General features: G+C 44.4%; 4 protein-coding genes across 4 annotated transcripts; all 4 read right to left on the bottom strand.

Moving 5' to 3' along the window:
• Window positions 1-11,671: 11,671 nt before the first annotated feature.
• On the bottom strand, window positions 11,672-12,946 carry LOC136539367 (expansin-B6-like). The gene is made up of 4 exons (XM_066531317.1): window positions 12,742-12,946; window positions 12,500-12,609; window positions 12,150-12,343; window positions 11,672-11,996 (listed from the first exon to the last, which is right to left on the bottom strand). The coding sequence occupies exons 1-4, from the start codon at window positions 12,944-12,946 to the stop codon at window positions 11,672-11,674; spliced, it is 834 nt and encodes a 277-aa protein (XP_066387414.1).
• Window positions 12,947-20,006: 7,060 nt separating this feature from the next.
• On the bottom strand, window positions 20,007-21,301 carry LOC136527900 (expansin-B6-like). The gene is made up of 3 exons (XM_066520758.1): window positions 21,044-21,301; window positions 20,857-20,966; window positions 20,007-20,688 (listed from the first exon to the last, which is right to left on the bottom strand). Exons 1-3 carry the CDS (start codon window positions 21,210-21,212, stop codon window positions 20,155-20,157), a joined length of 813 nt encoding a protein of 270 aa, XP_066376855.1. The 5' UTR covers window positions 21,213-21,301; the 3' UTR covers window positions 20,007-20,154.
• Window positions 21,302-33,403: 12,102 nt separating this feature from the next.
• On the bottom strand, window positions 33,404-38,408 carry LOC136527870 (ARF guanine-nucleotide exchange factor GNOM-like). The gene is made up of 2 exons (XM_066520726.1): window positions 37,559-38,408; window positions 33,404-37,210 (listed from the first exon to the last, which is right to left on the bottom strand). The coding sequence occupies exons 1-2, from the start codon at window positions 38,270-38,272 to the stop codon at window positions 33,668-33,670; spliced, it is 4,257 nt and encodes a 1,418-aa protein (XP_066376823.1). The 5' UTR covers window positions 38,273-38,408; the 3' UTR covers window positions 33,404-33,667.
• Window positions 38,409-51,037: 12,629 nt separating this feature from the next.
• On the bottom strand, window positions 51,038-55,850 carry LOC136527862 (ARF guanine-nucleotide exchange factor GNOM-like). Its single transcript, XM_066520717.1, has 2 exons — window positions 55,001-55,850; window positions 51,038-54,652 (listed from the first exon to the last, which is right to left on the bottom strand). The coding sequence occupies exons 1-2, from the start codon at window positions 55,712-55,714 to the stop codon at window positions 51,110-51,112; spliced, it is 4,257 nt and encodes a 1,418-aa protein (XP_066376814.1). The 5' UTR covers window positions 55,715-55,850; the 3' UTR covers window positions 51,038-51,109.
• Between the last annotated feature and the right edge of the window lie 15,524 nt (window positions 55,851-71,374).

The following is a 71,374-nucleotide window of genomic DNA, read 5'->3' as shown; positions in this document are numbered from 1 at the left end:
AATCAAATCTTGGCAGTTATGGCATGTTACTTGTAAACAATATAATTCCTGCAAATAATCTCGTTCACATCGAAGGCCACACATAGGAAGGCTGGAGTGATTCCATATATAAAAGTAGGATTGGATTTGGTGCAACTGGAAACCAGTACATGTACTGATCCCGTGCAATACATGGATAATATCCTCATCATTGCAAAGCTAGTTTAAAACCAAATGTGTATTGATCCCGTGCAGTGCATATGCAACTGACAGGTATGCACAACTACTAGCTACTACTGCATTAGTTCTAAATTAATTATAAGTTGTTTTTAGTCTTTTCTAAGTACACTAAGAATACTAGTCTATCAACCCATGCTCTCGTGCATGCTAGAATTTTACGAAACATAAGCATTAGTTGCTATTCAATACCTTTGTCAATCTTTTTTGGAGATGGGCATCCTAAGATAATTGTCTCTGTTAATAGCCAATTAAAAGAGGCGGGTATTGTACGGTGCCTATCTCTGACAATGAATTACATAGGTGGGCTATTTAAGATGCCCGCCTATAAAAATAGTTGTATCCAAAACTAATTCGTAACTTTTTCATATGAAGTCAAATGAAGACAAACATTATATCAAAATTGTAGCCCTCGACGTAATCTATAGCTTTGTAGTTAAGAAGTTTCTAATTTGAAACTGTTTAGAGTCCTAAAATATTATTTAAAGTTCTTATTTTTTTCAATTTAAATTTTCAAACAACTTCGGATGTTGCCATGATATATATATCAAAGTTGTAGTTCTCAATACAGTCTAAAACAAGCAACTAATAAACAAGAATGGCTCTCCTCCCCACAGTGATGCTTCCTCTTCCGCCACCGTGATCCTGCCGTAGCTGTCATTGTGTTGCTCTGACGTCCTCTCAGGTTTTCTTCTCTCTTCGTCTTCGCTGATTTCTTGATGGATATTCCTTTAGCCTTGAAGGACAAATTGGATTTCTCCCATGGGAAGAAATTTCGAAAAGAGATTCTTCAACTGTTTGGTTGTTTGCTTCATCACACTGATGCTTGCCCGGAGGGATCTTCCTTTCTTCTAGTTACTTGTCGATATACTTTTTGGCCCACTGAGGATAGTGTGGCTTTTGCACTGACCTCGTGTCTTGGTGGATCGCTAGCTTTTGTTTTCATGTCAAATTCCTTAAATCGTCATTTTCGTTTCTCAGTTGCCAACAAGTTGGTTGGTTTTCACATAAACAAATTAAAGTGATTTATTAGGCAAAGTTTTGATGCTTATTTTCATCTCTAGAGCAATGGTGTGGCCCACTAGCAAAGGAAAAATGCCATTGGGAGGAAGAACAGGAGCAAATGGACTAGAGTTCTCTCTAAATGTCAAAAGAGAATTTCCAAGTATCAGAAAAAGTGCATTTTGCTCCTTAGTTGATTCAGAGATCATCTCTGTTAAAAGTCAGTGGTGTGTAGGGATGAAAACGGATCGGATACAGACGGATATCACCGATATTATATTTGTTTTCATATTTCTGTCCGGATTCGGATTCGAATACGGATAGTGTCAACTATGTCGGATAGGATACGATTGGATATCGACATCATAAATATGCGATTTGAGTATTCGGATACGGATACGGTATCGGATGTTGGATATCCGGACTCGGATACGGACAGATCTCAACCCCTCTAAACGGATTCGGTTTCGAATACGGTCGGAAAATATCCGTACCATTTTCATCCCTAGTGGTGTGCCTGAAACTCTCTTTTGGTGAATTCAGTGTTAAGGTTCCAGTAGATTTTCAGAGTTGTTGTCTTAGTTTTGGTTTGAATGTGCTCAGTGATCATAGTCAAGTTAGTTCAAAAGTGGTTTTCAATCACATTCTATTAGGGTTTTCTCCTACAGTTGTTGTTGATCAGAGCCATGATCTTCGCCCGAGTTTTGCTACTCCTGTACTTTCAAATTTTCAACTGACAAGAGATTTGCCACATTCATCGCCCGCCATTTCTAAACTTGCCTTGGGCTCCTCTTCTTGTCAACATGGACTTGGCCAAGGCCATTCATCGGTTGTGTGCTCTCAGCAAATCTATTGCAAGGCCTGCTTGAATTATGGACATAAAGCTCGATGGTGTCTCACTAGGTTGTTGGTATAAATTAATACACACAGAATAATCCACAAGCGCACGGATATTATACCGATGTTGCACTTCACCGGGAGTACCCAGTTTTATATAACTCGAGGAAACGTGTGTGAGAATAACAAAATCTAACTTATCCCAACTTCACAATCAAGGCTAGATAATAGGAGCGTAGAGGAGACTACTAAGGTTTTCTAGTTCTAACTTCGGTAAGCTTTGTCTTCTATTGTTCAATTCTGGGGATATTACTAGAGAAAACACATGCAGAGTATGTTTCCTATAATAACAAAGTCCTGCTAGGCCTACTAACGGGAGGTGGACTACAAAGGATTCAACGAGGCTATAAGAGTCACCCTCGTGAGCTACCACCGATCCGGAAAGTAGGGTACATCTACGAGTAACCGAGTCTAAGCACCACGCTTACACTACGAATACTACTTTAACCCAGGAGCTACAAGGATTAAAGTACTCAAAGAGAGCCGCAAACCTGAAGAATAATATAAACAAGATGCTTATTTAAATTAGAAGTCGATTACCAGAGAAATCTTAGAAGCAAGCTCAAGAAGAACTTGATTCTGCCAGGGTACAGGCCATAGAGAGAACACCGACAGGCTAGGACTCCTCTAAACTCTTCCCTCTCACTCTATCTCTCTATCTCTAATACAAAACTAGATCATATTGAGGACTAATCTTCTCTTGATTGCTAACTCTGATCCTAGTGGAGATATGGATTAGGGTTTTTGGCCCTCAGGATCTAACTTGGCATGCCTTGGAGGGGAGGTGCAGACAGGTATATATAGGCCACTGCGTCAATCCTGAACCATTGGATCAAACCGACTTGAATAAACGACGAAGATGCAATCCTTAAGGCGGTGGAGAACCGACATAGCACCGAGGGGCTGACATGGGGGCCCCACACGCCAACGGGCCCCACTTGTTAGTGGCTCGGGCTTCGCTTCGGTGATTCGCCTTCTGGTGTCTTCTAGAGTCTTCCCACGCTGTTTACACGGTAGAATTCCGTGATTTCCTTTGACGAATAAGTCCTCCTTGATGGTTTTCTGATTAAATCCTGCTGACAATACAGATTCACAAAAACTCATGGATTTTATCAGTTTAAACCCCTATGTCTATGTTGGTGATCCATTTTAGTCATTTATGCAAGGTAGATTGACGATTTATGATGAATGTTAACTACCGTCAACATATGTGTAGACCAAGAGTTTTTTTGGCGATCCAAGATAGTCTCTAATGTTTTGCCAGAAACAAAGGAAAGAAAAGCATCTCCAAACTCACCCTTAATTGGTGGAGCAACAATCCTTAGAGACTGTGCCGTCTCTTGCACTTCCCTGAGAAATTCGGAAAACCCCATCTCCCCACAAGCAATAGTTCTAGTGGTGCCGCCTACATCTCAACTACTGTAGTCCACCGCTACCATGGCAAATTTTGCATTGAATTTAGAGTCGTTCCTCCCGCAAGGCTTTGAGCTTGAGCACTGGGGTCATCCTACAAGAGAGCGTGTGATCACCAATGGCAATCCTCTGTGCCATCATGAGTAATATGCAGTAGCTACTCGATCTTGTTCCTCATATCAACAACTCGATGCAATGGATGTGGTTAAAGATCGCTTCCTGAATGTTCGTCATGTCCAGATAGTCTCTGCTTGTTTATCACCCTTGGGTTTATGCCTTTTGCAATTCAACTCTCCAATCTTAGTCCACACTTGCTTTATAATGGTATATAGATTGTCTTAGAAGACCATGATCAAGGCATCGATCTTTGTGCATGTCCCTTCACTAGAACTTGTTGGGTGATGTTTCTTGCTTTTCCTTTGGATTTTCAAATAAAGGAGTACTTATCTTAGACAATTGGAGATTTTGGACATGTGGTTACTTGGACCAACATTAATCATTACAAATCTAGAGTCCTACTCGCTACTCTGTTGTGTATGCCAGAAATATTCCTAGGAGCATTACTGTGTGTCAGGGGTCTAACATTGGTAACAATGGTTTCTCCTAGATAGTCCTGTATATGTTCTAGATTCACAACAAAATGATGTTTTACATACTGATGAGGATCCAATACCACCAAATGGCAATCGACGTCCTGTTCCAGATACACATGGTCCTCTACAGCAAGTGCCACCCCACTTTGAGCATGTCAATGACCTCAATGAAGCCAGCCAACATTGATGAGGGTTGCGAGTTACTTGAGCAACAGGGTGAGAATAATGCAGATAATGGAAATACAGCTTGGGGACACTAGCCAGAGCAAGAGGGTGAGCCAGTAGATCTAGCTGAGTTAAAACAAGTACAAAACCTTGCTAATGCTATAGTTGAGCATGGCTTGATGCAACATCGTGATGAACCATCTTATCTATCAGTTCTGACATAAAGGAGGTCTATATGGCCCAAAGAATTCCAATTACTCTGGGTTACCACTGCCTTCTGAGAGCAGAGCTTTGGTTCCTTTTTTTGAAATTCACAAGATAATGAGAGTGATTATTTCATCAAGCAGATTGCAAGGGATCTTGGTCTTCACCAAGTTTTTGGACCATCACCATCTATTGAAATGTTGTTCACTAAGATGATCACCTTGGTCAGTGTGGCTAGTACACAGTCTGACATTGTAAGCCCCCTCCTCAAAATATTAATTTGTTCCTAGGTTTCAAACTAGATTTAAATCTTCATTAATCAATTATCATAGACCCTTCGGTAACAATTTGTAGGCCTCCTCTTTACGTGGGAGGGACTCTCAATTAGTTTTCTTTGATGAAGCCTTTGCAACTACTCAGCTAGCAGAACAACTGAGCACCGCTCCTTTATGCACTAGTTATGACCACCAGATGATATAGATCATATTGCTGACAATCATGTTGAAGGAGATAATACTGCAGTTGTTGTTTAAGTTTCAAAGAATGTTGTGCACTTTGATTGCCAGAAGACTATTGAATTTGGTAGAGATGTCATTCCTATAGTTGTTAGGGAGGTTGATGACCACCAGATGGTTATAAATCATACCGGTGACAATCATGTTGAAGGAAATATTTCTGTCGTTGTTATTTCATTTCGAGAGAATGTTGAGCTCTCTAGTTGCCAGAAGACTATTAAAATTGATGGTGATGTCAACCTATAGTTTTCATGGAGGCTAAGTGTGGGGGTATGACCCCGATACCCTTAGAGCTGTACATGGGCCGAGCCGCCAGGGGAGGCCCAGTTCACAAGAATCAAGGCACATGGGGCACGACACAGGTCGGCGTGCGCCGCAAGACTGCGTGAAGCATCCTTGATGACGAAGGAAGATCTGATCGGATATGCTAGATACCGCGATCTCTGTAATTCCTATCATGTAAACCGATCAGGATAGATTCAACCAACCTGTAACCCTACCACCGAGCTATATAAGGTGGGTAGGGACCCCCTCATTTTCAGATCATCTCATAATACAATCCACCAAAGACACATGACGTAGGGTATTACAGCACGTTGATGGCCCGAACCTACCTAATCGTTGTCTTTTGCGTTCTGTGTCACCGTCTAGTTCCCTTCACACGCACCTCCACCGATTCATCTACTACCGTGGGCATACCCCTCGGTAGACTGCTAGTCATATTTTATCTACAGTGACGCGCTAGGTAGAGAGTGTGCATGCTGATTGCATGGCGAACCAGACGACCTCAAGATCAACAAGCACCTTCTCGACGACGGCCCCGTGCCTCCAAACTGCTCGTACGTGCTGCCGTAGGGGAAGGCTTCACCACGTTCACGTGCCGGATCCTGTTCAGGTCCGCACCTCTAGGTCAATCAAACTCGTGACGGCATGTGTTGACGAGATCATCATGCAAGATGGGATCAATCACCCCAAGACAACTCGCCATGACACCCTTGATGTGTTCGATGGCGTGGTTCTACATCATGGAACAACCTGACAGTTTAGGATTGGCGGCGACGTGCGGCGCTACTGATTTGCCGCAAGTCTCAATCCGGCACGACGATTGGAGCCGGACACCACATGCACGTCATGAAGACACGCCGAGTCGCTAAGATCCAATCGAGCCCTGGAGGGCGGTGTGCATGTCCATGTTGATTAGAATAATCACACTTCGGTTTGCATGGACACATGCACGCGAGTACATCCAGATTTAGCAAACGAAAAAGCTAAGTTGATTTCTTACCCTTAATTAAATATTTTTATCCTCGAATTTCTCTATCTACCTTCGTGATTATTAACGGCAGCTGCGGCAACTCGTCGTCAATCTATGGCCGCTGTCCTCACCATCGTCCATGACGGCCCTCATTGTCAGCATGCTGCTATGCTTCGATTCGGCATCATCCTGCGACGGCCTGCATGGACCGCGTCTCGAGCAGCACCCACACAGGAGTACTACTATGAGAGTTTAGTGTCAGCCGCCAAGATCCCAATCAAGCGAACGTCGGCTGCACATACCGGATCAAGTCATAGCACCATGCAAGATGGCGTCAAGGTAGCTAGCTATTGGGAACTGCGTACATCAATACGAGATACACGTACACAGCGTCAAGCGGCTCGTACACAGAGATCAACCCCATTTGACTGTAGCGAGCCGTCAAGTGAGCCGCCTGAGCCGCCAAGCGAGCCGCCCGAGCCATCAAGCGAGCCGCCAAGTCCTAAGCGAGCCATGCCGCGTCGCAATGATGATCGCCGCAAAGAACAGTGCTATGACGACCGCAACCGCGACCGCCGCCATGACGACAGGCCAGAAAGCTCGAGGGCCAGGCAATTTTGTTGCCACCGACCAGACGTTCTGTCTAAAGATAAGTACCTTTTCATATATGAATATTTAATAAAGTTTTCGCCATAATATTTCTTCATACTATTCTCTATATGATTATTCTTCAAATGACTTTTTTTATGTATACCATCTTAAAGATGACATACGCTTTCGTCTCGATGGCTCCCCGAACAGTCACGTTTATGTTTGTGCTTTCCAGAGATGGCCCTATCTCCTGCTCCTCCCTACGCGTGCACGAGCGTCAGCCCTCTGCGTTATGGGTGGTTGGCAGCGACTCCTCAGTGACGCTTGTCTTCCTACACGTATACGAGCTCTAGCGCTCCGCGTTATGGTTTACGGGCTAGCTGGGGCTCAATCACAAACTAACTAGTCAGGGCGGTTTATATTAAATATAAACACATCTCCAAAAGAACACTCAATGTTTACAATATCTTTAAGATATTCTTCATCAACTCGCCGACCGGCCACGTTCTCATCTGTGTTATCCAGAAGCAACCATGTTCTCGATCTCACACCTACACGTGTACGAGCGCCAGCCCTCTGCGTTATGGGTGGTCGGCAGCAACTCCTCGATGACGCCTGTGCTCTTAGGCATAAACAGGTGCTAAGCACTCTACGCTATGGAGTATGGGCTAGTCGGGGCTGGTGATGCGATACAGAACCAACTAGAAGAAAGTTACTCATATTTAAAATACGAATGGAACTCCAAAATAAACATAATGTTTATCTACAACTACTCGGCAAGATACATCATGTACTACATATTCTACATATTTGTATTATAGGGACCTGGTTCAGTCAATGAGCTTATAGACTAGATCACCCGGGAAGGACAAAAGGACCATTGTCCGGGTGGTCGTACCACCTGACATTTGGACTTCTCCGCCGATCAACTAGTCGGACCGCTAGGTTTATGGACTTCATCGTCGACCAGTTGGTCGGACTGTTCGGCGCTCACTTCTACTCGGCGCTCACTTTGCCGCCGACCAGTTGGTTGGGCTACTCGGTGCTCGATCCTTCGCTGACCAGCTGGTCGGATTGTTCGTCGCTTCATCGTCAGCTACACTGGGGGCTCGCCAGCTAAGCTGGGGATTCCTCAGTGTTCGGATTCTTCGTACAAGCATCGCCAGCTAAGCTGGGGACTCCTCGGTGTTCGGATTCTTCGTACAAGCGTTGCCAGCTAAGTTGGGGACTCCTCGGTATTCGGATTCTTCGTACAAGCATCGCCAGCTAAGCTAAGGACTCATCGGCGTTCAGATTCTTCGTGCAAGAGTCGCCGGCTAATCTGGGGACTTCCGTGCCGATCGGATTTTGCTACGTCTCATCGGTGTGCTATCAAGTTGCTCTATGCTGTTCGGATCAGGGTGCTGATCTTGGGCAGTACGTCCGGGGTCTTGATAATTATATGGCAGATGACGTTGGCAAGCTTTCATTAAAATTCTTTGATCCTGCCATAAGTTTTCTCCTCAATCTTCTAGCAGGCTCGGGAACTACGTGTGTACACGTTATCTAGCGATGATTGTATTGCTTTTCTACATTGCTTCCTCTCAGCTAAGCTGGGGACTGGTCTTTAGCTAAGCTGGGGACTCGGTTGGCACCTGAAGACTACTATTTTGGATCCTGGCACCACGTGAATACTTCATCTACTATCAGGCTCGGGGACTAAGTGGACATACTTCACTTTTCGGTGAATGTGCTTATTTCTAGAACCCGGTCCTCTTCGAAACGACTAAGTCGTGGAAGGTCGTCACTGCACTCTGTTTGGCTCTAAGAGTCAATTCTGCCTTGGGCATGGATGCTAAGCGTTTGTCTTCGCCCTTGAGGGACTAAGTTCCTCCTTGCTGACTAAGTCAGGGACGCTAAGCGTCCAACTTCACCGCACGGAACCTAAGTGGGCACACTTCACCAAAGGTGAAGTTCTAAAAAAAATTTCACTTGAGCTCCTTACATCCTTCTAGTAAACCTCAACTTCGAGCAAGTCTCGGTTCGGCTCCTATTGAACTGCTCGGATACCAGCTTCAACTGCTCTGATGCGTGTTCAACAGCTCAGACGCTTCTTTCAACAGCTCGGCTCCCAGTTAAATTGGTCGAAAGCCTGCTCCTGGTGATCAGCAACAAGTTGGACAGCTCGGACAAACTCAAGATGGTGTTGCTCAGAGGATACAAGATTCTCAGGGACTAGCTATGGGGGTATGACCCCCGATACCCTTAGGGCTGTACATGGGCTGAGCCGCCAGGGGAGGCCTAGCTCACAAGAATTAAGCCACGTGGGGCACGACACAGGTCGTCGTGCGCCGCAAGACTGTGTGAAGCATCTTTGATGACGAAGGAAGATCTTTTCAGATATGCTAGATACCGCGATCTCTGTAATTCCTATCATGTCCTATCATGTAAACCGATCAGAATAGATTCAAACGACCTGTAACCCTACCCCCTGAGCTATATAAGACGGGTAGGGACCCACTCGTTTTCAGATCATCTCATAATATAATCCGCCCAAGACACAGGACGTAGGGTATTACGTCACGCTGACGGCCCAAAGCTGCCTAATCGCTATCTCTTATGCTTTGTGTCACCGTCTAGTTCCCTTCACGCGTACCTCTACCGATTTATCTACTATCATGGACATACCCCTCGGTAGACAGCCGGCCGTATTTCGTCGACACTGAGATTGCCACAACTGAATCTCTCCCTGAAACTGCTATTCCAGCTGCTACTTCTAACTCCGGTCTATCTTTGGCAAGCATAGTAACATCAAAAAGCAAGAAGATGCCTAGGAAGCGTCCAACTCCCGTGGTTGATTACGGAGTTAGAAGAAACAGTAGGCTACACAAGGCAGAAGTGTTTACGTATCTTGTGATGGATGACACAAGGAAGTCTAGAATCACAAAGGACACCACTACTACTCTCCAGAGACAGCTAGATGAGGTAGAAGCTAAGAGTGCTAAAGATAATCAAATTTTATTAATTGCTCTTATGCAGGAACCAGGGACAGAGTACTGTGAAGTGCCACCCGAGGAGATCACTGTTGCCATAGTTATATACATAACTTTTACGTATAATATTTTACGAGATATAACTTATTAGCATAACTTACTCAATATGTTTTTTAAATAATATTTTTTAGATAACTTATCATAATAACTTGTCTACGTAATTGTTGAAGTCCAACTTTTGTTCATAACTACCGGTGGATAAACTTATTCATAACAATTTCTCAACATAACTCTTATAAACACAACTTTATATAATAAATTATATAAATAAAATAACTTATACAAATAAGTTATTGTTCTAAATTGTACATACAATTTATCCAACACAATTTTTGTAATTTGTTGCGACCAAATTTCTCAACATATAATACAAAAAGGAAAAAGAAAAAATGCAAGAAAAATAAAAGGAGAAAACAAGAAAGTGAGAAAATAAAATGCAATAGAGAAAAGAAATAAAAAATAAAAGGAAAAAAGTGAGAAAAATGAATGCGTGTCGGGAGAGAGAAAGATGAAAAGTGTGAGAAAATAGAGTTAGGAAAGTTACCGGAAGGGAAGGAGGCACTAAAAAGAGAAAAGAGAAGTGAAGGATACAAAATGGACCCCACCACATAATCAAAGCTGGAAAGGTTGTCGCAACAGTTAGATCATTTACTAAATTGGAATTGAGGGAATGCTCAACAAAATGAAATTGGGATTTGTAGCTGCCCTTCTCGCCAGAACCGGTACCTTAGAGCAACTGACAGCAATAGGGCGGTGGCCGCGAACAACTCAATGCCGGAGGAGGGCCTCAATGCGGGGAGGATGTGCATGGTGGCGATGCGATGCGGGCAAGGTTAGGAGCGATAGGGAGGACCGAAGGAGGCGCTGTGGGCGTCGTTAGGGTGGCCACATATTGTCGACACTGTGTAGAAATCGCCGATCGAGCGCCAGTTCATCCTGTCAGATGGACACTTGAGGCCTTTTAGATATAGAGATAGTTCTCATGATTCTAAGTCTTCTATTCTTGGAAATTAAACGTTATTAATCCATGGGTCATGTTGTCATTTAACCACTAAAATCATAATGACCCTTATAAAGGTACTTTGTCCCATGACAGAACATACTTATTAAACAATCTGAAACGCCTGAGATTCAGAAGTGAATCCGTTGATGATGAGGTTGTAATCACGCGATTATACACGTACACCGCGCATGGTTGATTAGAAAGAGAGAGCCAGGCATCGAGGCAGCTCCGATCGTCCTGTACGTAATTTGCTTCTCATACGACGCACATGCGAGGAAGATTGAGCATATATATACACACACTAACACCATATAGAAATTTATCAACTTGATTTGGTTATACGCGCTGCATCTGCATGGTACGCGTATCTTTTCTTTTTGCCAATGGGAAGGTAGATGTAAACACTTGTGACAGCGGGACACGTGAATATGACACTTCGCCTCCTATATGAGTATACTGTATGTATTCCACGTATGCATCTCAAGAGACACAAAAGAACAAGTATCTAGAATTCTCAAAGTCGCAAGTAGTAATGATTTTGAAACCTCAAAAAGACCGTAAAAAATAGACGTTGCAAGTTAAAATTTCAATCACGCGATTGAAGATAAAAATATCGAACCCTATTAGGCCTTGTTTGGATGCGCATATATTTATCTCAATCCACATGTGTTGAAGTGGATAAATTCCATTCCATTGCACTCCAACATATGTTGATTGAGGTGGATAAACATGCATCAAATAAGGCGTTAAGAGTAAGTGTTCATTGTCCCTGTCGGCATGTGGTCTCAGTGGAACTGAGCGATGGTACGGTAATCGGCATTGCCCCTCCAGTTGACCGGGATGACGTCGTAGGCCACCAGAGTCTTGCCACAGTCGCTGCGGACGCGCAGCGAGAGGGGCGCCTTCAGCGGGTGGCCGGGGTCTATCCTCCAGACGGCGCCCCACGACTCGTACAGCGGCCTCCATGTCTGCGAGTTGGCCTCCTTGAGGTCCACCTGCACCACGGCGCCATCGCTGCCCGCGTAGTACACGATCACAGCGAAGTAGAATGGGTTGCAGCCTCCCATCACGTGGAACCTCACGTTCAAGCCCTCGTAGTTGCAGGGCACCCTGCGTGGGTATGACGACGACGACGAGGACGAGGAGGTCAGATCGATCGATGCGTATATATATGAGATGAATCTTCACGTTGGCAACAATATATTACTAAAGCCGCCAAATCAAAGCGTCAGAAATTCTTCTACTCTAACTGTTACTACGGACCTCCTGTACTGGATGCTGAGGGCGCCGGCATCGCGGAGCTTGCCGTTGAGTCCAGGCTTAGCCATGGCGCCGAACGCCGTGCCGCTGAGGTCGAAACGGTTGGGGCCGAGACTGGTGTCGTAGTTCACGTCGGTGATGATAACCGTCTGGGGCACGCCAGAGCAGGCAGGGTTGTTCATGCTCACGCATTTTATCTGTGAAGCAGCAGACCAAACAGAGGATGCATGAAGACATGTCCATGTTGCGGTTCACCACCCTCCGGACGCTGAACGCGACGGTCGGCAGGGAGATGTGCGCACTCACACAACGCTCGACCAAGCAAACAAGGACCGCTAGGTTTCACGTAGTACCTGGTAGCATGCGCCGCAGCCCTTGCCGTCGTTGAACAATTTGTGGTCGCCGCAGGACGTCATGGAGTTGAAAGGGTACAGGTTGGTGCCGCTGTACCCACACCCACCACCTGCAAAACCATATCGATCACCGATCAGCACCACGATCGACACGCATGCGTGCATGAAAGCAAGACACAACGCCAGGGCTGAAGACACAAGGAACACGGCAGCATTGGCACGCGCATGGCACACGTACACACCGTTGTTGTCAGGGCCAGCGCCGTTGGGCCGGCCGTACCAGGTGGCCATGGCAGGTTGCCAGCTGCCGCCGGTGGTGCTGGAGTAGTACAATTCCCTGCGGGCGGAGGAGGCGTTGTAGCTCGGCTGCGCGCGAGCGCCACGCGTGGCGAACACGGACACGAGCGCAACGAGTGCGGCCACCTTGATGCAGATCGCGACGGCCATCTCAGCTCAAGGTCGTGCTGGGTTTTTGTCGGAGCGGGGCGAGGCCGGCATATCGCATATATAGACAGGCAAAAAGTGACGACGCATTTTCTAAACATACCACAGATCTTTGGACTCTTTGCACTCTTTGCACTCGACGTGGTGCCGTGTTATTCATCGTGTCCACCTGACCGCTGTGCAACTAAAAGATGTGCCACCACGTAGCTAGTTACGGCCTAAACTTGTTTTGATTTCAGGAAAGCAAATATCGCGTTACAATGAATACTCTGTTAACATTTATATATATGCATTCTCGCCGAATCATTGTCCCTTTAAGAATGTTACATGGTTGTTGCAACGAACTACAGCTGCAACGTGGTGGAAAAAGTCCATATATATGAAAGCTTTATTAGATCATGCAAGGCACAACTCTGGGCTGACTTTTGATATATGTTGCCTTGCATACTGATCCTCAGGGTAGTGGGAAAACGGCTCCACGGACAAGATGGTCAGGATGTCCGGCCGGCACCCTCGCGTGCAGGGTTCGAGCCCCCCCCCCCCCCCCCCCCCCCCCCCGAACGTAAAAAAAATCTCCTCGTCTGTCCCGTATTTCCCAAATCATATGTAAATGGACCGGCCCACTCATAGGGTAACGGACCCCTGTGTGAGGGCGGGGCATAGGGTTCAGGAGTTTTCTCGGTCTGCGTGAGAGGTCATCTACCTTAAGCATAAAGTTGCGGGGGGCTGTTTGCCCACCGCAGGCCAAGTTTTTTTTTTCAAGGGAGTGGGAAAACATAAAATAGAAAAGGGGGGTGGCAAAATGTAGAAAAAGAGGAAAACAAGAGAGCATAATTGTAATAGGAATAATGGGCAAGTGCAATGAACTATAGAACACAATTTATTGCAATAAGCCATTTTATAGTGACAAAGTCAAAGGCCTCGATATGACATAGTTGCTTGCATTCTCCTGAATTTAATTTATTTAGTTAAAAATAGTGATATTCTTTCAGTGATAAACAATATGTCCATTAACAACAAGACACTTGTTGTGATTTTGTCAATATATGATCTACTAGCTTAGTCTATTGAACTTGCTCATAGGGATAGAATATCCGTATATGTGTTCATAGGAGTAACTATACATGCGTGTATATGAGTGCATGTATCAAGCATTGTAGAGGCTTTTCATATAGAAATTTTATTTTTTTTAGAGTTTGGGCTCATGACCCGGCCTTTTAACTAAAGTCAAATGACCAAATGTTCATTACAGCGCAAGAAAAACCTCCAGAAGAACTCAGAGTGATGAACCCAAAACTAACACCTCGCCCCTCAACAAGACTTAACGTGAAAACCGACCTGAACCCAATGAACTTAAAGCCTGACACAGACCACTTCCCAACTCAGTCTATCCCTCTTCAAATAGAACAAAAGCCTTTACATCAACTCCTCGAGTTGTTAACGGATTTCCACCAGATGCATGAAGAATCTGCCGACGGTACATCATCCTCTTCATCATCAACTCCACTGCAGACTTGTTCTTCTCCGGCCGCACCAAGTTGAAGCTTCTTAATGCCCAAGCTTTAGTTGGGCAGACATAAGAACTCCACATAGGAATTCCAGAGATCCAATCCCTTTTCCAAAGGACTCCATATGTTCCCCCCACGATATTCAAATCCCCTAAGTTGTAATTCTTTTTTCTCTGGTCTCATAGACACACTTTGATTGGACCACAATAAACACTAGAACTAATGTTCTCACTGGAGCAAAGATTTTTGCATTTTTTTCTCTGATCTCGGAGACACAATTTGATTGGACCACAATAAACTCTACAATTCATGTTCTACTTTATCACTACAACAAAGATTTTTGGATCGTGTCAACTTCTATGATCTCCACTGACCACTGTTCTTCATTTTTTAATATTCGAAACTTATTGTTTCAGCATATATATTAATAATAAGAAGAAAATTGGCCCAGCTTATAAGGGAAACTGAACCCAAAAACCATAGAACCACTAACTACACGATGCAACACTACTTACAACTACCAACATGCGACAGAGGCTGTCAAGTGTCGTTGTTGCCATGCTTGCCACTTTCGACATAATAGGTCCGACTTCACATCGATGGATCTCAGCCATGTCTTAAGCTACAAGACAAATCCTCACTAAAGAACTGAGATGCCACCAAGTCCAAAAGCAGCTAGAGAAGATGAAGTCTATCACCAAGGTTATCCTTGCTGACCATTGCCAACAACCAAAAAAATGGCTTTGAGTCATCATTGTCAAGCTTACAGATGCATAAACATAGCAACTTTGCCTTCCCATAGGCCACAAAAGGGTGCCATCACCGCCAAAGTGGTCCTAAACACAATGCTAGATTTCCACAAATGATACCTTCAAGAAGGTCACGAAGCCAATGGCGCCACCATTGCAGGACTGCGAATGGGTAGGGCTTCAAATCAAAGAAAACAAGCAAGCTAGGGCAGAGTGGACACCTCCACGGAGAAAGCAGTGCCCGTAGGCATCACTGTATAGGCTTTTACCCTATCCTCAACCAACCTAACCCCATCGAAGAAATTGGGCATGACCTTGCCGGTATAGCGTTAAGGCCACAACAATAGCCAAAATTGCATCCACGGCAGCATAGCAAGTGCATCACGTGGAAGCAACAGAGAAACCAATGAAGACAACAAAAAAATGATGCACATGCATCCAGCCTAGTTGGAAATGTCCACCACTGGCAAGATCCAAGCCGGCTAGCCCCAGATCCACCATCAATCATGACAAGAGAAGTGTCGGTGTTTCGAATCACCGGCTAGTAAATTTTTACTTTGAGCGTCTGACCCGGATGACTGTGCTCGGAGGACACAAGGATTTATACTGGTTCGAGCGGAATGTCCCTACATCCAGTCTGCTGCTGCTCGTATTACAGGTACTTGGTTTGTAGTAGGGGTTACAAACAGGTGAGAGAGAGAAGGTCCCAAGTTTCTGGTGAAAAGAGTGAGTCCGGTTGAGCTCTCTTTTTACTATCGAGCGCCTAAGCCTTCAGCCGCTTAGACATGTTAGATGTGTGGGAATGCCTCCCCTTTCCCCGTGGGGCGCCCTACTTCCCCTTTTATAGATGAAGGAGAAGATGCAGGTTACACCGGAGAGAGAGAGAGAGAGAGAGAGAGAGAGAGAGAGAGAGAGACGAGGAGAGGAAGGCTTCTGGGATTGCAACGTCATCCATCTCCTTTACGTGGGTCCCGCCGGCCCTGTAGATGACGACAGGGACGGCTCCACGTCGCGGCCCTGTTCGTCACTGGCGCCGTACATGGGCGTCATCAGCCGGTCGTGGCGCTCCATCCCGTCCCAGCGGACGGTATGGCTCGCTGACGCCTCCGCTAGAGGGCGTACGGGGAGTAGGTAGCACAGCGCCGGCATGTCCGATGTTGGTGACGTGCGTCCTCAGACGTGGCCCTTAGTGGCCGCGGGTCATGTCTAGACGTGCTTGCTCCGCTTCTGGTGTCATAAGTTTGACCCTGGATTCGTACTTTTAGACCCGTAGTGATTGGGGGTGGTACGGACCTCCGTCGGGCGAGGCGAAGCCCGTGTCCCCGGGGTCGGGTGAGGCGGAGCCCGCGCCCGAGGGGTCGAGCGAGACGAAACCCGTGTCCTTGGGGTCGGTCGAGGCAGAGCCCGCGCTTTCGGGATCGGGCGAAGCGGAGTCCGTGCCCTCGGGATCGGACATGACGGGGCTCTCGCCCGAGGGGTTGGGCGAGATGGAGCTCGCGCCCTTGGGGTCGGGTGACCCGGATCCCGCATCCTTGAGGTTGGGCGAGACAGAGCCCGTGCCCTCGGGGCCGGATGAGACCAAGATACGTTTTTGACCCTTCGAGGGAGTTAGTGTTCACGGCCATTAGCTTCCTTCTTCTGGGTATCCATAATACTTATACCCGACAAAAAGCATAGGAGGACGCGCCACACCCTAGAGGCAACCCCCTCCATTGCTTGTAGTAGCCATGGCACCTCCGAACCGATGCACAACAACCCCCACTCCACCTGCTCACCCACGCATTGAGGTCATTGGACATGCCCTCCTCTCACACACTTGCCATTGTGTCAGCACCTCACCATCCCGTGGCTGCAACCCCATCCATCACTATGAATCCGACTTGCCGTCAGAGGGCATAGCAGCCCAACGATGATCAAAGAGACGAGGCTAGCCTCGAGAAGAATGGCGCCCTATAGCTGAGAGGGAGGATGATGCCCGGCCTGAAGAAACTATCTAGCACCGGATCTAGATCCTACTGAAGCTCCGCATGCAGGCCTCAGATCTAGCAAGTCGCTCGCCAAAGCTATGAGGCCATGCCTCTAGCCACTGGATGTTCACGACGCACAAGTAGCCACCAACATGGAGCTCTCAGCCACCACCTAAAGGAAGAAAATTCCCTGCCACCATTTGCAGGTGCATGGCATTCGGCGGGGGAGAGGCAGGTTTAGCAAAGGGAGGGGTGTCACTAGGTGGTGTACGTCTACGCGAGTTGCCCTAGTGGAGCAACACTGGGGTCGAAAAGGCCCACTATTCTTTATTTTACTTAGTTAATTTTAGAAAGTTATCAAACTTATTAGTGTCAGATCTCATTGGAAAACAAGGTTCTGAGTTTCATGACAACATGAGTTTAGCGTACATTTACTTTTGAGATCAACCAACCCAAGCATCAAATAATACGAAGGAATGGTAGTGACCAACACTTGTTTTATTTTGTTTTGGAAATGATATACAATGTCACAAGGAAGATGGGTGAGTGGTGTATAGAAGTTAGCCGGTAAGGGCAGTCCCAATGAAAGAAACTAGTAGTTTCTATAACATAGGATACCGCACCAAAAAAGTACTGCTTTCCAACCCATGGTTTCTATGAGTAATAACTATTTTCTCTTTCTCTCTCCCAACTCTATCTTTTCCTCCAATGGGAGTGCGACACGAGCTCCCTAGAAACTGGTGGTTTCTCCCCAATGGCGATTTCATGGTTTCTTGGTGCATTGGGTCAAGAGTAGACCTGGTTTCTTCATGAAGAAACCATTTCTATGATTTTTGCTCTCTTTCTTCATTAATTACGTTGCCATGTCAGCATTTTGCCTACGTGGCAAGTCATTTAATGAGGATAGAAACCATCATCAATGCACCATTGGGACTGCCCTAAGAGCAACTCCAACCACTTAAATCACCGCCAAAAGCTGATTTTGGGTGGGTATAGGGAGAAGGCTCCCATAAAACAACAACAGAAATCACTGCTCTATTTTATGGATTGCCCAAAACTAGTGCCATGTTGCATCAAATATTTTTACCCCTATTGGCTGTCCAACCAGCATTTTCCAACATGTTGCTTGGCAAAAATTGATTACATGTTCAAGTTCCTATGCCCTAGCCGGTCGGTGGCCACCTCTAGCCGATGCTTTGTTGTTAGCAGCCTTCCCCGTTTGACCAGTAGCTTGACCCATGGTGCTGTTGTGGCCCATGGTGGCTACCCATGGTAGTTAGCAGGCTATCCCGGCCGGCTCTTGCAGGCGTCTAGTGGCAATGGGCCGAATGGAGATGGGTAGTGGTGGCCAGAGGTGGCTGGAGGCCAACCAATGGTGGCCAGAGGTGGCTGAGGCCAACCAGAAAGACCTGACTAGATAATGTGGTAGGTTCTGGGCACCAAAAATATAATACTCTTAGTGGAATCATTTTTTCATACAATACATTTTTTGCAACCACCCAAACCCAAATTACACTTACATTTTCGCATGTGTTTGGAATGAGGCACTTGCTGATACAAATTCTACCAAAAAAATATTGATTTGACTATGAAGTTGCGTATGGAAACAAACCCACCAATGCAATTAGAAGCAACCTTCGAATGCATGAGTTCCTAGTGCAGCCCCCACACAATCTTACGATTATGATCATAGTTAGGGTCCCTTTGGAACGCAAGATTCACATAGAATAGGAAAAATGAAATTAAATGCCTGAATATATATTGAATTCCATATATCAAAAAAATACATGAAACACAAGATCAAACGTTTGGATGGAGCGCAGGAAAAAACACAGTAATTCGATAAGAGAAAGTTTCCTTGAATTTTCGTCTTTTGGTAGAATTCCTCCAAAATTCCTATGAAACAAGCCATTTTATAAGAATTTCATAAGATTTGTAGCAACCGAATTCTTTATTCCTAAAGTTTTTTATAGGATTTTATTCCGCAAGCAGCCCGTTCCGCCGTGCGTGCACAAGTAACCCGGCCGCCCACGCGCGCGCGCCCGTCGCTACGGCGCAAACGCGAGTCGGGAGGCTACGAATACCACGGAAAGCGCAGCCTAAAGATTAGTAGCGACGGCGCCTTTGTTCAAGGAATGTTTAAGGGCGGCTGGGGCTTCGTTATCAGAGATGCATGACCAAGGTGATGCCGTCATTGCTGGGGCGGGCCGGCTAGCTGCAGTGCCGGATGCTCTGACTGCTGAAGCCTCTGTGTGTGCCAAAGCTTTGCAAGCAGCAACAGACCTTGGGATCTCTCGAATTCAATTAGAGGTGGACTCATCGCTTCTACAACAAGCTCTCGTCACATCGTCTATGGACCTGGCTTTAGCGGGAAGCTGATCTGGGATACTCGGGATCTCCTACAAGATCATTTTGTATGTAACGATGTTATCCTTATTCCTAGAATATGTAATTCCGTAGCGCATGAATTAGCTAGTATGGGGATGAGTTAGGACCCGGGTGAGTCTTGTATCTGGAGTTCTGGACAAGCCCCATCCCAAAGTTTGTAAAAAGTTTGGTATGCCGAGCCTATAGTTTCAATAACAAGGCCTTAGAGCCTGCTTGGACGATAAAAAAAAAGTATAAACCGGCCGCGCGGCAATGTGATCACTGGTTGCCGGTATGGGGCGGCTGCAAAGGCCAAAGGCCCAAAGGGGAAGCGAGTGCCTGAGCCGGACCTGCGGCGAAGGACGAGAACAGCCCACGGCGCACTGGGGCGCGAAGTATATACTCCTACAGCTACAGACTACAGCCCTAAAGTACGTAGGAGTACGAATAAACAAACAGCATGTTATTATTTCAAATGTTGCGATGGTGGGCGGGAGATCTTGCCTCCTCCATTATCCCACGCATCTCAAGACACGTACGTACAACGACAACACATAATTAAGCAATATAACTAATCGGACGAATAACAATGATCGGGTGACGGTGATCGCAGCGTGCGGCTAGGGGAACTGGACGGAGGAGGGGTAGTCGGTCAACGGCTTCCAGTAGGCCGGGATGACGTTGCTGGCCACCAGCGTCTTGCCGGAGCCGTTCCGGACGCGCAGCGAGAAGGGCGGCTGCAGCGGGCGCTTGGTGTCGAGGCGCCAGACGGCGCCCCACGACACGCGCATCGGCGTCCACACGCCCGTCGGCTTGCCGGTCGCCGTGTCGGTCTCCATCAGGTCCAGCTGCGCCACGGCGCCGTCCTTGCCCGCGTACTGCACCAGCACCGCGAAGTAGTTCGGGTTGGACCCCACCTGGACGCGGAAGTTGACGTTCAGGCCCTTGTAGTTGCAGGGCACCCGCCGGAACTGGATGTCGAGGATGCCCGCGTGGCGGAGCTTGTCGTTGAGCCCGGTCTTGGCCATGGCGCCGAACGCTGTGCCGCTGAGGTCGAAGTGGTACTTGGACACCGGGTAGTAGTTCATGTCGGTGATGATCACACGCTTCGCTCTGCCGGAGCAAGCATCGTGGGTGCTATTGAGGCACCGTATCTGATGGATTTTCAATTGGACAGTCAAGAACGTCGTCAGCATCGAGGATATTAAAGGGTTATTACTGCTACGGTTGACCGATGATCAAATTAACTCACCAGGACTGCGAATTAATAGTAAAATAGTGTCTAGATTAACTAGTAATTGATTTATAGAGTATTCTACTACCTGGTAGCATGCGCCGCAGCCCTTGCCGTCCTTGAACAGCGGCTGGTTGCCGCAGGACGTCATGGACATGTACGGGTACTGGTTGGTGTTCTTGAACCCGCACGCGCCACCTGCAGATCACACAACAACGTCAGACATGCACACGGGCATTGGTAGTAGCACTAGCACGCACCGTGTACGCACGTACCGTTGTCGTCAGGGCCGGCGCCGTTGGGCGCGCCGTACCAGGTGGCCTTGGCCGCCTGCCAGCCGCCGTTGGGGCTCGCCGCCTCGGCGTACATCGCGAGCACCACGAACAGTGCAGCGAGTGCAGCCACCTTTGAGGAGGAGATGGAGATCACGGCGGCGGCGGCCATCTCAGTTCGATGGAACCAGCTAGGCAGCTAGTCACTTACAATTTTCAAGATTAGCGAGTACTTGTACTTGGATGTTCGGTCGTCGGTGTTTTTGTTGGTCGACCGGAGGACGACACTGCCGGTGCATTTATAGGCAGGCGAAAGCCGGCCGGGTTGATCGAATTGCATCAAGGGTCGCCGTTTGGCTCGTCGCGTACGCTGGGCTTGCCGTGCTAGAGGTGTAAGGTCACATGGCCACCAGGCGAAATGGAGTAGGCGGCTGGCGACCCCTGCTGCCGGCAGTTGCAGAATGGGATCATGTATTGCAGCTCGTACCATTGGGAAGTGAAGCCCTGGCAATGATTGGTAAAATTAGAATCTTGCAGTTTCGTTCTCTATACGGTGCGGTGGCCAGAAAAATTTCCTTAATCTTTAAAAACTATGATCGCATTTTTAATCTAGTACGATTGCCGTGGCGTGCTCGCATTTAGTTTTGAATAACTGCTACATGCTCGAATTTAGGTTTCTACCTAAGTTAGAGTCACTGATGTGATATTTTCAGCTAACTAGGTTTTTAATGTAGTCTACGTATTCGTTGACAACGAGACAATATGTATTTCAGAATTGAAAAAAGCAAAATATCCCTTTTTTCTCTTAAAATCAAACAAATTTGTACAGTTATATCAATAAATTTGCATCGCCCAAAACCTCACCAGTGCCCTTTGGCTAAGGGGCTGTTTGGATTCATCCCTCTAAACTTTAGGCCTTAAACTTTAGAGCTAAATTAAGTCTCTAAACGAGTGATTTAGAGTTAGCTCTAAATTTTAGTCCACCTTACCATAGAGCTTTAGAGCTCAAAACTGAGTTAAGTGCTATAAAGTTTAAAGAGCTCTAAAGTTTAGAGGAGATGATTCAAACAGGCCCTAAGTGTAGCAAACGTAGCCCGAGTAAGTCATGCTTCATGATTTTAATAATTGAGTCACGTAAGATATTATGTTTAACATGTTTGTCAATTATGTGATTTACAGGGCTCATCATAGATTATAAGGATGCAATATGAAAAGATGACATTTGTAATGGCTTATATCCTTAGTCATTGGGTTGCTATACGTGCGTACCACACATTGTGCCACGTCTAAAAAAGAAACTCATAGGCAAGTCAGGTGTTAATATATCTTTTAGCATAGGGTTATCCAGTGTTCAGATATTTTGGTGTTCACGAGGAAAATTTGATGCTTTTTACTTTTTTTTCTCGATCGGATCTTTTATCCGTTTTTCATTAAGAGGAAAGGCCATAAGAAAGGCCAAAATACGGATACAAATGACTCCCAAGTAATCCAAGGATTACCGACGGAATCCCAAAAACACAAACGAACAGTAAGAAAACAGGAGGGGAACCTCCACCACAACAGACCAACTGACTATGCCTGCCAAGAAAAATACATCAGCGCAATGGTCGTCAACAGAGGGTGGGTGAAGCCGTGGTGGCAAAGCATCCACCGGTAGAAAGCACAGCATCCATCCACAAGCGACCAGGTAGCCGCTGCGGAGAGCACAACATCCATCCACAAAGCGACCAGGTAGCCGCTTTGAAGGAGAAGGCAACATGTCCGCCAGCGACCAAGTAGCCGCTGCGAACTAGAAGGCGACCGTATCCGTCAGCAACTAGGTAGCCACTGCGAAGAAGAACAAGTATCCGCCAGCGACCAGGTAGGCGCTGCGAAGAAGGCGACGTATCCGCCAGCGACCAGGTAGCCGCTGCGAAGAAATACACGACTGCGGCAACACCAACACCCGAGATAGACAGACCAAAGCGAAGATGAGCTTGAAGCACACAGAGGCATAGCAGACGACATAGCGGCTCCGGCAAGAGTAGCATAAGGCGTGCTGCAGAAGTGCACCAGCGATACCTTCATGAAGGATATTGACATCCACGGACGCCAGCATCGCTGGAGAAGCACACGAGTAGGTCTTTCAACTGTAACCTACCCCGGAACACCAAAATCATCGACGACGCCTTCAGGAAGGTAAATGGCGCATGATGCGTCACCGCCGTTGGCCTGGTTCCACAGAGGAACCGGGCGGGTTTACACCCCAACTCTGGACATCCATGAGAGCAGGCCCCATGGCACCCACAATGGCGCCACCACACCAACAGAATGGGCACCAAGGCACAGCCGCCGGCCGAAGCCCTGACCGGCCAGATCTGGCCGCAGGCCCTTGCCCTGCCACGGTCCCACTCGTAGAAGCAGGAGCAAGCCGGGGAAGTGGCGAGGACCTCCCACCGGCCGCCAGATCAGCGAGTTCGGACGCGTCGCCACATCCACCCAGCCCAGCAGTGTTCGGGCCCAGGGGTGCGCCGTGGTGCAGCAGCCGGCCATCAACGGCGCCGCGTCAACGGCCAGCACGCACGTCGGTGGCCGTGGCCTTTCACCCACCGCGTGCCGGATCTGTGGCATCGGTCGCCAGATCTGAGGCCAGCGGGCCCGGATCTGGAGCATCCCGCCCGCCGCGACCGTCCTTGCTGCCGAAAAGCTGATGGCCGCCGCCAACCCTGGCCCTAGGCGCGATGAGCCAGGAGCACGCTCCAGAAGGTGTAGCTACCAGATCCGGCCCCAGGGAGCCAAGATCCAGCCAGTTGGCCGCGCTACCTCACCGGAGAAGGGGGGAGATGGGGAGGTGGAGGGGTGAGGGGGAGGGAGGGAGGGGGAGTAGGAGGGGCTACAGACGGCTCCAAATTTTCGGGGTCGCCTCGGGCCGCCGCCGCCACACACCGTAGGGCGACGACGGCGGCCGAGGGGGGGGGGGGGGAAGGCGGGGAGGGGGGGGGGGGGGGGGGGGAGGCCTGGGGCGGCGCTGGTGTGGTCGCCCCCGAGTCGCCTCGCTTGGGGAGACGACGCGGGGGGAGACTGAGGCTTGCCTTTTACTTTTGAGTATGAAAAATTGTAACCATCAGCGCAACAGCTAGTTTTTGTCAATGAAGCTATTTATATCCCTTCTACACCACTAGAATTTGCAATTTCTCTCTGTGCGGTAGGGCTTTCCGAGCATTCGTAACAAACACACGGAATAAATCCCTTGTGATCCTAAACTTCTCTCGAAAAGATATGCATGACTCTGGAACTTGGTGAATGTGCACGTGGAGCCTTGTGATTGCATTTGGTGAATGTGATTTCCGAGTGCAAAAGTGACCAAAACACTTAGTGCTGAAGTGACAAGAAAATACTAGGTGAACTTAGCCATTAATGTAATGAAACTGCCGTTAATATCTACTTATTTGAGTGATGATTTCCCACCCCGAGTAAACAGATCAGGCACAGGGAATTCAGAATCCTCCGATCAAACAAACAAAAGGCACTCAGCACATCTGAAATTTCCCAAATAAAGGCCTCCGACGGATGATTTCCGTGTACGTGTGCTTAGAGAAGCTAACTCCCGTGTGCTTTCAGCCGCGTACACCACCAATCTGGTAGTGCCGTGGTGCTATTTGAGGTTGGTACAGTTCCTATAAGAAGGCATATACATTTGAGAAGAACCAAGATGCCAAAGTGCTAAGAATGACCATCAAGATGATTAGCACAAGTGTGAGTGAGTGGGTGAGGGATTAGTACTGTTATAGGTCTAGAAGAAAGTGAGCTCCAGTTGTTTATGGTTTAAGGAGTGAAGTTGTTGATGGTTTAAGGAGTGAAGCCCATTTGTACGTGAGGTGCATTTGCTCCTTAGGGTTTTTGGCTCATCGGCATCTTCAACCCTCTGACTTGGTGTGGAGCAGAGACCGGGCTTTCTCTTAGGACGAGGAGAGCCCATCCTTAGCGAGCAAGCTCTATAATGAATACGACATCATATTGACTGGAAGAGACTTCGAAATGACCAAAATTTATAGTAAGTTGCTCACTCGACTTCGACTAGAGTCTCTGTGGAACTTCAGCATGGACAGATGGTGCATTTCCCACCAAAATACCATGGCATAGATCTTTATGCTATGAGTTTGTGTCTCTTGATCATCACAAGTCTTAACCCATAGTGATCATTTCTCTTTAGCAAAGGATGACTTTAGTTATCAAATGATTGAACAACTAGGATCCATTTAGTTATGATACCTAATTGACATTGTTAAAAAGGATCTACTGAATAATTTTGAGTTTATTGGTTCTAAAAATAATTTTGAGTTTAACATATCCTCATAGCAAAAATATGTGTATTCCTTGCTCCTCATTCATTGTGTGCTTTTACTTTTTATAGAGTAGCTTGATATAGGTTAGTGATAGAATTGAGTCTAGTTGCAAAACTTAGTGTTTTTTTTATGAGAAAAAAAAACTTAGTTTATAGGTGGGTGAAAGCCACCGACAACACTTCATTGGGAAGGCCATAACTCTTTCATCCGGAGTGAGTTTGAGGTCCATGAGCACTTGATGGAAAGCTTATTTGATAAGCTTTCAAATATATCTGGTCTCATCTCAATATCACGTTGGCAAGGTCTTCAAATCATCAAGACATTATGCCGTTGTTTCTATCGGGTGCTACGACATAGTCACGGGTTTGTTATTCACACTTAGGACCCAGACCCAAGTTGAAGCATGCCCTAAGAAGATGGAGAACACCTAAGAGATGCCCAAGGACGTCCTCCTCCTTGGCCACCACCTTAGTAGCCAAGCAAGGGCATCCAAACCAAGTTGGAGGTCCAATCCAAGTCAAGTTCGAGTCCATCTCGGACTCCAGGAGCAACGTGTAGTAAAACGGACGCCCAGATCGCATACGGACTCTGTTTTCGACGATCCACTTATGGATTAAAAGATAATTTGATAAGGCATCCAATGGAAGTGGTACTACATAAAAATTTTATTGCAATCAATGGAAATCATCGAAAGAAGTTGACGTCTAGAATCTGTTAGGACACTGCGTCGTCGTCTTTTGGGCCGTTTGGGCCTTGTAACATGCTGGGGGTCCTTAGGAACGTGAATAAGGGTGCTTGCATGCCCCTTAGGCTATATATTCAGTAGCCGCCACCTACATTATAGTTTGGGTTTTGTTTTAGATTAATCTGTCTTTAAACAGTCACCATTATCGGTTTGTGAAACCCTACATTCGAGATCTTAATCATATATCTGCAATCGTCACTTCACTTGAGTTGTGTGTTATCTTGTTCTTGCTTGTGTTCTTTGATTCGCAGCAGGGATTAGCCTTCTAGACGAGGTCAATCGGATTGTGACACAGTTGATAACCAGAGGAGATATGGTGCTAAGATTGCAGGGATCGGGTCTTTGTGATCTGAAGCCGGATCGATGTGTTGCTCTCCGACCAAATCGATAGTTATCTTGAACCTGACGGAAGATCGAGAACTCCGTCCCCATCAAGTGGTATCAGCGCTTTAGGTATACTGTCAAGTTCGCATCTTACCATTAGTTCGAGTGTTTTTTTCTTCGTCCCATAGTGCACTGTCATATTTGTTTCCTGTCATAGAACCACCCACGCCATAGTCTTTGCATGATTCAGTTTCAAAGTCCACCGTGTTGAGTTTATGTCCTAGGTCAAGGTCTTGTTGCTGGTTTAGATTGTGTTCTTTTTCTACTTTGTGTTGATCCCTCCACCCGTCGCTATCCCATAACACCATCGGTTTGCATCTTGTATTCACTAAAACCTTGATTCAGACTGTCTTCCATAAAACAGTCATAACTTTTGTATCCAAACTTAAAACAGGGCGAATTTTATATCCACGAAGAACTCCAGAAAATTTTAGATCAGTTTCATCCAAGCAAGCCTAGGTTCGCAAAAATTAGATTTGTGAAATTCGATCAGAAAAATCAAGTTTTTGGGCCCACAAGTTTTGGCATGTTTTTTAGATCACAATCATGATTTTCTATAGGCCACATCTTTTATCCAATTGAGCTCAACTTTTTTATGGTTTATTCTTGTGTACTCCTTGCTGAGAAAAAAATATCAGAAGTGCAAAAGCAAAGAAAGTTTTGACCAAAAAAAAGAAAATAGTAAAAGAAAAGAGAAGAGAGAAGAGAAAAGGTGCATATAAGGAATTCTCAATAGCTCTATTATTTGTGGTGCCTTTTGCCTTGTCCATATTTTCGTTGCTACCTTTCATACTTGTTTCACTCCCTTGTTTGTCGCCACTGCTGCTAGGAACATGTATAGGCCAACAATTAGGACAAGTGCTTTGGACATTTATTTCATATTGCTATCTGTTACTGACTTGTGTGCCATATATAAATTATTTCTCTTTGTGTGTCTCCCAAGCTTCATATATACTTCAGATCGGTACAGAAAAAGAATCTTACAATCTTAGTGATACGTCCTCACAGGTATCACGAATCAGTCACCGGTTGTATCATCCACTGCTTTACGTTGGTAAGAACCTTGTAAGAACTTGTTAAGACGTGTGAGAGTGTGATTCCACCAACCCATAAACAGTTGATAGGGCATTTATTTTGATTTCTAACAATATCAAACAACGAATTTCTATTTAAGAGTGAATTGTAGGAAATCATGGACCAGAAGTTTACAAGGATGGACCAAATGAAGTACAATCAGCCAACACATATAGACTATAATCATCAAGGTATGAGAGGTAAATTGACCGTACCATCCTATTCTGGACTTTATGATGAAGAAAAATATTTTGATTGGGAGATAGCCGTAGAACAAGAGTTTAATTCTTACCTAATTCCTACGATACATAGAGTTAAACACGCCACTAGTGAATTCAAATATTTTGCTTAATTCTGGTGGCGAGAACTAGGCAATTTGTATCAACAACCTAAATCATGGGATATACTAAAAGTGTGCAATACGTTGTGGGATATCAACAACCTAATTCTGGTGGCGAGAACTAGGCAATTTGTATCAGCAATGCGTGATCGTTTTATTCCTCCTTATAAACGTAAATGACGTGAGAAATTGCAACGCTTAGAGCAAGGCAATATGTCTGTCTAGGAATATTATGCAGAGTTTTAAAAGTGTGCAATACGTTGTGGGATAGTAGAGAATATGGAAGATAAAATTGTTCGCTTTTATGGTGGTTTGAGGCATGAAATACATGATATTGTTTATCATAAAAAATTTTGTAATGTCAACCGTTTGTTTTAGCTTGCTATGCTAGCAGAAAAAAAATTGCAGGGATGTCAGCAAACGAACCAGAGCAACATTGGCGACAACCTCAACTAAGTTTTAGCAAGGGTGGAGCAAGCATTTGCGAAGGTTGAAACTGCGATAAGAAGGTGAGTGGCTGCTTCCGTCCCTGCAACAGCATCTTCACTACCACCACCTCCCACACACACTTTGAAGTCTGGTAAAACTTTAAACCATGATGAAATTGTACAAACTAATGGAGATAGAGTTGCTAATGGAAAGAAAGAATTAGATGTTAAATCTAAAAATAAGCAAGTATCCGAATTAAAAGGTTCTTTTATGCTTGCTACAAAATCTGATATTGTTGAAATTAGTGATGATGTATTGAATTTGTCCACCACTCATGCTATAATAGAGCAACATTTAGTGGACACTAAATCTGAATTACCTTTGTCACAAAACAATAGTTCTAATAATGCTAGTGATAAAGAAGAGTCGCGTGACAATGTTTTATTATACCTATGCCACAACTAGTGAGTGAGCATGATGCTTTTGTTTTAGAACCAAATACTTATGTTGACAATAAACATTTGCTTTCAATTGCTACTGAAAGAGATAAACTAAAATTGTTGTCTTCTTTAAATACATTGGGTTATATTGAGTTTGATACTCTGTGTGCTCTAAATAGTTGCTGAATTGTCGTGGTTGTCTGGATGTACATATTACTTTATTAGCAAATATAAATATAATGGGGAGTATATGGTACACCGAGTTTATATTTGTCCAAATCTAAAATCTCCTTTTATTGTGCAATAATATGATCAATTAGAGGGCTACAATAGATATAATCATGTCATGTCGAGATCTCCAAGTTTTGTTATAAAGAAACATGTTAAATTTCAAGAATGAGAGCAATATTGGCTACTTCTTACGACCTGTCCTCCATCTAAATTCAAACCGAGGACGGTTTGCTGTGAAGAAGAGGAGGATGATGAGGACATGACACTTTCGGATATGATCATTGATTATAAGGTGAGCTCATTCCTATATTTGTAGAGTGATTTTTTGGTACAATTCATTTGGTTCCACATGTACATGTCATTATTTACTTGTAGGTACAAATGTGTCTCAAAGTCTAAGTCCATCAAAGTTGAACTTTCAGGTCATCGACAGCCCGACAACACTCCATTGGGAAGGCCATAACTCTTTCATCCGGAGTGAGTTTGAGGTCCATGAGCACTCTGTCAAATAGATCTAGTTCCACCTCAATATCGCGTCAGCAAGGTCTTCAAATCATCAAGACATTCTATCGTTGTTTCTATCGGGTGCTACGACGACGTCACATGCTTGTTATTCACACTTGGAATCCAGGCCCAAGTTGGAGCACGCCCCAAGAAGATGGAGAACACATAAGAGATACCCAAGGACATCCTCCTCCTTGGCCACCACCTTAGGAGCAAAAAGGGCATCCAAGCTAAGTTAGAGGCTCAATCCAAGTCAAGTTCAAGTCCATCTCAGACTCCAGGAGCAGCGTATAGTAAAACGGACGTCCAGATCGTATACGGACTCCGTTTTCGACGATCCACTTATGGATGTAAAGATAATTTGATAAGGCATCCAATGAAAGTGGTCCCATATTAAAATTCCATTGAAATCAATTAGAATCGTCGAAATAAGTTGACGTCCAAAATCTATTAGGGCGCTGTGTCGCCGTCTTTTGGATTGTTTGGGCCTTGTAACATGCTGGGGTCCTTAGGGACGTGAATAAGAGTGTTTGCACGCCCCTTCGGCTATATATACAGTAGCCGCCGCCTACGTTAGAGTTTGGGTTTTGCTTTAAATTAATCTGTCTTTAAACAGTCGTCATTATCGGTTTGTGAAACCCCATATTTGATATCTTAATCATATATCTGCAATCGTCACTTCACTTGAGTTGCGTGTTATCTTGTTCTTGTTTGTATTCTTCGATTCGCAGCAGGGATTAGCCTTCTTGACGAGGTCAACCGGATTGTGAAACGGTTGATAACCAGAGAAGATCTGTTGCTAAGATTGTAGGGAGTGGGTCTTTATGATATGAAGCCGGATCAGTATGTCGCTCTCCGACTAAATCGATGGTTATCTTAAATCTGACGGAAGATCGGAACCCGTCCCCATCTAGATTTATCTTAAGAGCACCGTTGTACTTGGAACCTTAATTAGTGTTAACTCCAATTGACCCAGCCCGGAGTCATACGGACATCCCGTTCATTTTCACTAACAAAGGGAGGTAGCGGGCACAAGCAATTTAAAAAAACTGGACGGCCGGCGGACCGATTAAACGCTCTAGACGTTATTGAATCTTCGGATCATGGAAATCAATCATGACAGACGTATTATTGTTCCTTTACGATTGTGCTGCACATGCTAGGTTAGCTGCGTGCAACGAGCACGCAGATGAAGTGTGAACGGATGTACGATCCGCGCGCGCTGTGAAAACAGAACGGCGCGTAAAGGCTTGTCATCGACGTCTCGTACATCTGACCCCTGAATTCTTTAAGCTAGTGGGTATTAAGAACGTCTAACGCTGCCTACGATTTACAGCAGTCACGATGAATCCTAATATCCTATGCATGAGCTATGATCGGTGGACTACTTTATCACGAGAGGAAAAGACTTGTATCGAATCAACTTGGTCGATTTTCTAAACTACTTTCCAGGCATTTCAAATTCTAATAGGACTGACCAGATTGTGCGCTGTGCAATACTCTGCTTACACCACGCAAGAATTAGTCTGTTTATGGCATCGCAGTGCAGCAAGGTACGCGTTGTCCTTGTCCGTAGCCGCGCGCCGCCGGCGTCGCTCACGTGTAGCGTACGCGGCGGGGCTAGCGTATAGCAGCAAGGGTGCGGCCCGTGCTGCTGTGTGCGTGCGCAAGCATAGCAGGCGCCCCCCGCAAGTTTCCTGGCCGCCCACGATCGCGGAGACAGGCCGGGGGAGAGGGCAAAATGTCGTCGGCCGCGCCCGCGCGCGCTAGTCAACGTAAAGGTGGGTGGGTTGCAAGAGCACGAAAAGTCAATCTAATGATCACCTCCATAACTCGTGATTGCACAAACCTCACACAGTCACATGGTTTTGTTACAAGGTCAAATCATCTGAATCGTGGAATTGCAGCCAATAAGCTTACCACACATCTATCTATGGTTTTTCAGCAAGCGTCTTTGCTGCACCCCAGCTTGTTTTAGTAATGAGAACAGAGGTATTATGCTCATACTGTCAATGGCTTTACGGGACTCATGAGAGGAATTGGATTAAACAATCTAGATCATGTGCCATCAAGAAAAGCAAGGAGTTATACGCTAGAGAAAATGTTACTTTCAAAAAAAAAAACACGCTAGAGAAAATGAACTTATGTACGTTAGCATCGCTCTTATGAAAAAGGGTCTAGTTGACGAAATGAATTTTAACTTACAAGTTATGATACTTCATTGCCAGAATCTATGGCATATGAGTTGCTAATCCCACAGAAAAATGAGCATCGCTTTCAGCTAATTCATCACTGGATAACCTTTTGCTAAGAACAGCGAAACATGTGCATCTTTTTAATTTCTTGTATGTACAAGAAAGCAGGAATCATCAAATGTCTGTTCAATGTTAAATCTAATGGCAAGTCTGTGCAACAAAGTTTGCTTACTTCAGTACCTTACATGGACCGACAAAGCTAATCCAGATAAGAAGCACATCACAAATAAAAGCTCTATATGTTCATGTTGTTACCCAAGAATTGGCATGAATCAGGTTGCAACAAACATGCATCTGGCAATTCATCAGTCCATAAACATTAAATTTGGTTTTGACAGCTGAACCACAATGAACCAAAGAACAATTTTTGGCCTTCAAATAATGAAATAAAAACTTAACAGCTAGATTTCTAGGATCATTAGAGTGCTGCAGACACACGTTGAAACGGACATGACATTCAAGCCTTGCTTCCAAGTACATTCATATTGCAGTAAATAAGTAATCCAAAATGATTTTATCACAGCGGCTCCATGTATACATTTTTCACAAAACTCTTTTGATTCCTCTCATTTTTTTTTTCTTAAGGGAAGGAAGTAACAACTTTTGGTTCTTAGTGATCTGCATTATGCACATATTTGGAAGTTTTCAACAATGTGAAAGGTTACCTTTGTATAATGCATAGTTTTCAGTTAAGAAAGCCTGCAATTAGATCATGCACATTTCATTTTTCAAGTTCTGCAGTGACGCTACAATTCTAATATTCCAAAGAGCATAAGCAAGCTTTAATTTACACGGCCATGAGGAACGAAAACGAAATACTTCTAGATTACTTACTAATGGATGAACATTAGCATACTGAATAAATTAAACCATAATTCCTATCTACAAGACTTCCGACATAATAAATAGACTCTTCCAATTCTGCAAATTGAATCTGAAAAGGTATGCAATTTCCTTAAGTTTGCAAACCAAATCTGATTTGTTCAGTACTTGCCACTCTGAAACTTTAATCTGAAAATAAGTGGAATTTCAGTAAGAAAAAATAACATGCTTGCACATTTTGACAACAGCACTGCATGCCCATTTGAGCCTATGAAACATTATTATAATTAGAAATTAAACAAGGAATGCAGGAGGTACATAAAGCAAAAGAACCAAAAATGCAGCAGAAGCAACGAAGATTGCATGCTGTCAGCTGCTTGTCCTTCCTGCCTGGCTTCTATCTAATAAATAAAGGAAAACAAGGGCATCTTTATTGAGCTTTTTCACATTCACAGGTAATAAATTCATATGAACCAGCAATCCAGCATATATCACCCATATATGAAATAGCTAAAGAGCACATTCATATTGGATGCCTTGAAACACCAGATGATGGCAAGGGGAAACCCTTGCACCTACTGCTATAAGCAATTTTCCACAGTAGTACAGTACACAGGTGAAGGGCAGGCCTGGTGCAGTGGCGAGAGCTGTCTCACTGAGTCACCAGGTCACGGGTTCGATGCAGCCTCTCCGTAGATTTTGCGGGGGAAGGCTTGCCTCAGTTTTTCCCTTCCCCAGACCCCACTCATGTGGGAGCCTCCGGCATTGGGTCTGCCCTTTTTTTTTTTAGTACAGTACACAGGTGCCGGGGTCATAACAATTAACAGCCAAAAGCTTTGATTCTCCAAGGCCAGTAACACAGTATTTATCATACAACTTTGGTGTTGCAACAATAAAGCCCAAAGCAACAACCTTGTCAATAACAAAATTATATATATAAACTAAGAAAATTACAATATACCAGCTTACTCTTCCTAATGGCACATGCAGAACTGCCAAGCATATGTGTATGGTTTTGGAACAAAAAGTTGAAAGGATCCAGCTGCAACTAACTTGATTGGATGGGAGAAAGTATGTCCTATTGATCATTGTTCTGGTCAGATTGCGCTTGTGTACCCAATTTGTTTTCTTCAACTAGAGTTGTGCTGCCATCCTCATTGTCAGGAAAAATTTCTGATTGTAGAGAGGGTGCAATCTTGTTAACTTGAAGCCATGTTGCTTCCCAGAAACTGTTTTCACTGGCACCTATCTTTGACAGGATCCCACTCGCTTTCATCACCATCAGTATGTTCTTGACTAACTCTGGGATAGCCTCTTGTAGCTTTTCAGTCCTCCTCCCTCTCACTTTGACTTTCATGAACTTCTCTATCATGTCAAGGACTTCCCACCACAACTTATCAAAACTGCCCTGTCCTGAGAGGTCTTTAAGTGACTGCAAGAACACCTTGCACAACAGTTTTACAGCATGCAAGAGAGACACCTCCATGTTTCTGAAATCCTTTGGTGAGTAACTCTGAGCAATCTCCAACAGTTCATCAAGCAACTGGAAAATAATGTCAAATGCCATAAACCATGTTGAAGACTTAACTGATATTCCATCAACTACCAAGCATCTGTGCAACGATAACAACGCATGGTTCCTCACTTCTTCCCTTTGATCCACGCACACCTTGCGTAGAGCCTGCACTAGCCGCAGCCACATCTCAGCAATTCCTTCCAATATTCTGTCTGCTTCTCCACCAGCTTCTCTAACCTCTCGTGACCATCGCAGAAGGCAGTTAACTGAGTCTGCCATTAGGTTCAAAGCATGGATAGATCTTTCTGCAGACCCAAGCCGAGATTCTGCAAACTGCCTTGATGCCTCCACTGAAAGGATGAAGTTGGCAGGTGAGAGGTGCGCTCCTTCTGACATGATAAAAACCAGGGCTTCAAATCCTGCATCAGAAGCATCAGGATGGCGTGCCGTGATGCAGAGCAAGGAAATGATAGTCCGCCAGCCCATCTGGGATTTGATATGGGTTGCATTGGCCTTGACAAGCCGTGTGACCTCCAAGGTAATGTTCTCACAGTAAGCATCAGCTACACGGGCATCAAGTTTTAAAATAAGCTGCAATGACCTCAGCAAATCATCTACCAAGTTTGCCTTATAGGGAAGCAACCTCTGACAGATGTGCAGGAGCCCAAAAACAGCCTTCTCCACTAGGCTGCAGGGCATCACCGTGGACTGGACAATATGGGTTATGTGCTCAAAAACATCCTGCCACAAAAGAACAATCCTGTCTCTGTTGTTTAATGTGACAGTAATTAGAAGCTCTAAGCAGAAGACAGCTATGCCTTCATCATCAAGTGAGCTGGTGATTTTCTGAGGTCTGCCTGCTGCCTGGATGAGGGCTCTTGCCAAATTTGAGAGCGAATCAGCTTGCAAGAATTTGCTCTCAGTGAAGATGGTACCTATTTGGCACTTCTTTACAGTCTCTGAAGCATTCCTCTGAGCAGCAAGTTGCTCCTCAGTTGGTTGGGACCTTGGTTCCTCAGCATCTAAGTACAGTAGTTGGCTGAACCTCCCCATCAGTCCATAAGTTTTCCGAGGAGTGCTAATTGGCAAAACTTGAGGAGCGGATGAAGTAAGTTTGCCGGGTAATGGCTCTGAAGAGGATTCCTGATCATCAGCTGTATCGCCAGTGAGGCGATCAGGAAGAAGTCCTATCTTATGCAATCTTAAAATACAATCTATTATGTTCCGCCATCCGCTGCGTATGTGATCACCATAAGCAGTTGCTATAGTGAAAACAGCTTCTGTTGCCATTCTAGCCTTGGTATCCTCCCCGAAAGCTGTTACAGGATCATCAATGTAGGAAGTGTTCAACAAAGTGGTGAATTTAGATAGTGCCACAACAAGATCATTCAAAACATCATCAAGATGATAGAATGCAGCCAATTTCGCCACTGACAGAAAGCCATCAATGCACCCTGTAAGAACCTCTTCATGCTCAACATTATCAAAAACCACAGAAACAGCAGCAACTGTTGGTCCGGCCATAACAGAAAACATGTCATGATCAAGAAAAGGGTAGGAGTCACAAGCAATGTACATTGATGTTCTCTTTGACCTCCACATTAGATCAACCCAACGACTGAAAGACATCTCAGAACACCCAGCTCCCTGCTCAGGAATAGTTTTGATTTCATTCCGGCAAATAGAATAATAAAGCTCTGACAAGAATTCTCTTGGCAGATCATTTCCTCCATTTATACGGCGATTGTTCCTAATAAAGTCTTCCTCAGTCATCTTCTTCTTCACCCTTACATTGTGCTGATCAGTATTGAGCAAGATTACAGAATATGATAACACCAGAGCTGCATCTCTATTAACAAACATTTGTGGTGACTGTTCATAATATCGCTCAGAAAAGGCCTCAAGAATTCTCTGTATCTTCTGTGACTCACCAGGAAGCCGGAAAGTTTCCAAGAAGAGCCTTAAGGCAGCATCCAAATTCATATCCTTGAAGTCAAAGGTTCTTGCAAATTCATGAAGAACCTGAATAGAGAATTCATCGTGATTACCCAGGTACTCCCCAAGAAGATTCTTGTCCAACCCAGGTGTGTACCTAAAGAACAGAGCAACATTGTGTGGATCAAGTTTTTCAGGCAAAAGATGAATGCCTTGTAGGTACTTAAAACCCTTCTTTTTGTCCCTATTAAAATGTTCAACACCAACCATTAGCTTTCTCTTGATGCTTTTTTGCTGGTGGACAAATTTAACCCACTGATCAGGATCATTACTGCTCTCACATTTCAACTGCCAGAAAGGAAAATATTCACTTATTTCTGGCACTGTTTGCTCATGATGTTGAGGTGCATTATCAATCCGCTGTGCCATTGCCTGAATGACAGCAACCAAACCATCCAAAGCAAGCACATTTAAAGCTGACAAAGGACTGTTCACAGGAAATGCGCTCTTAGACAGAAGGTTAGCTAACTCTTCAAAAATATTTGAGCACTGTAAATCACAGTCCATATTTGCATACATCTCAGCCATAAACTCTTTCTGCCGGCAAAAATCAATTAGAGCCTCAAGGGCAACTTCTTGCTGCTGATAACTTGCTCCATATCTACTCTGTGCTAATCTTAGGATAACACATGAGAAGAAAGCCTCTATTTGCAGCTTAAGTTCATGGCGCAGATGGTAAAAGAGAGTAAATACAATGCTGCACACTGTCGACAGGATCAGGGGGCTCATTGACAAGCCAAAATGCATTAGATTGCGGAACAATTCATCCTGTACAAATGCTAAAAGTTTTTGATGTCTGTGTATAGAAGAAGCTGACAACTCAACAGCTGAATTAATCAACCCCAGAGCAAAAAGCGGCACATCCTCATCAAAGTCAATTGGATTCATCCTTGGGTTCACCTCAATGTCTTCTGCTATGTTCAAGAGGGAGCACAAGAATTGCAATATCTCTACCATACAAGGAACCCCAAAGGGCTCCATCAAGTCTTTGTCTTGCACAACACCAGAACCATCTCCCACCTCATCGCCTGAGCTATTCAAACATACATAGTCACTCTTCCCGTTCTCTGTCCCCTCAGCACCCAAACATTGGTTCTTGCAACCAGCAACCTGCATAACAAATGCTATCAGCAAAATAATAAATTCCATTTAGTACAGGAAGACATGAGCCTTCCAAGTTCCTACTAACAAAAGCTTGGTTCCAAGCTAACAAGAGCTGATCTTAGTGTCAGACTGTCAGTATTTGCAAGGTGATCATATTGCTCAAATAACAACAATTAGTTCAAACTAAGAAGGACAAAAAAGGCTAGATCACTTTACTTGTTTACACTTCAGACCAATGTACATAAGCATAGTAGGAGTAAGATGAGTTATTATGCTGAGGGAGGATTGGTATCGCAGCAGTTTCCATGTTCATCAGCAGAGCAAAGTAATAGCGAGTATAACAATGCTCCATACCTGCTCGTCGGACAACACGGTGACACCAATGTCCAGCAGGCGGGCAAAGACAGTTCGTATAACCTCCTGCATTGTCTGGCGGGAGACACGCTGCAGTAGCTCCCCCTTGGTTCCAGCCTGCTGCACGACGCGGAAACATGTGTTGACGATCGTGCAGACGTGGCGGTTGGCAAGCGCCGGTGATGCACGGCTGCGCACGCAGGCGAGCAGCACTTGCAGGACCCTTGCCAGGACGGCCTCCTCGGACGCCGGGTCGGTGACCTCAAAGCGGCAGGCCGTGACGGCGTCGACGACGGCGGCCATGGCCTCGGCGGCGCCTGGTGCGCCGGGCCCGACGAGGTCAAGGGTGAGGATCTTGTGCAACGACGAGAGCGCAGCACCCGTGATGGGCGCCCCAGTCTCGTCGGAGCGGACGACATCGAGGAAGGGTCGGAGGTAGAGGAGCGGCTCGACGCCCGCCCAGCGACCGTGGCCCCACGCGGCAGCGCGGCGGCGGAGAGCCTTGAGCCCCGCGACGAGCGGGTGGTCGAGGTGCTCGTCGTCGCCCGCGCCGCCGTCGCCGCCGCCGTAGCGGACGCCCGCCCAGCGGACGTTGCGGCGCATGACGGCGAGCACCGTGGCGGCCTCTGACGCTAGCACACACGCCATCGCCAGTCGCGGCGCCCCGTGATCGGATCCTGCGCCTGACGGCGATGCTGCCCTGAGCCCGCACATGGATCCGAGCGAGCGCGCGGGGTCGGGGTGCAGCTACGACGGCGAGGGCATTTGGGAATTGAGATCTGAGAGAAGGGGGCACGTTGAGATCTGGGTCTGCTGTGGTGTACTGCGAGCCAAGGGCTGGATCTGGAAGAACTCCTAGTCAGTCATGAGGGTTTCTTTATTTGCTTTTTTTTTTCTTTTTCTTTTTACAATAAAAATACAGGTTTTGGGCGGGTTTTGTTTGGCCGAACATCCTTTTCCATCTTCCATTGGAAATCTTGCTGTGAATTACATCTCAAACTTCACAAAGTTGGTATATGTAACTAGGGTGAAAACGGTACGTATATTTTTCGACCGTATTCGAAACCGAATTTATTTAGAGGGGTTTAAATCTGTCCGTATCCGAGTTCAGATATTCAACATCCGATACCATATCCGTATTCGAATACTCAAATCACATATTTATGATGTCGATATCCAATCATATTCTATCCGGCATAGTTGACATTATCCGTATTCGAATCCGAATCCAGATAGAAATATGAAAATAAATGTAATATATGTGATATCCGTCCGTATCTGATCCGTTTTCATCCCTATATATAACCTTCGTCATCAATTTGACCACAGGTCCTATTTAGATCCATTAATGCTATTATATTAGTAACAATATCAAAAGGAAACTAACCAATAGTTTTCTTTATTAACAAAGCTACAGTATTAGCTAATATATTAGTTGAATCGTGTTTGGCTCTTATATTTTTAGAGGAGTAAAATGCGTTGGCGGTCCTCGAACTTGTTCGGCTGTGTCATCTCGGTTCCAAAACTCATAAATCGACCGTTTAAATCCTCCAACTTGTTCATCTGTGTCATCACGGTGCCTAAACTCTCAAAATCGCTCGTTTAGATCCTCAAACTTATTCGGCCGTATAATTTAGGTCCCTAAACTTGTAGATCACCCGTGTAAGTGCTCAAACTTGTTCAGTTATGTCATCCTAGTTCCTAAATACTATAAACTTGTAAATCCATTATATATTTATAGAACTGTCCAAAAATTATAAATCTGATTTTGTTAGACTTGTGGTAACATGTACTTTAAACTAGGATAAAACAAATCACTATGTACTTTCTATTTTTAACTCTATAGTTTAATAATTAAATATGCACATACATTTTTAGGATTTATAAAAATATGCATGCCTATTTAGTCATTTAACTACATTGTTAAAAATAAAAAGTACATGATGATTTCTTTTATTTCAATTGAAAGTACATATTACCAGGAGTCTAACAAAATTAGATTTATAATTTTTGGACAATTCTATAAATATATATTAAATTTACAAGTTTACAATATTTATAGCATTTAGGGACCGGGTAGACACAGCTGAACAAGTTTGAGGACCTAAACAGAAGATTTGCAAATTTAGGGAGCTATATGATACAGTTGAACAAGTTTAAGAACCTAAACGAGCGATTTATGAGTTTAGGGACCAGGATGACATAGATAAACAAGTTTGAGAACCTAAACAGACGATTTATGAGTTTAGAGACCGGAATGACATAGCCGACAAGTTCGAGGACCGCCAGTGGACTTTACTTTTTTAGAGTTTCTCCCTGGATATGATGGATTTTTAGTTATTTTATTTAAGTAACCATTCTAAATTTAACCAAGTTTATTGAGAAGAGTAATAACATCTGGCGGATCAAAAAAAGAAATTATGAAAATATATTTCATCTTGTATGTAATAAAGTTTATTTGATATTGTAACTATTATTGTCCTTTTCTACGGTTGATCAAACTTAGCATGGTTTGGCTTAGGGCAATTGAAAATCCACTACATTTAAGGATAGAAATAGTATTAGTACTTAGCTTAGGGAAGCTATAGATAATATCTTTTTATTAGCTAGATAGTCTATTTTGAACTATTAGTTAGGGTGCTTGTATGGAGAAGTCAAATAGTCTGGACTTTGACTAAATTTATATAAAAATGTAAACATTTATGATACAAAGTAAGAACCATTATATTAGTTATAGAATATATTTATAATAAATTTATTTAGAGACATAAATGTTAATAATGTTTGCTATGAACTTGGTCAAACTTGAGCTTTTTTGACCGGCACGCATCCCATAATCGCATTCTTTTGAGGATGGAGGTAGTAGTGTTAATTTTTAGCTACTAACAATTAGCACTAATGCATCCAATAGACCCTAAGGCTTGATTGTGTGGGAGTGGCAGCAAAGTGACCCAGCATTTTCTCTCTTGTTGGAAAAATTAAATCCTACCTTAGCTATGAAACGAACCAAGCTTTATTACATACAAATAGAAAGTACTGTAGCGTATTCTTTCAGTGTAATGTGTGATGAATTAAAAAAATATTATTTTAATCATTAATTACAAATCTAGAAGCCATAGTAATAAAATTGCAAATTTATTTACAATCGACCGTGAGGCGATAGGAGCCCAATCGGCGTTCTAGGGACGATAGGTACGTCCATATCGGCGTGCATTTAGGACAAGAGATCGCCACATGGTATAGACATCGTCCACGTAGGTGTTATCGTTGCCCATAGGGCAATCGGCATTCCAGGGCAAGCCAATTGTGCGGCAGAAGGTGTCAACACTGAGAAACAACAACAGTGCATCACACACATACCCCCTAAGTCTCAAATTAAATGACGATATAGGGCTTGGCGCGTCTACCAAAAACAAAGAGAAAAGACTAAAATATCTCTATCATCATTGTGATCTCCCTCTTGCGCTTCTCCTTTCTCCATCTAGATCCATTAAGGTACTCCTCTAGCTGTGGTCGTTGTTGGTATTTATTAACTTATCACTTGTTTAGTAGCCACCTATTATAAACCTATATCTCCTAACATTACTTTACTAGGTTATCATCCCTAGTGATGATGCCAGAGATACTTGTTGGTACTACATAGCATTACTACTAAAATAATACTAAGTAGTTCTTTATTAATTTATGTGACTAGGAAGAATATATAAATATATAAATGAAAATGATCTGCAAGCGCACAGATAATTATACCATTGTAGCACTTCACCCAGAAGTATTCTAGGTATCGTTATTTATATTTTTATCACAGAGAAAGTCTAGCATGGATATGTATTGATAACTTATACTATTGATGGAGAAGTAAACCATAACCAATATTCTACTCATAACAGGGGTAAGTCATAGGATAAGATATATATGATATGTATTGATCATTAATAATGATAAATCACTCAGAGTACTTCTTTCTATGGCATTAGCATAGTTAGGTAGAATATTAGAGGAATAATTTCTAAGTCATTCTTAATTACAAGTTAAAGCATACATTGATTAGTGCAATTACACCTAGTAGTTATGGCTAAGGTTATCTTTATATCTATACATAAGGGATATTACTAAGGAAGATTAAGAATATAGCTTGTTCTTACTTCGTAACCGGACCCTACTTGCACCTATATTCGGGGAGTGTGAAAGCATCTAGGCCCCTAGTTGAATTTCGGTGATTAATGACAATACAAGATTACTATGACTAACATTTGTTTTGCAGAGGCAAATAAAGTTAGGTCATGGTAATGGAGATCGATTGGGCAATCGAGGTTGTCATGCCCCTACGATGGAAATCATTTCGGTTTTCAAAGGATTGACGACAAGGTTAAGGATGACTAGTTCTAAGTGTCGATTAGAGTTGGAGAGACACTTAGAATAGTTTAGGACTTTGTTTTTCCTTTGGCCGTACTATTAAGGGGGGTATGAACGGGTAGCTTGACCGAGTTGAGTCTAGTGAGTTAGGTGTGGTGCACACTTATTAAAACTAGCTTTAGGTAGCTCCTATGAATGCCTAAGATCCTTTGGAGCAAACTTCATTCACATATGATCGAGAGTTGGAAGTGAATGGAGGGTCAAATACTGACCGGACGCTGGCTCCGATGCGACCGGACGCTGGCCGCAGGGTCCGGTCAGTTCATTTGACCGAGGAGAACAAGTCTGGTGTGACCGGACGCTGGAAGGTCAATGTGTCCGAACGTTGAGGGCCAGCATCCGGTCGACTCCAGTAAGGGTCCAGACTTGAGAAAGTGTGACCGGACACGTCTGGTCAGTGGTGACCGGACCCTGAGTATCCAGCGTTCGGTCGATTACAGTAAGCATCCAAGAGCGACCGGACACGTCCGGTCAGTACTGACCAGACCCTGACAGCGTTCGGTCATCACTTGAAAACTGTTGCGCGGGTTGAACTGACCGGAGCGTCCGGTCAAAACGATCGGAGCGTCCGGTCATCCCGCAGAAGCTCATAACGGTTCGTTTTTCAGGCTGCCTTATAAATAGAAGCTCCACTCGTGTGTGGAGTCACTTTTGCTCATTTCAACAGCTGAGAAACACGTTTGTGAGTGCTAAGAAGAGCAAGGTCCTAGTGAGGTGTTTGTGATTTGAGAATCCAAGAGTGAAACCTCATTAGTGATTCAAGAGTAGACAAGTGTGCATCCATCTTCTCATTAGGCTTCGCGTAGTCAAGTGAGAGTTTGTGCTTGTTACTCTTGGTGATCGCCATCACCTAGACGGCTTGGTGGTGATTGGGAGCTTGGTGATCACCCGGCGAAGCTTGTGGGTGACCCAACTCAAGTTGTGAGCGGCTTTGGGTGATTCGCCGCGACGAAGTGTCGAAGAATCAACCCATAGAGAGCACTTGATCCTTGCGCGGATCAAGGGGGAGCTACACCCTTGCGCGGGTGCTCCAACGAGGACTAGTGGAGAGTGGCGACTCTCCGATACCTCGGCAAAACATCGTCGCGTTCCTCACTCCATTTACTTTGAGCATTTACTTTGAGTATTTACTTTGAGCAATTCAATACTTGTCTTTACATTCGTAGAATTGCTATGCTAAAGTAAGTTTGGAACATAGGTTGCAAGTCTATTGTGCGTTAATTTGATAGAAACACTTTTCTAGGCACAAGGGGTTAATTGGGCTATCCGTAGGATTTGATTATTGCAAGAAAATTTAGAATTAGCCCAATTCACCCCCCTCTTGGGCATCTTGATCCTTTCAATTGGTATCAGAGACTCGTGCTCACGTTTTTAAGCTTAACCACTTAGAGCAAGATGTCTCATGGGGATGGACCTCCTCCTATCTTCGAGGGGGATGATTTTCCATATTGGAAAATTCGCATGGAGGCATACCTAGAAGCTCTAGATGTTGGAATTCTTAGAGCCGCCTCTCAAGGGTTCCCAACACCTAAGAATGCCGCACAACTTCAAGGCGATGAAGTAAACTATGAAAAATGGAATGCAAAGGCTCGCAACACCATCTTTAGAGGCCTTTGCAAAGATGTGTTCAATCGTGTAAGGAACCACAAAGACGCCCATGCACTATGGTCGGACGTTTGTGCGCTCCATGAGGGAACCAAGAGTGAGCGTGAGGAACGCTATCATCTTGTAATTAAAAAGCTAAATTCTTTTGAGATGCTTCCCAAAGAAAGTGCTAATGAAATGTATTCTCGTTTAAATGTTCTTGTAGAGAAAGTCAATGGGCTTGGACTTACTCAAATGTCACCATCCGACATTGTGAGAAAGATCTTGAGTGTCCTCCCCATTGACAAATATGGGCACATTGTGACCGTGCTACATCAAGGTGATCTTTCCGCCGCTACACCGACACAAATCTTGGGAAAGATCAATGCTCATGAGATGTATATGCACATCACGTCACAAGATGGCTCATCCTCTACAAAGAAGAAAGAGAAAGACTTAGCATTCAAAGCTAGCCAAGATAAGGGCAAGGCAAGACTTGAGTATAAGAGCTCAAGTGATGAAGATGATGAAGAAAGTCTTGCTCTCATGGTGAAGAAGACCGCCAAGATGCTAAAGAAGCTAAACAAGAGTGGCGTCAAGTTTGACGGCAAGAAGAAGAAGTTCTTCACTAGCTCAAGAAGAAAGCCAATCTCTAAGATAGATTGCTACAATTGTGGTGAACTTGGCCACCTAGCTCATCAATGCACAAAGCCCAAGAAAGACAAGTTCAAGAACAAGGGCAAGAAAGATGATTCAAGTGATGAAGATGAAAAGAAAAAGAACAAGCCATACAAGAAGAGAGATGGCAAAAAGAGAGACTTCTACAACAAGAAGAAGAGTGGCAAGGCCTATATTGTCGGTGATTGGCTCACGGACATTGATTCATCAAGTGGATCATCCGATGATGAGAGTGACAATGAGAAGGTGGCCGCCATTGCTATTGATCTTGCATCCTCACCACCACCATCGCTATCATCCTCTACACACCTATGCCTTATGGCCAAGGGTGAACGCAAGGTAACTAAGAGTGATGATAGTAGTGATGATGAGCAAGCTAGTGATGATGATAGTGATAGCGATGATGATTCACCCACATATGATGATCTTGTCAAAATATTAAGAAAATACACTAAGATCATTAGAAAGAGTAGAGCTACAAATGAAAAACTTGATGCTAAAAATGATTCACTCTTAGCTAAGTGTGATACATTAGAAAAGGCTAATGATGAGCTCAAAGAAACAAATGATTCTATATCATCCAAACTCAAGGAGCTCAAATCTTCTAAGAAAGAGCTTAAAGATAAACATGATAAACTTGAGTGGATGCACAATGAGCTTATCACTAGTCACAACAAGCTAAAAGATGAATATACAACTCTAAAGATCAATTATGATACCCTTGTTATTGTACAAGAATTCTTACCAAATGAGCCACATGTTGCTACTAACTATATTGTTAAGATTGATATAGCTACCTCATGTGATGATTTAATTGATGAGAGCATTGAGCATGGATCTAGTAGCAAAGGCAAGCAAGTGGTTGAGTGCAATGACTATGATGAGTATATCAAGCTCAAGAGTAACCATGAGAAGCTCATGAAAGATCTTGAAGAGATGAAAAGTTACAACACTATTGTGCTAGAAACTCTTGATCATGACAAAGAGTTGATCCTTGAGAATGAGAAGCTCAAAGAAGAAAACAAGAAACTCAAGGAAGAGAAGAACAATGATATTCTCAAGGAAGAGAACAAGAAGCTCAAGATGGAGAAAGAGCATCTCAAGGTAGGATTGAGCAAGTTTGCTAGAGGCAAGCATCTCCAAAGTGAGCTACTCATGAATACCGTCATGAAGATGGATAGAAGTGGCATTGGATATATGGCAAGTGTAGAGAAGAAGAAGACTCAAGCTCAACACCAACAATCAAAGCCAAAACTAAAGCCAAAGAGATGTTTTGAGTGTGGACAAGAAGGCCACTTTGCTCATGAGTGTCAAACTCCACCACCACAACCCTTGCCTAAACATGCTAGACCCTTTGCTTTCAATGCTCACTACATGCTTAGAAAAGATTCTAGTGGAAAGATGAAAGTCATGTTCTTAGGACCCCCCAACAAGAGTAGGCCTAAGAAGATTTGGGTGGCTAAGTCACTTGTTGAGAAGGTGAAGGGCCCTCAACAAGTTTGGATCCCTAAAGCTTGAATCTCTTGTGTGTAGGTGAACTACAAGACCGGTGGAAGTCATTGGGTTATTGATAGTGGTTGCACTCAACATATGACCGGTGATCCTCGTATGTTCACCTCACTAGATGAAGAGGTAGATGGACAAGAGAAAATAACATTTGGAGATAATTCAAAGGGCAAGGTTAAAGGATTGGGCAAAGTGGCAATATCAAATGATCATTCCATCTCCAATGTACTCTATGTTGCATCATTGAGCTTCAACTTGCTATCCGTTGGGCAATTGTGTGATCTTGGCTTTCAATGCTTATTCACCGATAAGGAGGTTGTTGTATCCAAGGTAGATGACAATCAAGTGATATTCAATGGATTTAGATACAACAACTTATATCTAGTTGACTTCACCTCCGAAGATGCAAACTTGAAGACTTGCCTATTCACCAAAATAACACTTGGGTGGCTATGGCATAGAAGACTTGCTCATGTTGGGATGAGCTCACTCAAGAAGCTTATGAAGAATGATTTGGTGAGAGGGTTGAAGGATGTGAAGTTTGAGAAGGACAAGCTTTGTAGTGCATGTCAAGCCGGCAAGCAAGTTGCAAACACTCATCCAACCAAAGCTTTCATGTCAACCACAAGAGTGCTAGAACTCCTACACATGGATTTATTTGGACCAACAACATACAAGAGTTTGGGAGGAAATCTCTATTGTCTTGTGATTGTGGATGACTATTCAAGGTATACATGGGTGTTCTTCCTTCATGACAAATCCGAAGTTGCATCTTGTTTCAAGAAGTTTGCCAAGAGAGCTCAAAATGAATTTGAAGTGAAGCTCAAGAAGATAAGAAGTGACAATGGCAAAGAGTTTGACAACACAAACATAGAAGCTTATTGTGATGAAATTGGAATCAAACATGAAGTCTCCGCAACCTATACTCCTCAACAAAATGGTATAGTTAAGAGGAAGAACCGAACTTTGATCACTCTTGCAAGGACAATGCTAGATGAGTACAACACCCCCGAAGCTCTATGGGCGGAAGCAATCAACACTGCATGTTATGCATCCAACCGCCTATTTCTTCAAAAGTTCCTTGTCAAGACACCGTATGAGTTGCTCAATGGGAAGAAGCCGGACGTCTCCTTCTTTAGGGTGTTTGGTTGCAAGTGCTACATCTACAAGAAGCGGCAACACCTAGAGAAGTTTCAAAGACGTTGTGATATAGGTTTTCTTGTTGGTTACTCATTGAAGTCCAAAGCATATAGAGTATTTAATCATGCCACCGGCTTGGTTGAAGAAACATATGATGTGGAATTTGATGAATCTAACGGCTCCCAAGGAGCACATGAGAATCTTGATGATGTAGGTGATGAACCATTGAGGGAGGCTATGAAGAATATTCCGGTGAGAGACATCAAGCCAAAAGATGATGAAGATGATGTACAAGTCATTAACCAACCTTCTTCATCAAATGTACCACAAGATGGTGAAAAAGATGGGAGAGTAGAAAATGAAGATACTCATATCTCCCATGAGCAAATGGTGGTACAAGCACAAGATGTTGATGCTCCACAACCTCCTCCTCAAGTGGTCAATAGAAGAAATACATCTCTCCTACAAGATCATCCTCAAGATCTCATCATAGGGAGTCCATCAAAGGGTGTAATGACTCGATCTCAAAAACTTACGTCATTTATTGCTCATCACTCTTTTGTCTCTTGCTATGAGCCTACCAAGGTAGAAGAAGCTCTTAAAGATCCGGATTGGATAAATGCCATGCATGAAGAGTTGAACAACTTCACTCGCAATGAAGTTTGGACTCTTGAAGAGCGACCAAAAGGTGCAAGAGTCATTGGAACGAAGTGGGTGTTCCGCAACAAGCAAGATGATCAAGGTGTTGTTGTGAGGAACAAGGCAAGACTAGTTGCAAAGGGGTTCTCTTAAGTTAAAGGTTTGGATTTTGGAGAGACCTTTACACCGGTTGCAAGATTAGAAGCCATCCGTATCCTTCTTGCATATGCATCATATCATGAAATGAAACTATATCAAATGGATGTGAAAAGTGCATTTTTAAATGGCTTTATTAATGAACTAGTCTATGTTGATCAATCTCCCGGGTTTGAAGACCCTAGATATCCTAATCATGTTTATAGGTTGTCCAAGGCACTATATGGGCTTAAGCAAGCCCCAAGAGCTTGGTATAAGCGCCTTCGAGACTTCCTCATTGAGAAGGGCTTCACCATTGGGAAGGTCGACACCACACTATTTACCAAGAAGCTTGATGGGCATATCTTCATTTGTCAAGTATATGTTGATGATATCATCTTTGGATCATCAAATGAAGACTCATGCAAAGAATTTGGTGAATTGATGTCGAAGGAGTTCGAGATGTCAATGATTGGTGAGCTTACATTCTTTCTTGGTTTTCAAGTCAAGCAAATGAAAGGAGGCATCTTCATCTCTCAAGAGAAATATACAAAGGATCTTCTCAAGAGATTCAAGATGGATGAATGTAAGCCAATCAAGACACCAATGCCTACAAATGGACATCTCGACCTAGATGAGGGAGGTAACCTAGTTGATCAAACTCTCTACCGTTCTATGATTGGTAGCTTGTTATATTTAACCACATCTAGGCCCGACATCATGTTTAGTGTGTGTATGTGTGCTAGATTTCAAGCTAGTCCTAAGGAAACTTATTTAATTGCCGTAAAAAGAATCCTTAGGTATCTTAAGCACACACCAATCATTAGCCTTTGGTATCCCAAAGGAGCTTTATTTGAATTAATTGGCTATTCCGATTCGGATTACGCCGGATGCAAAGTTGATAGAAAGAGCACATCCGGAGGGTGCCATTTGCTTGGTAGATCTCTTGTGTCTTGGTCCTCCAAGAAACAAAATAGTGTGGCTTTGTCCACCGCCGACGCGGAATACATTGCCGTGGGTGCTTGTTGTGCACAAATATTATACATGAAACAAACTTTGCTAGACTATGGAGTAGTTCTAGAGAAAGTACCTCTTTTGTGCGACAATGAAAGTGCGGTAAAACTTGCAAATAATCCGGTTCAACACTCTCGCACCAAGCATATAGATATCCGCCATCACTTTCTAAGAGATCATGTGGCTAAAAATGATATATCACTAGAAGGTGTAAGATCCAAAGATCAATTAGCGGATATCTTCATGAAACCGCTAGATGAGGCTACATTTTGTAGATTGCGGAATGAGCTCAATGTACTTGATTTTAGTAACTTCACTAAAAATTGAGCTTGTGTTGTCCCTTGCATTCATTGTAATATACAACATGTTTAATTTGTGGCAATGCATATAGGGCTTGTCTAACATGGTTAAGATAACCGCCGAAAAGCGTGTGAAGAAGCTTAACCTTGGATCAAACTTGACAAGCAACTAGATTTACTTACAAGTATTGCATATGCATGAATGTTGTTTTGTCGTTTTGTTCCATTTGCCCTCTTGTTGCCTATTTTCTTAAAAAGAATTATAGCCTAAGGCAAAATATTTTGAAAAATATGAGGGTTTGAGAGAGGTCACTCACATCAGTCCCAATTGGTGTTTATTTGGATCTTATTCAAGTTGGGACTTGATTGGGAACATGCAGCGCGAAGGAAGTTTGAAGATTTGCTGAAAAAGGTGCACCGGATGCTGCTGTCCAGCGTCCGGTCAGTTCATAGGAGGTGAACTGCTGGTGAAGGAGTGACCGGACGCTGCGTCTGTGCGTCCGGTCAGGAAGGGTTCAGCGTCCGGTCGATCGAAGGAAGACCAAGTTGTACTGACCAGACCCTGCCTGCGTCCGGTCATGGACCACCGGATGCGTCCGGTCCCGATTCTAGAGGAATTGGACCTCTCTGGAATCGACCGAACGCTGGGTGGTAGCGTCCGGTTGCTACCACCGGAGCGTCCGGTCAGTGGATCTCGCGCGTTTTTAGGACTCTTTTCCATTTCCTTCTCTGTCGCGTCGGGGGATCTATTTAATTCGGCTGTCCCTTTGTTTTTGATTCCCCATGACCTAGCCCTAGTCCTTGCCGCCACCTCCACAGCTCGCCAGCCGCGCGCCACCGTGCTCCTACCTCGCCGCACCGCCGCTGCTCACCCGCGCCAGCACCACCACGCCAGCACAGCCCGTGCCTCCCTTGCTCGCGCTTGCCCAGCCCTCGCGCCAGCCGCGTGCCACCATAGCTCGCCGCACCGCTGTGCTTCCCCGCGCGTCACCATGCCACTGCGTTTGACCGGCCCTCTCGTCACCGCGAAGCGCCGTGTGCTCTAGCCCCATATCCTCTCGGTAAGGCTAGATCCTTGTTTCAATTTCAATTTGCTTAGATCAAATTGTAATACAATGCGCTGATTCCAAAAATTCTAGGGCCACCAGTTCATCACTGCTCCTTATAACCCTAGCCCTTGCCGGTTCTGAGGATTCCCCCGCATGTCGCATCTTATCTTTTCTTGGATCGCTGATCGTCAGGTAGAAAGCCATTCGATTCAAGTTTGCATCTACATTGCTTTCTCTATTAGGGTTTCACATCTATTAGACATATTGTATTTATTTGTATATCCATCTATTCTATCGTGCAGCGAGTCGGTTCCGTTGTGGTTCTTGTGGCAGTTGGCAGTCAACTCAGAGCCAAGCTCGCGAGTACGGACCGAGGCCAAGCCTCAAAAGCGGTAGTTTGACAGTTGATCTTCATCAGCGGCAGTTCATCATCTTGTCAGTTCAGATGGCTCGCACCAAGAACGTTGGTGGTGGCCCAAGTGATGATGATCGGAGGCCCCCGCCTCGCTAGCCAGCTGGATGGAAGGGCAAGTCAACCAAGCAGGTGACATCTAAGAAGCGAAAGTACCCCGACGCAGAGACAGCGAGAGCAGTAGCTGTTGTAGAGGCCGCAGAGCGTGCTGAGAGAGGTGGTGCCCGCAGTGGAGTTGCCATTGCAGATCAGCTGGTTTCACCAGCAGTCAGAGCTGCGATTGAGGAGGTTGAGCGTCGTCACGGTAGTCCGGCTGAGACTGCCACATTTGCAGGACGATGAGTTGCCATTGAGGAAGGCCCATCAGCAGAGCAGGAGCCAGTTCAGTAGACTTAGGAGGGCGAGCAGGCCCAGCAGACTTAGGAGGCCGAGGAGACAGAGCCGGCACCCCAGCTTCGCCGCTCTGGACGGACCCGTGTACCAGTCTCGCCGAGGCCGCCGACACAGCGGAGGGGATCACGTCCTCCACCTAGACCATAGGGTCCACCTCTAGTGGTACACCTTGACTTGAGGGCCGCTATAGCTAGGCAGGTTCAGCAGGCATATGTGTATGGTTTTGGAACAAAAAGTTGAAAGGATCCAGCTGCAACTAACTTGATTGGATGGGAGAAAGTATGTCCTATTGATCATTGTTCTGGTCAGATTGCGCTTGTGTACCCAATTTGTTTTCTTCAACTAGAGTTGTGCTGCCATCCTCATTGTCAGGAAAAATTTCTGATTGTAGAGAGGGTGCAATCTTGTTAACTTGAAGCCATGTTGCTTCCCAGAAACTGTTTTCACTGGCACCTATCTTTGACAGGATCCCACTCGCTTTCATCACCATCAGTATGTTCTTGACTAACTCTGGGATAGCCTCTTGTAGCTTTTCAGTCCTCCTCCCTCTCACTTTGACTTTCATGAACTTCTCTATCATGTCAAGGACTTCCCACCACAACTTATCAAAACTGCCCTGTCCTGAGAGGTCTTTAAGTGACTGCAAGAACACCTTGCACAACAGTTTTACAGCATGCAAGAGAGACACCTCCATGTTTCTGAAATCCTTTGGTGAGTAACTCTGAGCAATCTCCAACAGTTCATCAAGCAACTGGAAAATAATGTCAAATGCCATAAACCATGTTGAAGACTTAACTGATATTCCATCAACTACCAAGCATCTGTGCAACGATAACAACGCATGGTTCCTCACTTCTTCCCTTTGATCCACGCACACCTTGCGTAGAGCCTGCACTAGCCGCAGCCACATCTCAGCAATTCCTTCCAATATTCTGTCTGCTTCTCCACCAGCTTCTCTAACCTCTCGTGACCATCGCAGAAGGCAGTTAACTGAGTCTGCCATTAGGTTCAAAGCATGGATAGATCTTTCTGCAGACCCAAGCCGAGATTCTGCAAACTGCCTTGATGCCTCCACTGAAAGGATGAAGTTGGCAGGTGAGAGGTGCGCTCCTTCTGACATGATAAAAACCAGGGCTTCAAATCCTGCATCAGAAGCATCAGGATGGCGTGCCGTGATGCAGAGCAAGGAAATGATAGTCCGCCAGCCCATCTGGGATTTGATATGGGTTGCATTGGCCTTGACAAGCCGTGTGACCTCCAAGGTAATGTTCTCACAGTAAGCATCAGCTACACGGGCATCAAGTTTTAAAATAAGCTGCAATGACCTCAGCAAATCATCTACCAAGTTTGCCTTATAGGGAAGCAACCTCTGACAGATGTGCAGGAGCCCAAAAACAGCCTTCTCCACTAGGCTGCAGGGCATCACCGTGGACTGGACAATATGGGTTATGTGCTCAAAAACATCCTGCCACAAAAGAACAATCCTGTCTCTGTTGTTTAATGTGACAGTAATTAGAAGCTCTAAGCAGAAGACAGCTATGCCTTCATCATCAAGTGAGCTGGTGATTTTCTGAGGTCTGCCTGCTGCCTGGATGAGGGCTCTTGCCAAATTTGAGAGCGAATCAGCTTGCAAGAATTTGCTCTCAGTGAAGATGGTACCTATTTGGCACTTCTTTACAGTCTCTGAAGCATTCCTCTGAGCAGCAAGTTGCTCCTCAGTTGGTTGGGACCTTGGTTCCTCAGCATCTAAGTACAGTAGTTGGCTGAACCTCCCCATCAGTCCATAAGTTTTCCGAGGAGTGCTAATTGGCAAAACTTGAGGAGCGGATGAAGTAAGTTTGCCGGGTAATGGCTCTGAAGAGGATTCCTGATCATCAGCTGTATCGCCAGTGAGGCGATCAGGAAGAAGTCCTATCTTATGCAATCTTAAAATACAATCTATTATGTTCCGCCATCCGCTGCGTATGTGATCACCATAAGCAGTTGCTATAGTGAAAACAGCTTCTGTTGCCATTCTAGCCTTGGTATCCTCCCCGAAAGCTGTTACAGGATCATCAATGTAGGAAGTGTTCAACAAAGTGGTGAATTTAGATAGTGCCACAACAAGATCATTCAAAACATCATCAAGATGATAGAATGCAGCCAATTTCGCCACTGACAGAAAGCCATCAATGCACCCTGTAAGAACCTCTTCATGCTCAACATTATCAAAAACCACAGAAACAGCAGCAACTGTTGGTCCGGCCATAACAGAAAACATGTCATGATCAAGAAAAGGGTAGGAGTCACAAGCAATGTACATTGATGTTCTCTTTGACCTCCACATTAGATCAACCCAACGACTGAAAGACATCTCAGAACACCCAGCTCCCTGCTCAGGAATAGTTTTGATTTCATTCCGGCAAATAGAATAATAAAGCTCTGACAAGAATTCTCTTGGCAGATCATTTCCTCCATTTATACGGCGATTGTTCCTAATAAAGTCTTCCTCAGTCATCTTCTTCTTCACCCTTACATTGTGCTGATCAGTATTGAGCAAGATTACAGAATATGATAACACCAGAGCTGCATCTCTATTAACAAACATTTGTGGTGACTGTTCATAATATCGCTCAGAAAAGGCCTCAAGAATTCTCTGTATCTTCTGTGACTCACCAGGAAGCCGGAAAGTTTCCAAGAAGAGCCTTAAGGCAGCATCCAAATTCATATCCTTGAAGTCAAAGGTTCTTGCAAATTCATGAAGAACCTGAATAGAGAATTCATCGTGATTACCCAGGTACTCCCCAAGAAGATTCTTGTCCAACCCAGGTGTGTACCTAAAGAACAGAGCAACATTGTGTGGATCAAGTTTTTCAGGCAAAAGATGAATGCCTTGTAGGTACTTAAAACCCTTCTTTTTGTCCCTATTAAAATGTTCAACACCAACCATTAGCTTTCTCTTGATGCTTTTTTGCTGGTGGACAAATTTAACCCACTGATCAGGATCATTACTGCTCTCACATTTCAACTGCCAGAAAGGAAAATATTCACTTATTTCTGGCACTGTTTGCTCATGATGTTGAGGTGCATTATCAATCCGCTGTGCCATTGCCTGAATGACAGCAACCAAACCATCCAAAGCAAGCACATTTAAAGCTGACAAAGGACTGTTCACAGGAAATGCGCTCTTAGACAGAAGGTTAGCTAACTCTTCAAAAATATTTGAGCACTGTAAATCACAGTCCATATTTGCATACATCTCAGCCATAAACTCTTTCTGCCGGCAAAAATCAATTAGAGCCTCAAGGGCAACTTCTTGCTGCTGATAACTTGCTCCATATCTACTCTGTGCTAATCTTAGGATAACACATGAGAAGAAAGCCTCTATTTGCAGCTTAAGTTCATGGCGCAGATGGTAAAAGAGAGTAAATACAATGCTGCACACTGTCGACAGGATCAGGGGGCTCATTGACAAGCCAAAATGCATTAGATTGCGGAACAATTCATCCTGTACAAATGCTAAAAGTTTTTGATGTCTGTGTATAGAAGAAGCTGACAACTCAACAGCTGAATTAATCAACCCCAGAGCAAAAAGCGGCACATCCTCATCAAAGTCAATTGGATTCATCCTTGGGTTCACCTCAATGTCTTCTGCTATGTTCAAGAGGGAGCACAAGAATTGCAATATCTCTACCATACAAGGAACCCCAAAGGGCTCCATCAAGTCTTTGTCTTGCACAACACCAGAACCATCTCCCACCTCATCGCCTGAGCTATTCAAACATACATAGTCACTCTTCCCGTTCTCTGTCCCCTCAGCACCCAAACATTGGTTCTTGCAACCAGCAACCTGCATAACAAATGCTATCAGCAAAATAATAAATTCCATTTAGTACAGGAAGACATGAGCCTTCCAAGTTCCTACTAACAAAAGCTTGGTTCCAAGCTAACAAGAGCTGATCTTAGTGTCAGACTGTCAGTATTTGCAAGGTGATCATATTGCTCAAATAACAACAATTAGTTCAAACTAAGAAGGACAAAAAAGGCTAGATCACTTTACTTGTTTACACTTCAGACCAATGTACATAAGCATAGTAGGAGTAAGATGAGTTATTATGCTGAGGGAGGATTGGTATCGCAGCAGTTTCCATGTTCATCAGCAGAGCAAAGTAATAGCGAGTATAACAATGCTCCATACCTGCTCGTCGGACAACACGGTGACACCAATGTCCAGCAGGCGGGCAAAGACAGTTCGTATAACCTCCTGCATTGTCTGGCGGGAGACACGCTGCAGTAGCTCCCCCTTGGTTCCAGCCTGCTGCACGACGCGGAAACATGTGTTGACGATCGTGCAGACGTGGCGGTTGGCAAGCGCCGGTGATGCACGGCTGCGCACGCAGGCGAGCAGCACTTGCAGGACCCTTGCCAGGACGGCCTCCTCGGACGCCGGGTCGGTGACCTCAAAGCGGCAGGCCGTGACGGCGTCGACGACGGCGGCCATGGCCTCGGCGGCGCCTGGTGCGCCGGGCCCGACGAGGTCAAGGGTGAGGATCTTGTGCAACGACGAGAGCGCAGCACCCGTGATGGGCGCCCCAGTCTCGTCGGAGCGGACGACATCGAGGAAGGGTCGGAGGTAGAGGAGCGGCTCGACGCCCGCCCAGCGACCGTGGCCCCACGCGGCAGCGCGGCGGCGGAGAGCCTTGAGCCCCGCGACGAGCGGGTGGTCGAGGTGCTCGTCGTCGCCCGCGCCGCCGTCGCCGCCGCCGTAGCGGACGCCCGCCCAGCGGACGTTGCGGCGCATGACGGCGAGCACCGTGGCGGCCTCTGACGCTAGCACACACGCCATCGCCAGTCGCGGCGCCCCGTGATCGGATCCTGCGCCTGACGGCGATGCTGCCCTGAGCCCGCACATGGATCCGAGCGAGCGCGCGGGGTCGGGGTGCAGCTACGACGGCGAGGGCATTTGGGAATTGAGATCTGAGAGAAGGGGGCACGTTGAGATCTGGGTCTGCTGTGGTGTACTGCGAGCCAAGGGCTGGATCTGGAAGAACTCCTAGTCAGTCATGAGGGTTTCTTTATTTGCTTTTTTTTTTCTTTTTCTTTTTACAATAAAAATACAGGTTTTGGGCGGGTTTTGTTTGGCCGAACATCCTTTTCCATCTTCCATTGGAAATCTTGCTGTGAATTACATCTCAAACTTCACAAAGTTGGTATATGTAACTAGGGTGAAAACGGTACGTATATTTTTCGACCGTATTCGAAACCGAATTTATTTAGAGGGGTTTAAATCTGTCCGTATCCGAGTTCAGATATTCAACATCCGATACCATATCCGTATTCGAATACTCAAATCACATATTTATGATGTCGATATCCAATCATATTCTATCCGGCATAGTTGACATTATCCGTATTCGAATCCGAATCCAGATAGAAATATGAAAATAAATGTAATATATGTGATATCCGTCCGTATCTGATCCGTTTTCATCCCTATATATAACCTTCGTCATCAATTTGACCACAGGTCCTATTTAGATCCATTAATGCTATTATATTAGTAACAATATCAAAAGGAAACTAACCAATAGTTTTCTTTATTAACAAAGCTACAGTATTAGCTAATATATTAGTTGAATCGTGTTTGGCTCTTATATTTTTAGAGGAGTAAAATGCGTTGGCGGTCCTCGAACTTGTTCGGCTGTGTCATCTCGGTTCCAAAACTCATAAATCGACCGTTTAAATCCTCCAACTTGTTCATCTGTGTCATCACGGTGCCTAAACTCTCAAAATCGCTCGTTTAGATCCTCAAACTTATTCGGCCGTATAATTTAGGTCCCTAAACTTGTAGATCACCCGTGTAAGTGCTCAAACTTGTTCAGTTATGTCATCCTAGTTCCTAAATACTATAAACTTGTAAATCCATTATATATTTATAGAACTGTCCAAAAATTATAAATCTGATTTTGTTAGACTTGTGGTAACATGTACTTTAAACTAGGATAAAACAAATCACTATGTACTTTCTATTTTTAACTCTATAGTTTAATAATTAAATATGCACATACATTTTTAGGATTTATAAAAATATGCATGCCTATTTAGTCATTTAACTACATTGTTAAAAATAAAAAGTACATGATGATTTCTTTTATTTCAATTGAAAGTACATATTACCAGGAGTCTAACAAAATTAGATTTATAATTTTTGGACAATTCTATAAATATATATTAAATTTACAAGTTTACAATATTTATAGCATTTAGGGACCGGGTAGACACAGCTGAACAAGTTTGAGGACCTAAACAGAAGATTTGCAAATTTAGGGAGCTATATGATACAGTTGAACAAGTTTAAGAACCTAAACGAGCGATTTATGAGTTTAGGGACCAGGATGACATAGATAAACAAGTTTGAGAACCTAAACAGACGATTTATGAGTTTAGAGACCGGAATGACATAGCCGACAAGTTCGAGGACCGCCAGTGGACTTTACTTTTTTAGAGTTTCTCCCTGGATATGATGGATTTTTAGTTATTTTATTTAAGTAACCATTCTAAATTTAACCAAGTTTATTGAGAAGAGTAATAACATCTGGCGGATCAAAAAAAGAAATTATGAAAATATATTTCATCTTGTATGTAATAAAGTTTATTTGATATTGTAACTATTATTGTCCTTTTCTACGGTTGATCAAACTTAGCATGGTTTGGCTTAGGGCAATTGAAAATCCACTACATTTAAGGATAGAAATAGTATTAGTACTTAGCTTAGGGAAGCTATAGATAATATCTTTTTATTAGCTAGATAGTCTATTTTGAACTATTAGTTAGGGTGCTTGTATGGAGAAGTCAAATAGTCTGGACTTTGACTAAATTTATATAAAAATGTAAACATTTATGATACAAAGTAAGAACCATTATATTAGTTATAGAATATATTTATAATAAATTTATTTAGAGACATAAATGTTAATAATGTTTGCTATGAACTTGGTCAAACTTGAGCTTTTTTGACCGGCACGCATCCCATAATCGCATTCTTTTGAGGATGGAGGTAGTAGTGTTAATTTTTAGCTACTAACAATTAGCACTAATGCATCCAATAGACCCTAAGGCTTGATTGTGTGGGAGTGGCAGCAAAGTGACCCAGCATTTTCTCTCTTGTTGGAAAAATTAAATCCTACCTTAGCTATGAAACGAACCAAGCTTTATTACATACAAATAGAAAGTACTGTAGCGTATTCTTTCAGTGTAATGTGTGATGAATTAAAAAAATATTATTTTAATCATTAATTACAAATCTAGAAGCCATAGTAATAAAATTGCAAATTTATTTACAATCGACCGTGAGGCGATAGGAGCCCAATCGGCGTTCTAGGGACGATAGGTACGTCCATATCGGCGTGCATTTAGGACAAGAGATCGCCACATGGTATAGACATCGTCCACGTAGGTGTTATCGTTGCCCATAGGGCAATCGGCATTCCAGGGCAAGCCAATTGTGCGGCAGAAGGTGTCAACACTGAGAAACAACAACAGTGCATCACACACATACCCCCTAAGTCTCAAATTAAATGACGATATAGGGCTTGGCGCGTCTACCAAAAACAAAGAGAAAAGACTAAAATATCTCTATCATCATTGTGATCTCCCTCTTGCGCTTCTCCTTTCTCCATCTAGATCCATTAAGGTACTCCTCTAGCTGTGGTCGTTGTTGGTATTTATTAACTTATCACTTGTTTAGTAGCCACCTATTATAAACCTATATCTCCTAACATTACTTTACTAGGTTATCATCCCTAGTGATGATGCCAGAGATACTTGTTGGTACTACATAGCATTACTACTAAAATAATACTAAGTAGTTCTTTATTAATTTATGTGACTAGGAAGAATATATAAATATATAAATGAAAATGATCTGCAAGCGCACAGATAATTATACCATTGTAGCACTTCACCCAGAAGTATTCTAGGTATCGTTATTTATATTTTTATCACAGAGAAAGTCTAGCATGGATATGTATTGATAACTTATACTATTGATGGAGAAGTAAACCATAACCAATATTCTACTCATAACAGGGGTAAGTCATAGGATAAGATATATATGATATGTATTGATCATTAATAATGATAAATCACTCAGAGTACTTCTTTCTATGGCATTAGCATAGTTAGGTAGAATATTAGAGGAATAATTTCTAAGTCATTCTTAATTACAAGTTAAAGCATACATTGATTAGTGCAATTACACCTAGTAGTTATGGCTAAGGTTATCTTTATATCTATACATAAGGGATATTACTAAGGAAGATTAAGAATATAGCTTGTTCTTACTTCGTAACCGGACCCTACTTGCACCTATATTCGGGGAGTGTGAAAGCATCTAGGCCCCTAGTTGAATTTCGGTGATTAATGACAATACAAGATTACTATGACTAACATTTGTTTTGCAGAGGCAAATAAAGTTAGGTCATGGTAATGGAGATCGATTGGGCAATCGAGGTTGTCATGCCCCTACGATGGAAATCATTTCGGTTTTCAAAGGATTGACGACAAGGTTAAGGATGACTAGTTCTAAGTGTCGATTAGAGTTGGAGAGACACTTAGAATAGTTTAGGACTTTGTTTTTCCTTTGGCCGTACTATTAAGGGGGGTATGAACGGGTAGCTTGACCGAGTTGAGTCTAGTGAGTTAGGTGTGGTGCACACTTATTAAAACTAGCTTTAGGTAGCTCCTATGAATGCCTAAGATCCTTTGGAGCAAACTTCATTCACATATGATCGAGAGTTGGAAGTGAATGGAGGGTCAAATACTGACCGGACGCTGGCTCCGATGCGACCGGACGCTGGCCGCAGGGTCCGGTCAGTTCATTTGACCGAGGAGAACAAGTCTGGTGTGACCGGACGCTGGAAGGTCAATGTGTCCGAACGTTGAGGGCCAGCATCCGGTCGACTCCAGTAAGGGTCCAGACTTGAGAAAGTGTGACCGGACACGTCTGGTCAGTGGTGACCGGACCCTGAGTATCCAGCGTTCGGTCGATTACAGTAAGCATCCAAGAGCGACCGGACACGTCCGGTCAGTACTGACCAGACCCTGACAGCGTTCGGTCATCACTTGAAAACTGTTGCGCGGGTTGAACTGACCGGAGCGTCCGGTCAAAACGATCGGAGCGTCCGGTCATCCCGCAGAAGCTCATAACGGTTCGTTTTTCAGGCTGCCTTATAAATAGAAGCTCCACTCGTGTGTGGAGTCACTTTTGCTCATTTCAACAGCTGAGAAACACGTTTGTGAGTGCTAAGAAGAGCAAGGTCCTAGTGAGGTGTTTGTGATTTGAGAATCCAAGAGTGAAACCTCATTAGTGATTCAAGAGTAGACAAGTGTGCATCCATCTTCTCATTAGGCTTCGCGTAGTCAAGTGAGAGTTTGTGCTTGTTACTCTTGGTGATCGCCATCACCTAGACGGCTTGGTGGTGATTGGGAGCTTGGTGATCACCCGGCGAAGCTTGTGGGTGACCCAACTCAAGTTGTGAGCGGCTTTGGGTGATTCGCCGCGACGAAGTGTCGAAGAATCAACCCATAGAGAGCACTTGATCCTTGCGCGGATCAAGGGGGAGCTACACCCTTGCGCGGGTGCTCCAACGAGGACTAGTGGAGAGTGGCGACTCTCCGATACCTCGGCAAAACATCGTCGCGTTCCTCACTCCATTTACTTTGAGCATTTACTTTGAGTATTTACTTTGAGCAATTCAATACTTGTCTTTACATTCGTAGAATTGCTATGCTAAAGTAAGTTTGGAACATAGGTTGCAAGTCTATTGTGCGTTAATTTGATAGAAACACTTTTCTAGGCACAAGGGGTTAATTGGGCTATCCGTAGGATTTGATTATTGCAAGAAAATTTAGAATTAGCCCAATTCACCCCCCTCTTGGGCATCTTGATCCTTTCAATTGGTATCAGAGACTCGTGCTCACGTTTTTAAGCTTAACCACTTAGAGCAAGATGTCTCATGGGGATGGACCTCCTCCTATCTTCGAGGGGGATGATTTTCCATATTGGAAAATTCGCATGGAGGCATACCTAGAAGCTCTAGATGTTGGAATTCTTAGAGCCGCCTCTCAAGGGTTCCCAACACCTAAGAATGCCGCACAACTTCAAGGCGATGAAGTAAACTATGAAAAATGGAATGCAAAGGCTCGCAACACCATCTTTAGAGGCCTTTGCAAAGATGTGTTCAATCGTGTAAGGAACCACAAAGACGCCCATGCACTATGGTCGGACGTTTGTGCGCTCCATGAGGGAACCAAGAGTGAGCGTGAGGAACGCTATCATCTTGTAATTAAAAAGCTAAATTCTTTTGAGATGCTTCCCAAAGAAAGTGCTAATGAAATGTATTCTCGTTTAAATGTTCTTGTAGAGAAAGTCAATGGGCTTGGACTTACTCAAATGTCACCATCCGACATTGTGAGAAAGATCTTGAGTGTCCTCCCCATTGACAAATATGGGCACATTGTGACCGTGCTACATCAAGGTGATCTTTCCGCCGCTACACCGACACAAATCTTGGGAAAGATCAATGCTCATGAGATGTATATGCACATCACGTCACAAGATGGCTCATCCTCTACAAAGAAGAAAGAGAAAGACTTAGCATTCAAAGCTAGCCAAGATAAGGGCAAGGCAAGACTTGAGTATAAGAGCTCAAGTGATGAAGATGATGAAGAAAGTCTTGCTCTCATGGTGAAGAAGACCGCCAAGATGCTAAAGAAGCTAAACAAGAGTGGCGTCAAGTTTGACGGCAAGAAGAAGAAGTTCTTCACTAGCTCAAGAAGAAAGCCAATCTCTAAGATAGATTGCTACAATTGTGGTGAACTTGGCCACCTAGCTCATCAATGCACAAAGCCCAAGAAAGACAAGTTCAAGAACAAGGGCAAGAAAGATGATTCAAGTGATGAAGATGAAAAGAAAAAGAACAAGCCATACAAGAAGAGAGATGGCAAAAAGAGAGACTTCTACAACAAGAAGAAGAGTGGCAAGGCCTATATTGTCGGTGATTGGCTCACGGACATTGATTCATCAAGTGGATCATCCGATGATGAGAGTGACAATGAGAAGGTGGCCGCCATTGCTATTGATCTTGCATCCTCACCACCACCATCGCTATCATCCTCTACACACCTATGCCTTATGGCCAAGGGTGAACGCAAGGTAACTAAGAGTGATGATAGTAGTGATGATGAGCAAGCTAGTGATGATGATAGTGATAGCGATGATGATTCACCCACATATGATGATCTTGTCAAAATATTAAGAAAATACACTAAGATCATTAGAAAGAGTAGAGCTACAAATGAAAAACTTGATGCTAAAAATGATTCACTCTTAGCTAAGTGTGATACATTAGAAAAGGCTAATGATGAGCTCAAAGAAACAAATGATTCTATATCATCCAAACTCAAGGAGCTCAAATCTTCTAAGAAAGAGCTTAAAGATAAACATGATAAACTTGAGTGGATGCACAATGAGCTTATCACTAGTCACAACAAGCTAAAAGATGAATATACAACTCTAAAGATCAATTATGATACCCTTGTTATTGTACAAGAATTCTTACCAAATGAGCCACATGTTGCTACTAACTATATTGTTAAGATTGATATAGCTACCTCATGTGATGATTTAATTGATGAGAGCATTGAGCATGGATCTAGTAGCAAAGGCAAGCAAGTGGTTGAGTGCAATGACTATGATGAGTATATCAAGCTCAAGAGTAACCATGAGAAGCTCATGAAAGATCTTGAAGAGATGAAAAGTTACAACACTATTGTGCTAGAAACTCTTGATCATGACAAAGAGTTGATCCTTGAGAATGAGAAGCTCAAAGAAGAAAACAAGAAACTCAAGGAAGAGAAGAACAATGATATTCTCAAGGAAGAGAACAAGAAGCTCAAGATGGAGAAAGAGCATCTCAAGGTAGGATTGAGCAAGTTTGCTAGAGGCAAGCATCTCCAAAGTGAGCTACTCATGAATACCGTCATGAAGATGGATAGAAGTGGCATTGGATATATGGCAAGTGTAGAGAAGAAGAAGACTCAAGCTCAACACCAACAATCAAAGCCAAAACTAAAGCCAAAGAGATGTTTTGAGTGTGGACAAGAAGGCCACTTTGCTCATGAGTGTCAAACTCCACCACCACAACCCTTGCCTAAACATGCTAGACCCTTTGCTTTCAATGCTCACTACATGCTTAGAAAAGATTCTAGTGGAAAGATGAAAGTCATGTTCTTAGGACCCCCCAACAAGAGTAGGCCTAAGAAGATTTGGGTGGCTAAGTCACTTGTTGAGAAGGTGAAGGGCCCTCAACAAGTTTGGATCCCTAAAGCTTGAATCTCTTGTGTGTAGGTGAACTACAAGACCGGTGGAAGTCATTGGGTTATTGATAGTGGTTGCACTCAACATATGACCGGTGATCCTCGTATGTTCACCTCACTAGATGAAGAGGTAGATGGACAAGAGAAAATAACATTTGGAGATAATTCAAAGGGCAAGGTTAAAGGATTGGGCAAAGTGGCAATATCAAATGATCATTCCATCTCCAATGTACTCTATGTTGCATCATTGAGCTTCAACTTGCTATCCGTTGGGCAATTGTGTGATCTTGGCTTTCAATGCTTATTCACCGATAAGGAGGTTGTTGTATCCAAGGTAGATGACAATCAAGTGATATTCAATGGATTTAGATACAACAACTTATATCTAGTTGACTTCACCTCCGAAGATGCAAACTTGAAGACTTGCCTATTCACCAAAATAACACTTGGGTGGCTATGGCATAGAAGACTTGCTCATGTTGGGATGAGCTCACTCAAGAAGCTTATGAAGAATGATTTGGTGAGAGGGTTGAAGGATGTGAAGTTTGAGAAGGACAAGCTTTGTAGTGCATGTCAAGCCGGCAAGCAAGTTGCAAACACTCATCCAACCAAAGCTTTCATGTCAACCACAAGAGTGCTAGAACTCCTACACATGGATTTATTTGGACCAACAACATACAAGAGTTTGGGAGGAAATCTCTATTGTCTTGTGATTGTGGATGACTATTCAAGGTATACATGGGTGTTCTTCCTTCATGACAAATCCGAAGTTGCATCTTGTTTCAAGAAGTTTGCCAAGAGAGCTCAAAATGAATTTGAAGTGAAGCTCAAGAAGATAAGAAGTGACAATGGCAAAGAGTTTGACAACACAAACATAGAAGCTTATTGTGATGAAATTGGAATCAAACATGAAGTCTCCGCAACCTATACTCCTCAACAAAATGGTATAGTTAAGAGGAAGAACCGAACTTTGATCACTCTTGCAAGGACAATGCTAGATGAGTACAACACCCCCGAAGCTCTATGGGCGGAAGCAATCAACACTGCATGTTATGCATCCAACCGCCTATTTCTTCAAAAGTTCCTTGTCAAGACACCGTATGAGTTGCTCAATGGGAAGAAGCCGGACGTCTCCTTCTTTAGGGTGTTTGGTTGCAAGTGCTACATCTACAAGAAGCGGCAACACCTAGAGAAGTTTCAAAGACGTTGTGATATAGGTTTTCTTGTTGGTTACTCATTGAAGTCCAAAGCATATAGAGTATTTAATCATGCCACCGGCTTGGTTGAAGAAACATATGATGTGGAATTTGATGAATCTAACGGCTCCCAAGGAGCACATGAGAATCTTGATGATGTAGGTGATGAACCATTGAGGGAGGCTATGAAGAATATTCCGGTGAGAGACATCAAGCCAAAAGATGATGAAGATGATGTACAAGTCATTAACCAACCTTCTTCATCAAATGTACCACAAGATGGTGAAAAAGATGGGAGAGTAGAAAATGAAGATACTCATATCTCCCATGAGCAAATGGTGGTACAAGCACAAGATGTTGATGCTCCACAACCTCCTCCTCAAGTGGTCAATAGAAGAAATACATCTCTCCTACAAGATCATCCTCAAGATCTCATCATAGGGAGTCCATCAAAGGGTGTAATGACTCGATCTCAAAAACTTACGTCATTTATTGCTCATCACTCTTTTGTCTCTTGCTATGAGCCTACCAAGGTAGAAGAAGCTCTTAAAGATCCGGATTGGATAAATGCCATGCATGAAGAGTTGAACAACTTCACTCGCAATGAAGTTTGGACTCTTGAAGAGCGACCAAAAGGTGCAAGAGTCATTGGAACGAAGTGGGTGTTCCGCAACAAGCAAGATGATCAAGGTGTTGTTGTGAGGAACAAGGCAAGACTAGTTGCAAAGGGGTTCTCTTAAGTTAAAGGTTTGGATTTTGGAGAGACCTTTACACCGGTTGCAAGATTAGAAGCCATCCGTATCCTTCTTGCATATGCATCATATCATGAAATGAAACTATATCAAATGGATGTGAAAAGTGCATTTTTAAATGGCTTTATTAATGAACTAGTCTATGTTGATCAATCTCCCGGGTTTGAAGACCCTAGATATCCTAATCATGTTTATAGGTTGTCCAAGGCACTATATGGGCTTAAGCAAGCCCCAAGAGCTTGGTATAAGCGCCTTCGAGACTTCCTCATTGAGAAGGGCTTCACCATTGGGAAGGTCGACACCACACTATTTACCAAGAAGCTTGATGGGCATATCTTCATTTGTCAAGTATATGTTGATGATATCATCTTTGGATCATCAAATGAAGACTCATGCAAAGAATTTGGTGAATTGATGTCGAAGGAGTTCGAGATGTCAATGATTGGTGAGCTTACATTCTTTCTTGGTTTTCAAGTCAAGCAAATGAAAGGAGGCATCTTCATCTCTCAAGAGAAATATACAAAGGATCTTCTCAAGAGATTCAAGATGGATGAATGTAAGCCAATCAAGACACCAATGCCTACAAATGGACATCTCGACCTAGATGAGGGAGGTAACCTAGTTGATCAAACTCTCTACCGTTCTATGATTGGTAGCTTGTTATATTTAACCACATCTAGGCCCGACATCATGTTTAGTGTGTGTATGTGTGCTAGATTTCAAGCTAGTCCTAAGGAAACTTATTTAATTGCCGTAAAAAGAATCCTTAGGTATCTTAAGCACACACCAATCATTAGCCTTTGGTATCCCAAAGGAGCTTTATTTGAATTAATTGGCTATTCCGATTCGGATTACGCCGGATGCAAAGTTGATAGAAAGAGCACATCCGGAGGGTGCCATTTGCTTGGTAGATCTCTTGTGTCTTGGTCCTCCAAGAAACAAAATAGTGTGGCTTTGTCCACCGCCGACGCGGAATACATTGCCGTGGGTGCTTGTTGTGCACAAATATTATACATGAAACAAACTTTGCTAGACTATGGAGTAGTTCTAGAGAAAGTACCTCTTTTGTGCGACAATGAAAGTGCGGTAAAACTTGCAAATAATCCGGTTCAACACTCTCGCACCAAGCATATAGATATCCGCCATCACTTTCTAAGAGATCATGTGGCTAAAAATGATATATCACTAGAAGGTGTAAGATCCAAAGATCAATTAGCGGATATCTTCATGAAACCGCTAGATGAGGCTACATTTTGTAGATTGCGGAATGAGCTCAATGTACTTGATTTTAGTAACTTCACTAAAAATTGAGCTTGTGTTGTCCCTTGCATTCATTGTAATATACAACATGTTTAATTTGTGGCAATGCATATAGGGCTTGTCTAACATGGTTAAGATAACCGCCGAAAAGCGTGTGAAGAAGCTTAACCTTGGATCAAACTTGACAAGCAACTAGATTTACTTACAAGTATTGCATATGCATGAATGTTGTTTTGTCGTTTTGTTCCATTTGCCCTCTTGTTGCCTATTTTCTTAAAAAGAATTATAGCCTAAGGCAAAATATTTTGAAAAATATGAGGGTTTGAGAGAGGTCACTCACATCAGTCCCAATTGGTGTTTATTTGGATCTTATTCAAGTTGGGACTTGATTGGGAACATGCAGCGCGAAGGAAGTTTGAAGATTTGCTGAAAAAGGTGCACCGGATGCTGCTGTCCAGCGTCCGGTCAGTTCATAGGAGGTGAACTGCTGGTGAAGGAGTGACCGGACGCTGCGTCTGTGCGTCCGGTCAGGAAGGGTTCAGCGTCCGGTCGATCGAAGGAAGACCAAGTTGTACTGACCAGACCCTGCCTGCGTCCGGTCATGGACCACCGGATGCGTCCGGTCCCGATTCTAGAGGAATTGGACCTCTCTGGAATCGACCGAACGCTGGGTGGTAGCGTCCGGTTGCTACCACCGGAGCGTCCGGTCAGTGGATCTCGCGCGTTTTTAGGACTCTTTTCCATTTCCTTCTCTGTCGCGTCGGGGGATCTATTTAATTCGGCTGTCCCTTTGTTTTTGATTCCCCATGACCTAGCCCTAGTCCTTGCCGCCACCTCCACAGCTCGCCAGCCGCGCGCCACCGTGCTCCTACCTCGCCGCACCGCCGCTGCTCACCCGCGCCAGCACCACCACGCCAGCACAGCCCGTGCCTCCCTTGCTCGCGCTTGCCCAGCCCTCGCGCCAGCCGCGTGCCACCATAGCTCGCCGCACCGCTGTGCTTCCCCGCGCGTCACCATGCCACTGCGTTTGACCGGCCCTCTCGTCACCGCGAAGCGCCGTGTGCTCTAGCCCCATATCCTCTCGGTAAGGCTAGATCCTTGTTTCAATTTCAATTTGCTTAGATCAAATTGTAATACAATGCGCTGATTCCAAAAATTCTAGGGCCACCAGTTCATCACTGCTCCTTATAACCCTAGCCCTTGCCGGTTCTGAGGATTCCCCCGCATGTCGCATCTTATCTTTTCTTGGATCGCTGATCGTCAGGTAGAAAGCCATTCGATTCAAGTTTGCATCTACATTGCTTTCTCTATTAGGGTTTCACATCTATTAGACATATTGTATTTATTTGTATATCCATCTATTCTATCGTGCAGCGAGTCGGTTCCGTTGTGGTTCTTGTGGCAGTTGGCAGTCAACTCAGAGCCAAGCTCGCGAGTACGGACCGAGGCCAAGCCTCAAAAGCGGTAGTTTGACAGTTGATCTTCATCAGCGGCAGTTCATCATCTTGTCAGTTCAGATGGCTCGCACCAAGAACGTTGGTGGTGGCCCAAGTGATGATGATCGGAGGCCCCCGCCTCGCTAGCCAGCTGGATGGAAGGGCAAGTCAACCAAGCAGGTGACATCTAAGAAGCGAAAGTACCCCGACGCAGAGACAGCGAGAGCAGTAGCTGTTGTAGAGGCCGCAGAGCGTGCTGAGAGAGGTGGTGCCCGCAGTGGAGTTGCCATTGCAGATCAGCTGGTTTCACCAGCAGTCAGAGCTGCGATTGAGGAGGTTGAGCGTCGTCACGGTAGTCCGGCTGAGACTGCCACATTTGCAGGACGATGAGTTGCCATTGAGGAAGGCCCATCAGCAGAGCAGGAGCCAGTTCAGTAGACTTAGGAGGGCGAGCAGGCCCAGCAGACTTAGGAGGCCGAGGAGACAGAGCCGGCACCCCAGCTTCGCCGCTCTGGACGGACCCGTGTACCAGTCTCGCCGAGGCCGCCGACACAGCGGAGGGGATCACGTCCTCCACCTAGACCATAGGGTCCACCTCTAGTGGTACACCTTGACTTGAGGGCCGCTATAGCTAGGCAGGTTCAGCAGCTGTGTTTTGTTGAGTTTGAGGTTTGGTTTCCTCCGAGGAGGGATGAGAGAGCAGTTGAGGGTTTCTACACGCCACTGCAGGAGGATTTCTACAATGCTTATCTCAACAGTGGGGCAGTGTTTCGATCTCAGAGAGTCTATCGGATAGAGTCTATTGTGGCAGCAGCCGGAGAGCACATTTGGCCTTATTTATCATATTTGCCAGGACTAACAGATTTGATTGGACGGATGGGGATATATGTACCATCTTGGGTTCATCAGTTTTATGCTTCACTCTTCATTGATCCACATCACAGATTCATTCACTTTGCTTTCAGAGGCAAAGACTACAGAGTGACGAGTGGTAGGGTCAGAGAGATACTGAGGCTACAAGAGCAGCCTGTCAAGATGTATGAGGTTTGTTATGGACAGCAGGAGCCTCCCAGGCATCCTCATGGAGGGTTGGTGTCTCCTACAGATTTAGTGCGACATTGCTTCTAGGAGCCTTTTGGAGAGGGGTCAAGCAGGAACCCCAATGACTTGACTCCTATAGCGAGAGTGCTAGAGGCCATTATCAGGAGGACACTGCTTCCTAGGTTGGGATATAGAGAGGGCCTGACTCGCTTACAACTTTGGCTTCTTAATACCCTAATGCAGCAGACAGTATTTGATATCTAGGACCTCCTTCTTTTAGAGATGGAGGATACTATAGCTGAGGGATTCAAGGGTCGCAGGCAGCTTCCCTATGCTCACTAGATCACGTTCCTCATCCACAGAGTAGTGCTTGATAAGCCCCCTGGTATGATGGACGAGTATATAGGTGCCACCACAGAGTTCCCAGCTTACAACTTGTCACAGAGGATCAGACACACCACTCCTCAGGCACCTAGACAGCCTAGCCATCGTCCTGATGTGCCAGAGTCCGCAGCTCAGCAGGATGAGATCATCAGAGGGATTGCAGCCACTGAGGAGGAGGAGCTAGAGGCACAGCAGGAGGTGAGCGAGTACAGTGACAGCTCTAACGATGACTATCTACCTATTCCTCAGATGCCTCCATGCAAACATGATGCAGAGGCCGGTAGCTCCAGTTCTGCTCCACCTGCTTCGCAGACAGACCCTGCTCTTATTGCTATTCTTGAGCGGATGCAGTAGACACAGGATAGACAGGCACAGGAGACAGCTGCTACTTTTGCCCAGTTTCAGACTCGATAGGATGAGTTCCAGAGGCAGCAGCAGATACTCTTGCAGTAGCAGCTTATGGGTTTCATGCAGCATGTAGTGACAGCTCTTGGGGCCCCACAGCCATAGACTTCGCCCTAGCTTGCTCAGCCTGCTTCCACCACGATGACTCTAGCTATACAGCCCAGCGGGCTTTAGGGTCAGGGACAGCCTCCAGCTCAGTTTGCTTCACCTCTTGTATAGGTGTCCCAGTGGTTAGCCTCACCCATGGTCGCCCCGCAGTTCACTCCACTTCAGACGGGCTTCACACCAGAGCAGTCTTCCTCGCTATTCGTGCCTGACACGTCAGTCTCTAGGAGTCTTGGAGCATCCTTCAGCGAGTTGACCGGCATGCCTACTCCACCTCATATGCATACTGCCAGTCCATCTACAGTAGCCCCAGTCACTGTGACTACTCAGAGGCTCCCCTCGTCTGTCGCCTCGTCAGATCCTACGACAGACATACTAGCAGCTTCACAGGTAGCACCAGCCCCAGCTCAGACCCAGACCGCTTCAGCGACACTTCTAGCCATAGAGGGTCAGTCAGTTCAGAGCTCAGGGTCAGATGATGATGGTGCCCAGTTCCAGCTTGCCCCATGTTCTTCAGCGCCCGGCTCATCCGCTGCAGCCCCGCCGACCGACCCCTAGGTTTTGGTGTTTGACGCCAAAGGGGGAGAGGGTGTTCGAGTATGTAGTCTCAGGGGGAGCTACATTTAGGGGGAGCTAGTTATCTAGTATTAGCTTATTATATACATTTGGAGTTTTATTTGTGTGATACACTATTAATTATGCATTCGTGTGTTTACTTTCATGCATACTATTATATATATGTGGTAGTGCTATCTACGTGATTGTGAAATATGACATGTGTGCTTTCTACTTTGCATTATTTAAATGTCATATCACTTGTGTTATGCTCATTTGCTTTTGCTTCCGCGTTTAAACTTTGAAGCAAATGAGCTTTGTTATTTGTACTCATGCTTAATTAATATCCTTTGAGTACATTGTGTTGGCTTGGGTCATATAAGCTTGACTAACACTTTTGTTCTTATTGACAAAAGCTTATATGAACCAAGTCCATCAAAAACCTCACTCTTTCACATACTCGAGGTGGTATTGTCATCAATCACCAAAAAGGGGGAGATTGAAAGCATCTAGGCCCCTAGTTGGATTTCGGTGATTAATGACAATACAAGATTACTATGACTAACATGTGTTTTGCAGAGGCAAATAAAGTTGGGTCATGGTAATGGAGATCGATTGGGCAATCGAGGTTGTCATGCCCCTACGATGGAAATCGTTTCGGTTTTCAAAGGATTGACAACAAGGTTAAGGATGACTAGTTCTAAGTGTCGATTGGAGTTGGAGAGACACTTAGAATAGTTTAGGACTTTGTTTTTCCTTTGGCCGTACTATTAAGGGGGGTATGAACGGGTAGCTTGACCGAGTTGAGTCTAGTGAGTTAGGTGTGGTGCACACTTGTTAAAACTAGCTCTAGGTAGCTCCTATGAATGCCTAAGATCCTTTGGAGAAAACTTCATTCACATATGATCGAGAGTTGGAAGTGAATGGAGGGTCAAATACTGACCGGACGCTGGCTCCGGTGCGACCGGATGCTGGCCGTAGGGTCTGGTCAGTTCATTTGACCGAGGAGAACAAGTCTGGTGTGATTGGACGCTGGAAGGTCAATGTGACCGGACGCTGA

This window comes from Miscanthus floridulus, chromosome 2 (assembly GCF_019320115.1).
Source record: "Miscanthus floridulus cultivar M001 chromosome 2, ASM1932011v1, whole genome shotgun sequence".
Lineage (NCBI taxonomy): Eukaryota > Viridiplantae > Streptophyta > Magnoliopsida > Poales > Poaceae > Miscanthus > Miscanthus floridulus.
The sequence above is the reverse complement of the archived record's forward strand: the minus strand, read 5'-3'. Positions and strand labels throughout refer to the sequence as shown.

Excerpts from the sequence above, each read along its gene's own strand:
- LOC136527862 (XM_066520717.1), bottom strand. The coding sequence starts at position 55,714 with ATGTGCGGGCTCAGGGCAGCATCGCCGTCAGGCGCAGGATCCGATCAC. Across the intron at positions 54,653-55,000 it reads CCGTGTTGTCCGACGAGCAG|GTTGCTGGTTGCAAGAACCA; the intron begins GTATGGAGCATT and ends TTTGTTATGCAG.
- LOC136527900 (XM_066520758.1), bottom strand. The coding sequence starts at position 21,212 with ATGGCCGCCGCCGCCGTGATCTCCATCTCCTCCTCAAAGGTGGCTGCA. Across the intron at positions 20,967-21,043 it reads CGCCGGCCCTGACGACAACG|GTGGCGCGTGCGGGTTCAAG; the intron begins GTACGTGCGTAC and ends TGTGATCTGCAG. Across the intron at positions 20,689-20,856 it reads GCTGCGGCGCATGCTACCAG|ATACGGTGCCTCAATAGCAC; the intron begins GTAGTAGAATAC and ends AAAATCCATCAG.
- LOC136539367 (XM_066531317.1), bottom strand. The coding sequence starts at position 12,946 with ATGGCCGTCGCGATCTGCATCAAGGTGGCCGCACTCGTTGCGCTCGTG. Across the intron at positions 12,610-12,741 it reads CGCTGGCCCTGACAACAACG|GTGGTGGGTGTGGGTACAGC; the intron begins GTGTGTACGTGT and ends ATGGTTTTGCAG. Across the intron at positions 11,997-12,149 it reads CTCAGCATCCAGTACAGGAG|GGTGCCCTGCAACTACGAGG; the intron begins GTCCGTAGTAAC and ends ATACCCACGCAG.
- LOC136527870 (XM_066520726.1), bottom strand. The coding sequence starts at position 38,272 with ATGTGCGGGCTCAGGGCAGCATCGCCGTCAGGCGCAGGATCCGATCAC. Across the intron at positions 37,211-37,558 it reads CCGTGTTGTCCGACGAGCAG|GTTGCTGGTTGCAAGAACCA; the intron begins GTATGGAGCATT and ends TTTGTTATGCAG.